The sequence below is a fragment of the Bufo gargarizans genome, chromosome 9 (assembly GCF_014858855.1).
Source record: "Bufo gargarizans isolate SCDJY-AF-19 chromosome 9, ASM1485885v1, whole genome shotgun sequence".
NCBI classification, from domain to species: domain Eukaryota; kingdom Metazoa; phylum Chordata; class Amphibia; order Anura; family Bufonidae; genus Bufo; species Bufo gargarizans.
Window position 1 is genome coordinate 147,814,301 of NC_058088.1, and position 72,089 is coordinate 147,886,389.

The 72,089-nt window shown below is 42.4% G+C and overlaps 1 protein-coding gene across 1 annotated transcript; it reads left to right on the forward strand.

Annotated features, from left to right (window-relative positions):
* The first annotated feature begins 2,473 nt into the window (after positions 1-2,473).
* TRMT12 (tRNA methyltransferase 12 homolog) lies at positions 2,474-43,011 on the forward strand. The gene is made up of 7 exons (XM_044268403.1): positions 2,474-2,736; positions 14,622-14,790; positions 26,432-26,630; positions 26,712-26,862; positions 26,957-27,066; positions 40,693-40,850; positions 42,639-43,011. The coding sequence occupies exons 1-7, from the start codon at positions 2,681-2,683 to the stop codon at positions 42,993-42,995; spliced, it is 1,200 nt and encodes a 399-aa protein (XP_044124338.1). The 5' UTR covers positions 2,474-2,680; the 3' UTR covers positions 42,996-43,011.
* The last annotated feature ends 29,078 nt before the right edge of the window (positions 43,012-72,089 follow it).

Consider the following 72,089-nt stretch of genomic DNA (forward strand, 5'->3'; position numbering starts at 1 on the left):
TGGCTGTTGACCCTTGATCTGAAAAAAAAAAAATGGATTAAAATGGAAAATACAGAAGTATTGGAATGCATTGTAAAGGATTAGACCCCCAAAAGTTCAAGTCCCGAAGTGGGACAAAAAATTAAGTTTTCCCCCCAAAAAATTAAAAGTTTCAAGTAAAAATAAACAAAAACGTCATTTTCCCCAAATAAAGTTTAAAAAAATTGGTAAAAAATAAGGGGAAAAAAAGTATACATATTAGGTATCGCCACGTCCGTATCGACCGGCTCTATAAACATATCACATGACCTAACCCCTCAGATGAACACCGTAAAAAAAAAAACGGTGCTAAATAAAAAAAAATTGGTCACCTTACATCACAAAAAGTACAACAGCAAGCGATCAAAAAGTAATATGCACCCCAAAATAATGCCAATCAAACCGTCATCTCATCCCGCAAAAAATGAGACACTGCCTAAGATAATCGCCCAAAAACTGAAAAAAATATGGCTCTCAGAATATGGAGACACTAAAACAAGATTTTTTTTTGTTTCAAAAATGATATTATTGTGTAAAACATACATAAATAAAAAAGGAAACATATTAGGTATCGCCGCGTCCGTATCGACCAGCTCTATAAAAATATCACATGGCCTAACCCCTCAGATGAATACCGTAAAAATTTAAAATAAAAACTGTGCTAAATAAACCATTTTTTGTCACCTTACATCACAAAAACTGTAATAGCAAGCGATCAAAAAGTCACACGCACCCCAAAATAGTGCCAATAAAACAGTCATCTCATCCCGCAAAAATCATACCCTACCCAAGGTAATCGCCCAAAAACTGAAAAAATTATGGCTCTCAGACTATGGAAACACTAACACATGATTTTTTTTGCTTCAAAAAAGAAATCATTGTGTAAAACTTACATAAATAAAAAAAAAGTATACATATTAGGTATCGCCGAATCCGTGACAACCTGGTCTATAAAAATATCACATGATCTAACCTGTCAGATGAATGTTGTAAATAACAAAAAATAAAAACGGTGCCAAAACAGCAATTTCTTGTTATCTTGCCTCACAAAAAGTGTAATCTAGAGCAACCAAAAATCATATGTACCCTAAACTAGTATCAACAATACTGCCACCCTATCCCGTAGTTTCTAAAATGGGGACACTTTTTGGGAGTTTCTACTCTAGGGGTGCATCAGGAGGGGCTTCAAATGGGACATGGTGTCAAAAAAAACAGTCCAGCAAAATCTGCCTTCCAAAAACCGTATGGCATGGATGTCAAACTCATGGCCCTCCAGATGTTGCAAAACTACAACTCCCATCATTCCCTAATAGCTGTAGTATGCCCAGGCATGATGGGAGTTGTAGTTTTGCAACAGCTGGAGGGCCACGAGTTTGACATCCCTGCCGTATGGCATCCCTTTCCTTCTGCGCCCTGCCATGTGCCTGTACAGCAGTTTACAACAACATATGGGGTGTTTCTGTAAACTACAGAATCAGGGCCATAAATATTGAGTTTTGTTTGGCTGTTAACCCTTGCTTTGTAAAAGTAAAAAAAATATTAAAAAGGAAAATATGCCAAAAAAGTGAAATTTTGAAATTGTATCTCTATTTTCCAAGATTTGCTTCTAAACTTCTAAGCCTTGTAGCGTCCCCAGAAAATAAAATATAATTCCCAAAATGCTATTTTTGTAGCTATTACTATGTATTATAGAAGTAGAGGAATTGAAACTTGGAAATTTGCAATTTTTGTACCAATTTGGTATTTTTTTTTATAAATAAAAATTATTATTTTTTTTACTTCATTTTACCAGTGTCATGAAGTACAATATGTGACGAAAAAACTGTCTCAGAATGGCCTGGATAAGTCAAAGCGTTTTAAAGTTATCACCACATAAAGTGACACTGGTCAGATTTGCAAAAAATGGTCCCTTAAGGTGAAATAGGGCTGAGTCCTTAAGGGGTTAAATAGTGGGTTTCGGACTAACTAACGTCCTAAAAAATAAAGACATTTACAAAATGATGCCAATATATAGTAGACATATGGGGGATGTTAATAAATATTTTATGAGGTATTACATTCTGTTTTAAAAGCAGAGCTTTGCGAATTTTTGATAAATTTTAAACTTTTTAATAAATAAAGTTGAAATATTGATTCACATTTATGACTGTCGTGAAGTGCAATGTGTCATGAGAAAACAATATGAGAATGGCTTGGATAAGTAAAAGTGTTCCAACTTCCAAAGTTACCACATTCCATTACTGATCTTTATTAGTACAGCGCACGGAACATTACCCGGCTGCTGCGCCAAACCCATGTGACTTTAGCCGATCACGTGATCACGTGACATCACGACGCCCTTACGGCGCATTGAGGTTAGACACGAACCTCAACCAATCAAACTACCTAGAATAACTTCCTAGCGTCGCTCCTCCCTCAGCAAAGTGTGGTCACATGGGCACGAAGTTGCGGCTTTCTCATTTAGAGGCTCCCCGCGACATCTGATCTACCAAGGTTGGGAGTACACTCCATGCGCCCTAAGGACTTTGTGATGTCACAAGGTCACGTGACAGGCTAAAGTCACATGGCTCCTACTTGTCAGGAGTAACTAGCCGCCGGCTATTGGATTGGCGGCGTGCAATAACCCGGCCACTGTAAAGAGCTGTAGCATTGCCGGATAATCATGGAGTGTGAGGTTCCTGCGCTTCTCACAGAATCCGCTTTTGCACAAGCTTACAGGTACTCCAGTGTTGTAGAATGTTGGGCGCAGTAGTCCACATGGTTAAATCCCAGGCGCGTCCTCCAGTTTACGCTGCAGGTTTTTTCTGTGGGTTGTAGTGGAGAGTTCACTTTGCTAGTATTGTACAATGGCAGATCTGTGTGTATTAACCACTTGTGTGCTCTGCATCCTGAAGGCCCTTTACACTGCCTGATGTGCCGGTGTAAAGGTGGTGCAAAGTGATCATGTAATAAGCCTAAATCATCGAGCGGTCTAGACAGCCTCTGAGCAATGGCGCGCTTCCGTCCTGACAATCATCTGCTAAATTGAGCCTCGGAAAGGGGCCAGGAATAGATTTCAAGTGGATCCTCCTGGATCCCCTTCTGTCTCAAAGCCTCTTCCTAAACTTCCTGAGAATCTGCCTCAAAGCCTCTTCCTAACCTCTGTGAACCTTCCCAGGAGCATCAGTGCAGCCTGTCCCTGCCTTGCACCTTGTTACGTCGGCTCTTTTTAATAAAGGATTATGTTCGTATCCAAATTTCCAGTCGGTCAAAGGAGATATTTTTTTCCTCAGTCAACTTGAGCCAAAACCAGTGGTGGAGACCACACAGAGATGAGGTATAATGGAAAGATGTGCTCCTGATCTCTGTTTTTGACCCACATCTGGCCACAGTTTGTGATGTTACTGGACAGACAGCCGATCGTCTGCCTGTGCCATGCAGGACTGTACAGTGCAATCTGAAGAGAAGACAGAAAACGGGGGCGCTCCCGTTACACCTAGGGGCTCTGCTCTCTTTGCAAATACTGCGCCTTCTCCGCTGTGCTTGACAGGACCAGGCATGATGACATTTTCACTGCCTGGCCCTGTCAATCACAGTGGAGAAGGCGCGGCAGTTGCAAAGAGAGCTGAGCCTCTAGGTGTAACGGGAACGCCCCTGTTGCTCCTAGAGGCTCATTTACATATATTAAAACCATATTTCTCAGCAATGCTGACATATGAACATGGGACCAACACAGATGTCTTCAGCTGCCGAGCGCACATGGAGCCGGTCAGTCCGTGTCATAGGTACAAATCTGCTGACAGATGCCCTTTAAAGAATAAGAAGCTATAGTTTAAAAAAAAAAAATGATTGAAAAAAATTATACAGTTTTCTCCAATAAAGCTAAAAAAATAAGAACTGCAAAAAAATATATTTTAGGCTACACTTGCATTCAGAGCGGATCCGTCTGGGGTCTGCACAGACGGATCCTCTCCTATAATGCAGACAACGGGATCCGTTCAGAACAGATCCGTCTGCATTATATTTTAGAAAAAATTCTAAGCGTGAAAGTAGCTTCAGACGGATCCGTCCAGACTTTACATTGAAAGTCAATCCGTTTGAAAATTGAGCCATATTGTGTCACCTTCAAACAGATCCGTCCCCATTGACTTTCATTGTAAGTCTGGACAGATCCGTTTGCCTCCGCACGGCCAGGCGGACACCCGAACGCTGCAAGCAGCGTTCGGGTGTCCGCCTGCTGAGCGGAGCGGAGGACAGACGGTGCCAGACTGATGCAGACTGATCCGCATCCACTCAGAATACATTGGGGCCGTACGGCTGCGTTCGGGGCCGCTTGTTAGAGCCTTTAAACGGAACTCACAAGCGGAGCCCCGAACGCTCATGTGAAAGTAGCCTAAGAAGCTGTATGTGTCATGTAAAAATTCAGCAAATTATTTTTTTCGTAGTCCACCAAAAAAAGTTACAACCGTTAAACCATCAAATGCGCTAAATTACAAAAAAGTCAACAGAGCGGGCGCCATAGCAACCAGGTGCCTGCTGTTTCATTCAGCAGGCACCAGCGGCTATTGACCATGAACGGCATGGCATCTGAGCGTGTGAAAATCCCGGAAGCACGCGCTTTTGGGTAAGTTCTGGCACCCCTGTGTGGCCATCGGAAAAGCCGGAGTGTATATGCGGCAGCCCCTGTCATTCAGAATGACAGGAGGCTCCTGTATAGTCGATGAAGCAGAAGAGACGCGGCACTCACCAAGGTCTTGAGAATACTTGTAGCTTTATTGCAGGTTAAGTGGCATACTGCGCAGGCTGGGGAGCGGGATGGCCACGGTGCGCATCAGCGGTGACGGCCGTTTCGCGCAGGAGTCGCGCTTCTTCAGACCGGCTATGACGTGCAGGCGCACGGACGTACCTTTAAAGGGAAGCTGTCAGTCGTCACCATGGTGATCCCAGACGCTCCCCGAATGCACAGCTGCAAAAGAACAGAGAGAAATGCAGGAAAATAATAACAGTCACATAGAATACAACATTGCGGTTACAGCAAAAATACCATTATACGCATCCTATTATGGTGACAACTTCCAGAAGCCTAGTACAAGGGTACATGAGAGAATACATAAATAATACATAAGAAGTACATGGTTGCCTGGAAGACATAACAGGGAAGTAACCAAGCATATTGGAGGGGTTTCATTCAAAACCCGTCAATACCTGCGGGATGGTGGGGTCATAAAAAGACCACCATGTCGTTCTTGTTGTTGAGGCCGCGGGGTCCCATGGCACCCGTCCAGATAATCCATCTGGCCTCCCGTTGCAGCAAAAGGCGGTGGCGATCACCACCCCTGGGGATGGGTCCCACGGCCTCAATGCCAGCAAAGGAGAGGCCAGAAGGATCACCATTGTGGGTAGACGGAACGTGATCGTTCAAGCGGGGTGAACCTCGTCCAGTACGAATGGAGTTAAGGTGCTCACGCACCATTTCGAGCAATGGCCTAATTGTCTTGCCAATGTAAAACCTGCTACAGTTGCATGAGACAACATAAACCACGTACGAGGTGCGACACGTGATAAATTGTCTGACTTTGTGTGTAATACCCCCCAGGGACAGACTCTTTGCTTGTGAGTTGTGAAGACAGAGGGAACAAGTTCCACACTTATAATTGCCTAAGGGAATTCTACTATGTAACCAATTCGACCGTTTAGGGCATGGATGTCAAACTCATGGCCCTCCAGATGTTGCAAAACTACAACTCCCAGCATTCCCTGATAGCTGCAGTATGCCCAGGCATGATGGGAGTTGTAGTTTTGCAAGAGCTGGAGGGCCACGAGTTTGACATCCCTGGTTTAGGGGATCTAAGAACACTATGAACTAATCTGTCCTTCAAGGTGTGGCACTTCCTGAAAGTAATAAGAGGTTTACTAGAAACCACTGCGCCCAAAGACGGTTCACCTTTTAGGAGGTCCCAGTTACTATAAACGGCTCGTTTTACTATATCAGCTGCTGGGCTGAATTTGAAAATAAAAGCAAACCTGTCTTCATTATCATCATGGGTCCTGTCATTGAGGAGACTAGGTCGAGGACGAAGAGCCGCTCGATGGAGTGCATCTACCACGATCCTCCTTGGATAACCTCTCTTTAAGCTGGGCTCCTGTATAGTAGTTGCAGGGCCCCATAGAAACATAGTACATTTCTCATAGACTCCACTGCTAATGCTTTGGGGTCTATGAGAATAGCAATCCAATGATTGTTTGTTATAGTTCGCTATGGGGAGAAATATTAAAATTCTAATCGCCTCCTTTCCCCCAAAATGAAAAAATAAAATAAAAATACAAATCATGGGTATTGCCGCATGAGAAATCGTCTGTACTAGCAAAATCTAAAAATTATTTATCCCATGTGGAAAAAGAGGAAACAAAAAAGTGCCAAAATGGCCGATTCACAGTTTTTATTTTTGTCTCTTCTTCTCCTACTCGAAATTAAATGGCGACAAAGATTTTTACTTTTGTTTTTTTTTTTCAGTATCAAACGCAAGAACTACACATATGTGCTATCCCCGGATTCGTACTGACCTTGAGAATGAAGCACACAAGTCAATTTGTCATAGTAAATGCTGTAAAAAATAAACAAATGTAAAACTGTGGCAGAATTTTTATTTTTTTCCAATTCCACCCAATTTGGAATTTTTTTCCCCACTTCCCACTAAATCCTATGCAATATAAAATGGTGGCATTAGAAAGTACAACTTTTTCTGCAAAAACAAGTCCTCATATGACTATGTGTTGTGAACTGAAAAATAAAGAAGTTATGGTTCTGGCAAGACGGGGAGGGAAAAGCGAACAAGAAAAAACGGAAAATTGCATCATCAGAAAGGGGTTAAAGGGGTTGTCTCCTCCAATTTGCTGAAGGGAGACAACACCTTTAAGTATAACTGTAATATACATGCAATTAATTTATTGTAAGTTTTTTATTTATTTTTTCTTATGTACATTACATTTTCCTCTTTGGTAGCGCCCCCTGCTGTTTATCCTTCTTGTCCACCTTATTCTGCATTCAGTGGTGGACTACCATGCTCAGTAAGGGTATGTTCACATAGGAAGCAGTGCAACATTGCTGTATTCTACAGTTCTCTGCTGGATCCCCATTGACTATAATGGGGTCTGGCAGTGATCCAGCTCCTTTCCAGCATCTATGCCGGAACTGGCTACTGGAAGAGCCTGCTGGATTTGAACCACACCTGTTACCATAGCTGAACTTCCCTGCCCTCTTCCTCCTCTAAGCGCCAACATAGGGATCTCATAGAAGCAGGTGAAATGGCCCAAACACCTTTCATTCATTGTCCCAACTTCAAAATTCATAGATACGTACCGCTTCTCTCAATTGTGGGGGAAGTACATACCGTATGTATTTCCAAGGCTATATTCGATGGGCTATTTTCTATACAGAGGAGGAAGGGGTTAACAAGAGCTTACAGCAGTGTCCTGGGAGTTGCATTTGATTAACTGCTGGCCTCCAAGAAGGGAAACAAGTCCTCCAAATACAGGTCCTTCTAAAAAAAATTAGCATATTGTGATAAAGTTCATTATTTTCTGTAATGTACTGATAAACATTAGACTTTCATATATTTTAGATTCATTACACACAACTGAAGTAGTTCAAGCCTTTTATTGTTTTAATATTGATGATTTTGGCATACAGCTCATGAAAACCCCAAATTCCTATCTCAAAAAATTAGCATATCATGGAAAGGTTCTCTAAACGAGCTATTAACCTAATCATCTGAATCAACTAATTAACTCTAAACACCTGCAAAAGATTCCTGAGGCTTTTAAAAACTCCCAGCCTGGTTCATTACTCAAAACCGCAATCATGGGTAAGACTGCCGACCTGACTGCTGTCCAGAAGGCCATCATTTACACCCTCAAGCAAGAGGGTAAGACACAGAAAGACATTTCTGAACGAATAGGCTGTTCCCAGAGTGCTGTATCAAGGCACCTCAGTGGGAAGTCTGTGGGAAGGAAAAAGTGTGGCAGAAAACGCTGCACAACGAGAAGAGGTGACCGGACCCTGAGGAAGATTGTGGAGAAGGACCGATTCCAGACCTTGGGGGACCTGCGGAAGCAGTGGACTGAGTCTGGAGTAGAAACATCCAGAGCCACGGTGTACAGGCATGTGCAGGAAATGGGCTACAGGTGTCGCATTCCCCAGGTCAAGCCACTTTTGAACCAGAAACAGCGGCAGAAGCGCCTGACCTGGGCTACAGAGAAGCAGCACTGGACTGTTGCTCAGTGGTCCAAAGTACTTTTTTCGGATGAAAGCAAATTTTGCATGTCATTCGGAAATCAAGGTCCCAGAGTCTGGAGGAAGACTGGGGAGAGGGAAATGCCAAAATGCCTGAAGTCCAGCGTCAAGTACCCACAGTCAGTGATGGTCTGGGGTGCCATGTCAGCTGCTGGTGTTGGTCCACTGTGTTTTATCAAGGGCAGGGTCAATGCAGCTAGCTATCAGGAGATTTTGGAGCACTTCATGCTTCCATCTGCTGAAAAGCTTTATGGAGATGAAGATTTCATTTTTCAGCACGACCTGGCACCTGCTCACAGTGCCAAAACCACTGGTAAATGGTTTACTGACCATGGTATTACTGTGCTCAATTGGCCTGCCAACTCTCCTGACCTGAACCCCATAGAGAATCTGTGGGATATTGGGAAGAGAAAGTTGAGAGACGCAAGACCCAACACTCTGGATGAGCTTAAGGCCGCTATCGAAGCATCCTGGGCCTCCATAACACCTCAGCAGTGCCACAGGCTGATTGCCTCCATGCCACGCCGCATTGAAGCAGTCATTTCTGCAAAAGGATTCCCGACCAAGTATTGAGTGCATAACTGAACATAATTATTTGAAGGTTGACTTTTTTTGTATTAAAAACACTTTTCTTTTATTGGTCGGATAAAATATGTTAATTTTTTGAGATAGGAAATTTGGGTTTTCATGAGCTTTATGCCAAAATCATCAATATTAAAACAATAAAAGGCTTGAACTACTTCAGTTGTGTGTAATGAATCTAAAATATATGAAAGTCTAATGTTTATCAGTACATTACAGAAAATAATGAACTTTAGCACAATATGCTAATTTTTTGAGAAGGACCTGTACACTGCCTGTCCAAAAAAAAAGTTGCCACGAAAAAAAAAAGCCTTTAGCTTTCATTATGGCACGCATTCGCTGTGGAATTGTTTCGATAAGTTTCTGCAATGTCACAAGATTTCATTCCATCCAGTGTTGCATAAATTTTTCACCAAGATCTTGCATTGATGAAGGTAGAGTCTGACTGCTGCACAAAGCCTTCTCCAGCACATCCCAAAGATTCTCAATGGGGTTAAGGTCTGGACTCTGTGGTGGCCAATCCATGTGTGACAATGATGTCTCATGCTCTCTGAACCACTCTTTCACAATTTGAGCCTGATGAATCCTGGCATTGTCATCTTGGAATATGCCCGTGCCATCAAGGAAGAAAAAAATCCATTGATGGAATAACCTGGTCATTCAGTATGTTCAGGTAGTCAGCTGGCCTCATTAATGGAGCACATACTGTTGCTCTACCTAGACCTGATCAACTGTAGCAACCCCAGGTCATAGCACTGACCCCATAGGCTTATACAGTAGGCACTAGGCATGATGGTGCATCACTTCATCTGCCTCTCTTCTTACCCTGATGCGCCCATCACTCCTGGAACAGGGTAAATCTTGACTTATCAGACCACATGATCTTCTTCCATTGCTCCAGAGTCCAATCTTTAGCAAATTGAAGCCTTTTTTTTCTGGTTTGCCTCACTGATTAGTGGTTTTCTTACGGCTACACAGCTGTTCAGTCCCAATCCCTTGAGTTCCCTTCGCAGTGTGCGTGTGTAAATGCTCTTACTTTCACTATTAACCCCTTAAGGACCGGGCTCATTTTCACCTTAAGGACCAGGCCATTTTTTGCAAATCTGACCAGTGTCACTTTAAGTGGTGATAACTTTAAAACGCTTTGACTTATCCAGGCCATTCTGAGATTGTTTTTTCGTCACATATTGTACTTCATGATACTAGTAAAAAAAAGTCAAAAAAATTAATTTTTTTGCATAATAAAATACCTAATTTACCAAAAATTTGGAAAAATTAGCAAATTTCAAAGTTTCAGTTTCTCTACTTCTGTAATACATAGTAATACCCCAAAAAATTGTGATGACTTAACATTCCCCATATGTCTACTTCATGTTTGAATTATTTTGGGAATGATATTTTATTTTTTGGGGATGTTACAAGGCTTAGAAGTTTAGAAGCAAATCTTGAAATTTTTCAGAAATTTACAAAAACCCAATTTTTAGGGACCACTACAGCTCTGAAGTCACTTTGCGAGGCTTACATAATAGAAACCGCCCAAAAATGACCCCATTCTATAAACTACACCCCTCAAGGTATTCAAAACTGATTTTACAAACTCCGTTAACCCTTTAGGTGTTGCACAAGAGTTATTGGCAAATGGGGATGAAATTTGAGAATTTCATTTTTTTGCCTAATTTTCCATTTTAACCCATTTTTTCCACTAACAAAGCAAGGGTTAACAGCCAAACAAGACTGTATCTTTATTGCCCTGACTCTGCTGTTTACAGAAACACCCCATATGTGGCCATAAACTACTGTACGGCCACACAGCGGGGCGTAGAGTGAAAGGTGCGCCGTATGGTTTTTGGAAGCCAGATTTTGCTGGACAGTTTTTTTGACACCATGTCCCATTTGAAGCCCCCTGATGCACCCCTAGAGTAGAAACTCCATAAAAGTGACCCCATCTAAGAAACTACACCCCTCAAGGTATTCAAAACTGATTTTACAAACTCCGTTAACCCTTTAGGTGTTGCACAAGAGTTATTGGCAAATGGGGATGAAATTTGAGAATTTCATTTTTTTGCCTAATTTTCCATTTTAACCCATTTTTTCCACTAACAAAGCAAGGGTTAACAGCCAAACAAGACTGTATCTTTATTGCCCTGACTCTACTGTTTACAGAAACACCCCATATGTGGCCATAAACTACTGTACGGCCACACAGCGGGGCGTAGAGTGAAAGGTGCGCCGTATGGTTTTTGGAAGCCAGATTGTGCTGGACAGTTTTTTTGACACCATGTCCCATTTGAAGCCCCCCTGATGCACCCCTAGAGTAGAAACTCCATAAAAGTGACCCCATCTAAGAAACTACACCCCTCAAGGTATTCAAAACTGATTTTACAAACTTTGTTAACCCTTTAGGTGTTGCACAAGATTCAATGGAAAATAGAGATATAATTTCAAAATTTCACTTTTTTGGCAGATTTTCCATTTTAATATTTTTTTTCCAGTAACAAAGCAAGGGTTAACAGCCAAACAAAACTCATTATTTATGGCCCTGATTCTGTAGTTTACAGAAACACCCCATATGTGGTCGTAAACTACTGTACGGGCACACGGCAGGGCGCAGAAGGAAAGGAATGCCATACGGTTTTTGGAAGGCAGATTTTGCTGGACTGGTTTTTTGACACCATGTCCCATTTGAAGCCCCCCGATGCACCCCTAGAGTAGAAACTCCAAAAAAAGTGACCCCATTTTAGAAAGTACGGAATAGGGTGGCAGTATTGTTGGTACTAGTTTAGGGTACATATGATTTTTGGTTGCTCTATATTACACTTTTTGTGCGGCAAGGTAACAAGAAATAGCTTTTTTGGCATGTTTTTTTTTTTGTTATTTACAACATTCATCTGACAGGTTAGATCACGTGGTAATTTTATAGAGCAGGTTGTCACGGACGCGGCGATACCTAATATGTATACAATTTTTTTATTTATGTAAGTTTTATACAATAACTTCATTTTGAAAACCAAAAAATTGTTTAGTGTCTCCATAGTCTAAGAGCCATAGTTTTTTCAGTTTTTGGGTGATTATCTTGAGTAGGGTCTAATTTTTTGCGGGGTGAGATTACAGTTTGATTGGCACTATTTTGGGGTGCATATGACTTTTTGATCGCTTGCTATTACACTTTTTGTGATGTAAGATGGCAAAAAATTGCTTTTTTTACACAGTTTTTTTTTTTTTTTTTTTTTTACGGTGGTCACCTGAGGGGTTAGGTCATGTGATATTTATATAGAGCCGGTCGATACGGACGCGGCGATACCTAATATGTATACTTTATTTTTATTTATGTACATTTTACACAATGATTTTATTTTTGAAACCAAAAAAAATCATGTTTTAGTGTTTCCATAGTCTAAGAGCCATAGTTTTTTCAGTTTTTGGGCGATTATCTTGAGTAGGGTCTCATTTTTTGCGGGATGAGATGACGGTTTGATTGGTACTATTTTGGCGTACATGCGACTTTTTTGATCACTTTTATTACCTTTTTTGGGAAGTAAGGTGGGCAAAATTTCAATTTTCTCATAGTTTTTATTTTTTTATTTTTATGGCGTTCACTGTGCGGGGAAAGTAACATGACCATTTTATAGATCAGGTCGTTACGGACGCGGCGATACCTAATATGTGTAGTGTATTTTATTTTTTTAATTTTTATTCAGTGATAAATGTTTTTTTTTTTTATCTTAACTTTTTTCACTTTTTATTTGATTTTTTTGACCCAGACCCACTTGGTTCTTGAAGATCCAGTGGGTCTGATGTCTGTAAAATACAGAACAGAACCTATATAGGTTTCTGCACTGTATTTTACTTACACTGAACAGGTCTATGCTTTCAGCACAGATCTGTTCAGCACCATGGACAGCAGGACGCCTGATCAGGCGTCCTGTTGCCATGGGAACCTTCCCCGTCTGCTCAGTTATGGTCAGAACTTCGCAGACGGGGAAGGGTAAGGACGGGGTTCTGGGGGGGCTGTCTGGGGGCTCTCTCCTTCTCCCATCGGGGGGCTGCAAAGGCACAGCAGCCCCCCGATCGGAGAGGGAGGGAGCTCCCTCTTACTGTTAACCTTTTCCATACAGCGGTCCGTACGGACCGCTGTATGGAAAGGGTTAAACGGCTGACATCGCATCAACGATGTCAGCCGTTTATACCAGGGTGCCAGCAATGTGCTGGCACCCTGGTATACCCACTGTACACCAACGATTATGCAATGGGAGGCGGGCGGGGGATCGCGATCCCGCCTGCCGCACCGCCCGCCTCCCGCAACGCCCCCACTGCATGCGACACCCCCCCTGCACCACCCGCCGCCATCAAATCGTGCAGGGGTGCAGGGGGGGGTTAACAATATTGATTTCGGGCACTCTGAAGTTTCTGATCCCCGCGGTCAGGGACCGCGGGGATCAGAAACGGCAAAAAGCGCAGCAAACCGCAGGTCTGAATTGACCTGCGGTTTTCTGCGATCGCCGATACGGGAGGGTCAAATGACCCCCCCCTGCGTTGTTACGGGATGCCGGCTGAATGATTTCAGCCGAAATCCCGTTCCGATTAACCCCAGCGGCGCCGGAATTAAGATTTTAAGTTAGGACGTACCGGTACGCCCTTGGTCCTTAAGGACTCGGGAAATAGGGCGTACCGGTACGCCCTATGTCCTTAAGGGGTTAAACATAGCCCTGCGTTGTACTGTTGTTTTTCTTCGATTTGATTTCACGAAACGTTTAAGTGATCGCCGATCATGGTCATGCAGGATTTTTTTCCCGCCACATTTCTTCCTCGAATACGATGGGTCCCCACTATCCTTCCAGTTTTTAATAATGCGTTTGACAGTTCTTAACCCAATTTTACTAGTTTCTGCAATCTCCTTAGATGTTTTCTCTGCTTGATGCATGCCAATGATTTGACCCTTCTCAAACAGACGAACATCTTTTCCACGACCACGAGATGTGTCTTTCGACATGGTTGTTTAAGAAATGAGAAGCAACTCATTGCACCAGTTGGGGTTAAATAACTTGTTGCCAGCTGATATATAATCGCCCATGCAGTAATTATCCAATAGGAGGCTCATAACTATTTGCTTAGTTAAAGGGGGTATGCACTTTGTTTTAACTGATGATTTATCCTCTGGATAGATCATCAGCATCTGATCGGCAGGGGTCCGACACACGGGACCCCCGCGATCAGCTGTTTGAGAAGGCTTCTCACTGTTTACCGCCGGCCCACTGGCGTCACAACTAGTATCAACTAGTGTGAGCGGGGCTACGCTCCATCCAAGTAAACAGAGCTTAGCCCCGCCCACGCTAGTTGATACTAGTCGTGACATCACTGGGCCAGCGGTAAACAGTGAGAAGGCCGCGGCGCTACTGGAGCGCCGCTCCCTTCTCAAACAGCTGATCGGCAGGGGTCCCAGGTGTTGGACCCCTGCCGATCAGAAGCTGATGATCTATCCAGAGCATAGATCATCAGTTAAAACAAAGTGCAGACCCCCTTTGAATCCAGGTGGTGACTTTTATTTTTTTGGACAGGCAGTGTATGTAAAGCTTCTATATTTGTGGGATTTTGCCTTGAATGTTAATATACTAGTGTCTGTCACTACACAATATACTTTCTCAGAGAGGGCAGCATAAAGGAGCTCGCTGTTCCCTTTAAAAAGTGCAAAGAAAGCTAAATATGATAATATGCTATGCAAATTTCTCTCTATTCCGTGCTTTTCTTACAGAGAGTACTTGGAGAAGGCAGGCATTCTAGATGGTCGTTACCGTGCACAGAAGCTTGAGAATGGCATGGTAGCTCTTCCAGTTCTTGAAGAAAAACTTAATGTATCTGTGCAAGAAAACCTGTTAGAAAAGATCGCCCCTGGCAGCTCTTGCAGGAAAACTTTGATTACTGTAAGTATTAGCGGTTTTAGACTAGGTTTACACAACATTTCTGCAGGATGCTTATACCGTTACCACTCACTGCATCTATCATGAGTTATGATGCTCAGTGACTCTGCCTGACCTGCCTTCTAATCACACTGACAGCTTTATGTCACTATGATCCTGTAGCAGTAAGGGCAAGCATCATGATAACAGCATTGTACTCCATGATAATGCCGTGCGCTCCTGCAAGTCCAGGATGGAGGATCACTCACACTCACACATGGACTCGCTTGTGTGAAACAGCCCTAAATGGGACTCAGCGCTCTGTACCTTTAGCCTTCATTGACTCTGCTCAGCTTTTTCAGCATGACCTTTGTCTACATGATAAATGCCATTTGCTGAAGCGGCCAACCCCTCCTGGTAGTTCAGAGGGAGTCTGTCACCAGTTTTATGTTAAGGGCAGCATAAACTAGTGACAGATACCCATAGGAAACGGGACAGCGTCAGCGCTGGATGCATTCAGTACATACTGCCTCATTTTCCTGATGTCCGAGCTCTACTTTCCTTCATACACCCTGTAGTAAGCGCCTGCGCTGTGAGTGACCGCTGCAGTGCTCTCCTGGTTGAGATCCTCTGCTGAACAGAATTGCCCAGAGAGGCTTCCCCTTCTGTAGCGTGTCTCTCTATGCAATGTATGGCCTTGAACTACTGGAATTGGAGATCAGTTTGGCAGGTAACATTATATTATGAAGCTCTTCTTGAAGAATAAGCAGAAAATGGCACTTATCATGCAGAGGAAGTTAATACAAGTCACTTACTAATGTATTCTGATTATCCATATTGCTTCCATGTTTCCATCATATTATACACTGCTCATTTCCATGATTGAAAAAATTAAGGATTTGTTTGGAAAATGCCACAAATGTAATTCTGTCGCCAACAAAATGATTGCTTGAAAAATGGGCAAAATCATGAATGCAATTTTATGCTGCTAAAGTAAAAAATATTGAATAATTTAGATGTCTATATTTTGGTCATAACACCCAGATTCTTCTGCGGTTTTACAGACCTGAACTCTTGTTCTCATTAGAAGCTTTCATACTAATTTCCCCCCACGCTACCTGTGAAGCCAAACCCCCATGAGCACCCCTCGGTTTTACCTGTCTAAACCTGGCTGAGGTGGCAACCCAAAATCCTGCACAAATTAGTCCTTATTTGTAACACAATAGACCTAACTATACCCCATCAGGCCTGGACCGGCAATCTGCCCCACCACCGGTCTCTGATGCTGAGTCAGGCCGCAGTGTGCAGGCGCTGATGAGCCTGCTTCCCTCCCACCATCACACTGCATGTCGGTGTTCTCTTCAGCAGCCGCCTCCCGCACAGTCTGTTTTCCCACTGCAGTGCATAGGACTCAATGTCATCCCGCCACTGAGAAAAACCGCCCATTTCAGATGGTTTATGCAGTGGCCGTTTTCATTCCTATCCACAGCGGATCAGGCACCCGTGGACTTACTCTAAGGTTATATTCAAACAATGTGGTTGTGTATTTTTCATATAATTAAAGTGTGTGAATAAACCTGAATTATAATGTAAATTATGCAGGTTAAAGGAGGCGGCGCACCTGTGACCCTGGCACTGGAAAGCCCCACGTTCACATGGAGCTGACTTTATTGGTGTGAGGGCCGTCACTGTTTGTGTGATTCTTTCTGCACTTTTATATTTCTTCTTTAAAGAGGTATTCCAGGATTTTACTATTGGAGTCTGAAAGTAATTTTTTCCCCTAAAATGAGGAGAATTGGCTTCTACCTCACAGTTTTTTTTGCCTTCCTCTGGATCAGCTTGCAGGATAACGGGCCGAACTGGATGGACAGATGTCTTTTTTCAGCCTTATAAACTATAGGTGTTATTAATTAAAACGCTGGTCTTAATAACCCCCATATCTGGCAAAGGGTCCGCCAAAGTTATGAAGAGGTGCAGGCCTCTACATAATTTCGGCGCATACAGCGCCAGTGTAAATGTAAGACGGCTTCCTTCCTGGCTAATATTTAGACCATTTTCTACGCCTAAAACGCCCACTTTTTTTAGACCTGGTGTGAGTGGCGAAAAGTCGCAGACTGAGGCGCCAGAAATACACCTAAGGCTACGTTCACACTCGCGTTTGGCGCGGATCCGTCATGGATTTGCACAGACGGATCCGTTCAGATAATTCAACCGTCTGCATCTGTTCGGACGGATCCGTCTTGAGCACCATTGAAAGTCAATAGAGGACGGATCCGTTTTCTATTGTGCCAGATTGTGTCATAGAAAACAGATCCGTCCCCATTGACTTACATTGTGTTGCTCAGTTTCGTCAGACGGCCACCAAAACGCTGCAAGCTCCAAAGCGGAATGGAGACGGAACGGAGGCAAACTGATGCATTCTGAGCGGATCCTTTTCCATTCAGAATGCATTAAGGGCAAAACTGATCCATTTAGGACCGCTTGTGAGAGCCCTGAACAGATCTCACAAACGCCAGTGTGAAAGTAGCCTAATATAGGTGTAGTTCTGGATAATAAGTTATCCCCTGTGTTACCTTGTTCTAGTCCAGGGATGGCCAACCTGCATCTCTCCAGCTGTTGTAAAACTACAATTCCCACCATGCCCTGCTGTAGGCTGATAGCTGTAGGCAGTCTTTGCATGTTGGGAGTTGTAGTTTTGCAACAGGTGGAGAGGCGCAGGTTAGCCATCCCTGTTCTAGTCCATTGTGTAGTGAACAGAACTGGTGACTGTAGCGCTAGTCCCATTCACTTTTAGTGAGAGGAGTGCTTCAGTTACCAGCTCTGCCCACAACACTTTGGATTGAGCTGTGTAGTTCTGGCGCTAGAGCTATGCTGATCGGCAGCGATATTTGTTGGCATACCCTGGGGAAACAAATACTGATAGCCTAGCCGAGGGCTAGGTTATCAATAGTAAAATTCTGGAATACCTGTTTAAGTGCATTAAAGTAGTTGTTAGGAAAGGTCATCAGTATCAGAGCGGCGGGGGTCCAAGACCCGGCACCACCGTCGATCAGCATTTTGAGGAGACGGCGCACGCAGTGTGCACGTGCCTTTTCTCTTCCTGCTCGCTGTTGTACAGTACAGACCAAAAGTTTGAACTCTCATTCAAAGAGTTTTCTTTATTTTCATGACTATGAAAATTGTAGATTCACACTGAAGGCATCAAAACTATGAATTAACACATGTGGAATTATATACATAACAAAAAAGTGTGAAACAACTGAAAATATGTCATATTCTAGGTTCTTCAAAGTAGCCACCTTTTGCTTTGATTACTGCTTTGCACACTCTTGGCATTCTCTTGATGAGCTTCAAGAGGTAGTCACCTGAAATGGTCTTACAACAGTCTTGAAGGAGTTCCCAGAGATGCTAAGCACTTGTTGGCCCTTTTGCCTTCACTCTGTGGTCCAACTCACCCCAAACCATCTCGATTGGGTTCAGGTCCGGTGACTGTGGAGGCCAGGTCATCTGGCGCAGTATCCCATCTCCTTCATGGTCAAATAGCCCTTACACAGCCTGGAGGTGTGTTTGGGGTCATTGTCCTGTTGAAAAATAAATGATGGTCCAACTAAACGCAAACCGGATGGAATAGCATCCCGCTGCAAGATGCTGTGGTAGCCATGCTGGTTCAGTATGCCTTCAATTTTGAATAAATCCCCAACAGTGTCACCAGCAAAGCACCCCCACACCATCACACCACCTCCTCCATGCTTCACGGAGGGAACCAGGCATGTAGAGTCCATCCGTTCACCTTTTCTGCGTCACACAAAGACACGGTGGTTGGAACCAAAGATCTCAAATTTGCACTCATCAGACCAAAGCACAGATTTCCACTGGTCTAATGTCCATTCCTTGTGTTCTTTAGCCCAAACAAGTCTCTTCTGCTTGTTGCCTGTCCTTGGCAGTGGTTTCCTAGCAGATATTCTACCATGAAGGCCTGATTCACACAGTCTCCTCTTAACAGTTGTTCTAGAGATGTGTCTGCTGCTAGAACTCTGTGTGGCATTGACCTGGTCTCTAATCTGAGCTGCTGTTAACCTGAGATTTCTGAGGCTGGTGACTCGGATGAACTTATCCTCCGCAGCAGAGGTGACTCTTGGTCTTCCTTTCCTGGGGCGGTCCACATGTGAGCCAGTTTCTTTGTAGCGCTTGATGGTTTTTGTGATTGCACTTGGGGACACTTTCAAAGTTTTCCCAATTTTTCGGACTGACTGACCTTCATTTCTTAAAGTAATGATGGCCACTCGTTTTTCTTTACTTAGCTGCTTTTTTCTTGCCATAATACAAATTCGAACAGTCTATTCAGTAGGACTATCAGCTGTGTATCCACCTGACTTCTCCACAACGCAACTGATGGTCCCAACCCCATTTATAAGGCAAGAAATCCCACTTATAAAACCTGACATGGCACACCTGTGAAGTGAAAACCATTTCAGGTGACTATCTCTTGAAGCTCATCAAGAGAATGCCAAGAGTGTGCAAAGCAGTAATCAAAGCAAAAGGTGGCTACTTTGAAAAACCTAGAATATTACATATTTTCAGTTGTTTCACACTTTTTTGTTATGTATATAATTCCACATGTGTTAATTCATAGTTTTGATGCCTTCAGTGTGAATCTACAATTTTCATAGTCATGAAAATAAAGAAAACTCTTTGAATGAGAAGGTGTGTCCAAACTTTTGGTCTGTACTGTATGTCTATGGAACAGCAGCAGACAGCACATGCACGCCGTGTCCTCTTACAGCTGATATGCGGGTGTGTCGCCCCCTGCCGATCTGATGTTGATGACCAATCCTGAGACATGGTCATCAATAGAAAAAGCCCGGATAAACCCTTTAGTACTCCACACAAACAATGCGTGCTGCTATTTTTCTTTGACTTGGTGTTTTTCAGTCCCAGTCCAGCCCTGACCCTCATAGAGACATTTATCTATTTGGTAAAGCACACTCACATTTTATATTTAACATGTGTTATGTGAAATATTATCCTATTCATGTCCAATGGAAGAAAATTATATTTCATATGAAGATAAATTGAATTTTGATGCGTCTAGTGATGTGAGGAGCAATTCTTCTTCTGAAGATAAAGCAGGCAGAGCACTTTTTCCCACAGAAGATATGGAGCCATTATTAAAAGCAGTAAGAGCGACAATGCAATGGAGGATGTTAAGCAGCAGAAATCCATTGCCGACCACGTTTTTGAAGGATTAGCACCTAAAAGTTTTTCCTGTTCATACAAATATGGAGGCCCTAATTAAAAAAGAATGGAGGAATCCAGATTGTAAATTTTTTGTTCCTAATACAATTAAAAGAAAATATCTTTTGATGAACAAGTGTCTTCAGTCTGGGATAAAGAATCTAATGTAGATGCCCTGGTGGCAAAAATTTCAAAGAGATCGTCACTTCCCTTTGATGACTTAGGGGTTCTTAGTGATCCCTTTGATAAGAAAGCAGACGTCTACCTTTAAAAAACCATGGGATTCTGCTTCTACTAGTTTTAGGCCTAGTATTGCTGCTTCCTGGGTATCTAGGTCTTTAAAGCTATGGTTTTTTTTGGCGGATGCTTCTTCTGAGAACATTAGATTTTCTGCTCGATCAGCGGCTTTATCTAATGCTGCTAGACGTGCCATCTGGCTTAAATCTTGGAAAGGCGACCAGGGTTTCAAAGCGAGGCTTTGTTCCCTATCATGTGAGGGTCAGAGGTTATTTGGGTCTTCCCTAGATGACATTCTTGAAAAAGCATTAGACAGCAAAAAGGTATTTCCGGTACCTCAGAAAATAAGTGGGTTCAGAAGGTCTAGAAATTTGAAAAGTAAACAGAGGTTCAGACACCCAGAAAAGAGAGAGCTCCCAGAAAGTCATTATTATTATTATTTTTTTTTTGTTTAGAGCGTCAAATGACTCCAAATCCAAGGATAAGCATGATTGACGCCAGGTGCCAGGAAAGTTTTACCCGGCCTGGGAAGAAATTACAAAAAAACAAGTGGATCTTAGACATCATTTTAAGAGGGGTTCAAATATAATTATTTGCACCACAGGAAGATTATTATTTTTTTTTTTTATAAAATAACTAAGAATCCAAAAGAAGCAGAAAAATCTTTAATTTCACAAAGGGAGGTTTTTTCTTTACTTCACAAAGGGGTTGTAAGTTTAGCTCCTGAGGGGGGGGGGGGGGGAGGAGAGGCTCCTTCAGAGTAATATTGAATTTAAAGAGATTAAACAAGGATCTGAGATACAAAAAATTTAGTATGGAGACTTTATCATCTGCCAAGAGACCAGGTGAAGTGAATAAACGGAAGAGGAAGGCTGTTCAACTGAGTGTTTGATAGTATCAAAAACACTTAGAAGAAGTCGATTCTTCTCGATTTTTGGCGCTTGACTATCCACCCTTTTTTTGTTTTGTGTATAGAAGGGATCTGTGTGCACTGGAGGTGCCCCCTACACAGGCACCTTCCCTTCTCCACATATCTCTAATCGATCCCTTTGGAATATCACAGGCTTCTCTACTTTACCAAGATTATAGCGGAAGTAGCAGCCTAATGTAAGATTAAAAAGAATCACTCTAGTCCCTTATTTAGACGACTTTTAAATAATTTCCCAGACAGAACCTTCTTTGAAGCAGGAGACAGATCAATTGTGTGTAATTCTGGAATCTTTAGGATGCAAGATAAATTGGAAAAAATCCAAGTTACTTCCTTTTCAGAGATACGTGTTTTTGGGGATACTACTAGATTCCCAGAATCAGAGATGTTTCCTGCCAGAACAGAAGGTGATGTTGTTGGTAGACAAAATACAGGATCTCTTTCTCAGTTATGGGAGTTCCCTGAGACGGACTATGTCAGTACTAGGTTTAATGACATCCACCATTCCAGCGGTAAGCTATGCTCAGTTTCATTCAAGACCTTTGCAGGAGGACATTCTAAAGAACTGGGACGGTTCTCGCCTATCCTTGGACTACAACTTCCATCTGAGGTCAGTAGCAAGGATGCCATTACTATGGTGGACAATCCCAACAAATTTATCGAGGGGATGCCCTTGGATGTCTCAGAATCCAATAGCAATCACCACGGACGCAAGTCCTTGGGGATGGGGGAGCCTATTCAGGGGGAACTTCTGGCAGGGAAGATGGAACATTTAGCCCAGAAACCTTTCCTCAAACTACAAGGAACTCTGCAATAAAAGAGGCTATATTCAAAATCCCATCGATATTGGCGGAAAGAACTGTAATAATATATTCAGACAATACAACAGCAGTGTCTTATATAAACCACCAGGAGGGCACAAGAATAAGATCTGTTGACGTTATCCCAGGAGATTTTTCAAATTGCAGAGAGGAACCAGTTCATTCTCAGAGCAGTTCACCTCAGAGGGAAGGACCATGCCCTGGTCGATTTATTTTATTTATTTAGTTATTTTTAGCAGGAAAGAGTTAAAGCAGGGAGAATGGTGCCTTCACAATTCAATTTTCCAGCTCTTAGTACAGAAATGGGGTCTACCAACTATAGATCTTTTAGCGACAAGGGAAAACAAAAAGGTGGACAGATTTTTTTTCGCTCAACAGAATCGACCTCCCGACGGGGATAGATGCATTTTCCCAGTCATGGGATCAGGAGTTCGGATATGCCTTCCCTCCGTATTTACTCACTTCCAAAGTCCTGAAGAAAGTTATCCAGGAGAGGGCTTCTTTGATTTTAATAGCTCCAAGATGGCCCAAAAGAGCCTGGTTCTCAATGTTACAAAGCCTAGCGACTGAACCCCCATGGATGCTTCCAGTGTGAGACAACCTTCTGTATCGGGGTCCAGTTTTTCACCCCAGACCAGGTCTTTTACAACGAGCAGCCTGGAAATTTTTTATTTTTTTTGGTTCATGGTAATGCAAACGGATCTAAGCGTTTGCATTATAGGTGCGGATCCGTCTGTGCAGATACCAGACGGATCCGCTCCGAACGCAAGTGTGAAAGTAGCCTAAAAAGTATGTTAGGATTTGGGATACATTCTCTACATTTTTGGAAAGGTCTCCTGACCCTTTGCAGGCACCTTGTGTACCGGACATACTAAATTTTGGGATTTAAATGTAGTATTAACTGCCTTGACTCATTCCCCATTTGAACCTATCGAGATACCAATCAAGATGCTCTCTTTAAAAATGCCTTTTTTTTTTTTTTTTTTAGTTTTAGCGATCATATCTGCTAGGCGAGTTTCTGAGATCCAGGATCTTATTGCCTTTCCTCCTTGTACAAATTTATTGGAAGATAGTCATTTTAAGTCCTTTTACCTTTTTTCCTGCCTAAGGTGGTTTCTGACTTCAATAGAAACCAGGACATAATTCTACCTTTTTTTGTGTTTAATCCCAATAATTCTTGAGAACCAAATTTTCATTGTCTAAACGTTAGAAGATGTTTAATCACTTACCTGGAATCCACTATGGATTGGAGAATAGATGAAAATCTCCTGATCCAGTTTGAGGGATCTGGTAAGGGAACGAAAGCTTCCATAGCATCGATTGCAAGATGGGTTAAGTTTGTCATATCTTGTGCTTATTTGTCAAGAGGTCTGCTCGTTCCAGAGAGGTTTGGTGCCCACTCAACTAGAGCAGTAGCTACTACTTGGGCAGAGAGGGCGGAGGCTTCCGTATCTCAGATTTGCAGAGCGGCCACATGGTCTTCGCCCCATACTTTCTTAAAACACTACAGGTTGCATCTGGGCTCGTGCCTTTGGGAGGAAGGTACTGCAAGCTGTGGTCACCCCGTAATTTTAAATTCATAGTTTAGTCCGCATGGGTGCTTACCGGTAATTGTTTTTCTTGAAACCCATGACAGCACCCCAAAATTTTCCCAACCCTTTATTTTTCTTTTCTTTAATGGGGCCTGTTCTTGAAGTTATATCCCAGGTTAGGTAGGAAAAGAATGTACCGTATTGGTTCCCTGGCTGGGGTTTATCTCTTTTTTTTCTTTTCTTGTGTTATCACGCCTCCGGGGGTCTTTTCCTTGCAAATCACTGAGGTGTGGTGGGGGTGTGAACGTTTTATATCCTAAGGTTTCCTGTCCAGGATGGGAGGCCCGTCACGAATGCTGTCATGGGTTTCAAGAAAAACAATTCCCTGTAAGCAATTTATGTTTTCTGCACACAAGTGCTTAGAGGAGATACCTGGTGAAACCAGGGTACCCTGCAATACAGAAGAATGATAGCAGAAAACGACGACACTCATCGAACCTTATACTATTTCCTTTTCATTTTTATACTAGTATAAATACATTATCCCAGGCTAGTTTAAATTCTGTTACTGTAGATTTTCTAACCACATCCTCTGGATATTTGTTCCAAGCATCTTTCTGACATTGGTTCTGATGTTCCTCCCAACCTCCTCAGACTGTGCCCCCTTGTTTTTGTGGTCAGTTTCTTATTAAAAACTCTTCCATCCTAAACGGAAAGGGGGGTGATTTAAACTTTTATATTATTTTCCCTTTTTTAAATATATTTTTTAATTTTTTTTTTATTTTTCCAGTAATTATTTTGAAACTCATATGAGCCTATAAAATCAGTTTTTTTTATTTTGAACCATCATATTTTTTAAAATGAGTTTATTACTGAAAATTGCTCATTTCTTATGTTGGCCTGCCATCAGGTGGCCAAAATAAGAATTGCAGCATAAAAGCTGTGTGTCTCGTCAGTGAGACTCACAGCATTGACAGCAACTACCGGCATCCCCATTGGCCATTTTTGACCATTTTAGATGCCATGATCTCACTTAACCCCGGTATCTAAAGCCTTTAATTACTGCGATCAGCATTATTGCCAATTACGGTAATTAGCGGCCGGTCTCTGCTGTTTGATACAGAAGAGACCTGCCGGCCATGACTCCTGCTGCACATGCGAGCAGGCGCCATGTTTACACATTGCTCAAGTGCCGTGCATGTACGGTGCTGGTAGCAAACAGGTTAAACTGGACTTATTACTGAGAATTGCTCATTTCTTATGTTGGCCTGCCATCTGGAATTGCAGTTTGAATGTTCTTAGCCTCCTCAGCAAGGCTGAGCGCATTCAAACCTATTACGGGCATCCCCATTGGCCGCAGGTGATGCTGGTAAGTGGCATCTAAAGCCTTTAATTACCGCGATCGGCATTATTGTCAGTCTTGGTAATTAGCCGCAGGTCTCTGCTGTTTTATAACAGCTGAGACCTGCCGGCCACGACGCCCGCTGCACGTGCGAGCGGGTGCCATGTTTGCCTATTGCTCTAGCGCCTTACATGTATGGTGCTCGTAGCAAAACAGTTAAAGGGGTATTCCGGTTGTTAAAAGTTATTCCCTATCCACAGCATAGGGAATAACTATTAGATCAGTGGGGGTCCTACTGCTAGGAACAGATCACGAGAACAGGGGCGCATACCCGTTGCAGCCACCTGAAAAGAACAGAGCGGCTGGTCGCACCATTCATTTCAATGAGAGTTCCAGTCATAGCAGAGTACAGTTATCCCCTGTACTGTAACTTGTAACAACTGGAGTACCCCTCTAAATTAGTACAGGAAAACTACCACATCATGACTTATACTCACCTGCCACAGCTATGGAAGGTCAGCAGTGGAGTGCAGGTGAGACAATTTGAGACTTTCCCTATGATAAATAATGCGAAAACCAATTTACTCCACAGGAAAGCCCACAAAACAGCTGGACTTCAAAATTTTACTTGATCCTAGAAACTGTACATACAGGTGAAACTTGAAAAATTAGAATAGCGTCCAAAAGTCCATTTATTTCAGTAATGCAAATTAAAAGGAATTGCATTAATGCAGCTTAAAGTTGGCTCAAAGTGTCAAACTGTTGTTGGCTAATTAATCCAAACCCCCTGAGCAAAGGGTACCTCAAAATTGTGACTTTGGGGTTCCATAAGCTGTAAGCCGTAATCATCCAAGTTATAACAAATAAAGGCTTGAAATATCTCACTTTGCATGTAATGAGTCTACCTCATATGTTAGTTTCACCTTTTAAGTTTCATTACTGAAATAAATGAACTTTGCACAATATACCAATTTTTCGAGTTTCACCTAAACAGTACCTCTGAACTATTCTCCTGTATTCTAGTTGCATCTGTGTTAGACAGTATCCAGAAGATCGTACACCAAACGAGCTTGGGACACCAGCTTGAGTTCCTCAACTCAAACCACAGTTGTGGGACAGGTGGAAATAATGTGCTGTCTGGATTGGTTCTTTCCATTGGTATTGCAGGAATCTGCTGACTCATTTTTGTAACTATTGTGGGGATTCGCTCTGGTAGGCAGGGTGAGCAGGCGCAGTACAGGGGCACAAAAACTGTTAGTTACCAGACTTCGGTGTTTATTCACACCTGGCAGGTTTCACAAAACAGAAAACAACTTCACCTTAGTTTTAAGTTCTGGTGTTCAGTTCACACCAAGCTGTGGGTACAACATGAAGATCAAGTCCTGGAGTTCAGTTCACACCTTGCTGCAAGTACCGTGTATACTGGTCAAGTTTTGGGGGAAAATACCTCCCATCTACTAACAGACCCTTCACTGTGTTACACTATTAACATGAGAAACTCTTTTTTTGGTCTTTAGTGGGTTTGATTTATGGTACTATTTGATAATTCTACATGCTGCCTATATTCCAGAATCCTGTCCTCTCCAAAAGAGCTAGGGTTCAATCTCCTGCACAGAAGTTACGAATGGACCTATACAACCTATTGGAAAGCTATGGAATAATGTGGACACGGAATTTGGATCGTGACCTTCCTCACTCCTGGCAGGGACATGGTGACTTAGCCGTTTTGAGTGAAGACTGCTTTTGTGACACTATATGGAAACAATTAGGTATACAATATTGTTTGTGGCGTATGGTAATAGGTCTTACATTTAGAAATCGAAAGTCATTTACTTCTTATGCATCTATAGGTGATGAACTCTGGAACAGTGTAGCATGCTCTCTTGGAGTAAAACGCCTAGCAAAACAAGGTCGTGTGTTGAATGATGGTGTAAGATCACCTAATGTGACTTTGTTGCTTGGGGACAATAGTTGGGTGGAACATGTGGACAATGGCATTCAGTAAGTATTGTGGTATTTGATGCTCCATTTAAATTTTTTATATTTTTTTCCCCATTTGACTTTATTATGTCATGATCTATAAATTTGTTTGCAGCTACACTTTTGATTTGACAAAGTGCATGTTCTCAGCTGGAAATATAGTAGAAAAAATGAGAGTGGCAACTCTTCAGTGTTCCAAAGAAATAGTTGTTGATCTCTATGCAGGTGAAGTATGCCGTTTTACTTTTTATTTACTTTATTGATTCAACAAATGGCATAGATTTGAAGAATGTGTTGTACTTTTTTCAACTCTCAAATGACCCTGACTAATCAATACTTTGGCTGTAAATGTCATCAAGGTCAACCTTTCTCATATTAATGATATCATTCATGTCCCCAAGGGAAGGGTAACATGATCTTCTGTGCATGTTATGTAGCCCCCTTTCCCTATCAATCAGTGGGCATACTTGACATTAGAGGAGTGAGAAGGTGAGCACATGCTGATCTAATCTCTCCTCTGCACCTCATGGCGTTAGTGAACATTGGATCAATTAATCAGATAAGTTGCACCACATTTTTGCTTACCTGTAATTGTTTTTCTTGAAACCCATGACAGCACCCCAAAATTTTCCCAACCCTTTATTTTTCTTTTCTTTAATGGGGCCTGTTCTTGACGTTATTATATCCTAGGTTAGGTAGGAAAAGAATGTACCGTATTGGTTCCCTGGCTGGGGTCTATCTCTTTTTTTCTTTTCTTGTGTTATAACGCCTCCGGAGGGTCTTTTCCTTGCAAATCACTGAGGTGTAAGTTGCACCAAATTTTTGTACCCCACATGCAAGCTCCAATAAAGTTCCCATTTTATACTGTCTGTATGCTTTCCATACCTGATCTTCAGGCTAAAACCAGTGTGGCACTTCTGTAGTGATACCCGTTATACACTGCAGTAATAGCGATCACCAATGAGGTAACCAATAGTTGTGTATAACAAAAGAGCTATGTGTGTAAATGGCCTGTAGATTTACAAGTTAAGGAGAATTGGAGTCAGTCAACAGGTGAGGGGGAGGAAGTGTGTCCATGTAAAGTGTCATAAATCCAGGTTTCAGATTGAATTCTCTTTTCAATGATTGAATTTAGGGATAAGCAAAGCGAGCTTTGGATCCTAGATACAAAGTCGCACCGCTCAAAACTTTGATTTAATGCTGTACGGAGTCTAGCTATTTGCCGGCAGTAGATCGTGACTACACAGCACGGTCTGCCGCCAGCAAACCGCAATCTTTTAGCATGCTGAAAGATCACAATTGCTCGATGCTCATTCATCGGGTAATCAGTGGCAGTACTAGACTGCCAGATGATCACTAACGTGCGTTATTATGAACGTTCGTTAGCAATTGTACTCGGATCGACTATCAGAACAACCGTGCCTTAAGCATAGCAGTAGAGGCGTGGCAGAACTGCTGTAAAGGGTAGCCTAAAGGGTGCCACCCTATATGGAAGGATAAAAGAAGGGGTTGGGTGGGAGGGGCACACGCTGCAGTGCCGGGAATCGTAACGACAGCTGCCAGGGGGAAGGGCACGGAGGTGCCTTAAGTAGTGAGTGTGGGAGCCTCTCCTCCCACAAATACGGCAACTACGTTGCCTACACTTGTACTCGGATCGACTATCAGAACAACCGTGCCTTAAGCATAGCAGTAGAGGCGTGGCGGAACTGCTGTAAAGGGTAACCTAAAGGGGCCAAAAATACACGACACAGTAATGTGAACAAAGAACTGTATTAACACACATCACAGTAACAAATTCCGGAAAGCTAAAGACATCTCGCATTTAGGGTTGGGGATGTAGCGAGTGTAGCATAATGATTTCCAACGCCCTAACCTCTTAATGATGTGACCCGGTACATTGTTTTTAGAGGCGGCTGACGCTGCGCCTATCCGGAAGGAATGTCCGGTAATGCTCAAAGGATCCACCCCCAGTCCCGGCAACAATGTGCGGATGAACCTGAGGAAAGTCTGGATAGTGAGTGGACTGGAATCGTAAGCCAACAAAGGGGAGTGAGGTGCGTCATGTTTGATCACCACCGACCATTCGTTAAATATAGCTACTGGGCACCATGCATTGCCCATGGGAAAATACTTAACCTTGGTGGCCTCGCCGGGTCTGGTCGTTTTGGTATGGTTAAGTGTGAGCATGTAGTGGGAGCCTAAGGCTGAGTTCACACGAGCGTGACAGATTTGGTCCGGATGCGTTCAGGGTGCGTTCAGTTAAACTCGCACCATTTTGCAAGCAAGTTCAGTCAGTTTTGGCTGCAATTGCGTTTAGTTGTTCATTTTTTTCCGCGCGGGTGCAATGCGTTTTGATGCGTTTTTCACGCGCGTGATAAAAAACTGAAGGTTTACAAACAACATCTCCTAGCAACCATCAGTGAAAAACGCATTGCATCCGCACTTGCTTGCAGATGCAATGCGTTATTAACGCAGCCCCATTCACTTCTATGGAGCCAGGGCTGCGTGAAAAAAGCAGAATATAGAACATGCTGCGATTTTAAAGCATTGCAGAAGTGATGCATGAAAAAAAACGCTCATGTGCACAGCCCCATTGAAATGAATGGGTCAGGATTCAGTGCAGGTGCAATGCGTTCACCTACTGCATTGCACCCGCGCGGAAATCTCGCCCGTGTGAACTCAGCCTAAGTGTAGTAAGTGTTGTTTCTGAATGAAAGTATTGCGGGACATGGGGCACGTGAACTCCCCGGGTCGTAGGAAGCCGTAGAAGCATAGGTACAGGGTGGTTTTAACGAAGGCGCTAGTCCTTAATCCGAAGGGGTTGGTATCTAGGACGGCCGATAAGGACTTAAACATGTCCCCGGAGAAGGGTCTCCTGGAAACTGTGCTGACGGCTGTTGAATTCTGGATCCCCTTGAGGATCGTTTTAATAGGGTGAGCGGAGAACAGCGAGGGTCTATCTGGGTAGGAGATATGCCAGAGATGTTGTATACCGGCTAAGTATGACTTGATTGTGCTAGTTTGAGGTCTGAGTGGCACAAAGCTATAAACGCGAGTAAATACGTAATATCGTCCATGCCCAGTTGTGGACACTTTAGCTGGAACCTAGAAAAATGGGACCACGCTGTCTTGTACATCCTGGCCGTATTGTCGGACAATGACTTCTGCATGAGGAGCCTGGCTGTGACCAGGTGCGTGTTCAAGGCATGACTAACAGGCTGTGCGATGGTGTAGGGGTTGGTACGGGATCCGCCTCTGGTGAAATCTGAAAAAAAAAAATCCCGTTTACCTCTAGATAGAGCATCTGCTGCCACGTTTACCTTGCCGGGAATATGTGCACATTCGAAATGAAATTGGTGCTGTAAAGCCAACCAGATGAACCGTCTCATGAAGGCCATGATCTCACTGGAGACTGACCTACCCTTATTGATCAGTGCTGCCAGTCCTTCGTTATCGGTCAGAATCAACACTGTGTTCTTGCGCCAGTAAGCTCCCCACGCCTGTGCTGCAGCGACAATGGGGTAGATCTCGAACAGCGAAGATGACTGGGAAAACCCAGGTATGGAAGTAACCTCGGGTGGCCAAGCGCTGGCCATCCAGTGGTTGCCGTAAATGGCGGCGAAGCCCAGAGCTGATGAAGCATCGGCGTGGAGGACGGGGGAGTGGCTGGACACTGAGGGAGTAAACAACGAAATGCCGTTCCAGTTGGAAAGGAACTGGTCCCACATCACTAGATCGGCCAGAGCTTGTTGATCTAGCCTCACCTGGCTATCTTGGTCGGTGGTAGCTGGAAGAAGGCTAAGGAGTCTGGAGATGAAAGTCCTGCCTTGCGGGATGATCCTCATGGCATAATTGAGCATGCCAAGCAGGCTTTGGAGCTCCGCTCTGGAACAAATGCCTGCGCAAGCTAACTTGTGGATATTATCTCTGATTCTACGTAGTTTGTCGGGAGGCAAACTAGCTTGCAACGTGACGGTGTCTAGTTGGATACCTAAAAAGGTCAAACTGGTGTGTGGGCCCTCGAGCTTATGATTCGCTACTGGAACACCGAGTTTGTTGAACACTTCGGTCAAGACTCCTAGATCACCTGGAGGCCGTGATGGAGGTTCGATCAGCAGAAAGTCGTCCAGATAGTGGATGACGTGATGGGCACTGAAGGTGTGCTCAAGGATCCAGTGTAGACTGCTGGCAAACTGATCGAACAGCCACGGGCTTGATTTTGAGCCAAAAGTGAGACAATTGGCAAAATAATACAGCCCGTCCCACCTAACGCCATGCCACTGCCATAGTTGGGGGTGAATGGGCAGCAGTTTAAAAGCGTCGGTGATATCTGCTTTTGACAGCCACGTGTGCTGCCCCAAAGACAGTATGACCTGAATTGCCTCGTCTATGGACGCATATTTCATGCCGAATTCCTCGGAGGGAATGAGAGCATTGAGGCTAGGCACGTCAGAAGAATGTGGAGCTGACAGGTCATAAATCAGGCGTTTTTTATTGGCGAACTTGCCAACAACCATGCCTATCGGACTAATTCTCCAGCAGTCGAAAGGGGGCTGGCGCAGAGGACCTATCAGGTAGCCCTTTGCCACCTCTGCTTGAATGAGGCCGACTGCCTCGGGGCTCCTCACAGCGGACAGCAAATTCCTACATTTGTACGTGGTCTGTGGTAGGGATATCTGGCCTGTGTGGAAACCTACGGTGAAACCGTTTAGGAGGAACCTCACCCACTGTTGGTCTGGATGATCAGCCAGGAATGTGGCTAGCGTGTCAACATGTACCCAGCCTAGTCATGCCGGGTGAAGGCCTTTCTGGGGGCACGCTGTCTTGGGGTGAGCCCTGAAGCAGTTGGTGCATAAATGCAGCAACCGGCATTGGCTGTAGAAACACCCTGTGTAATTGAAGTTATTGCAAATTTGTGATTTGCCTAAGTACTTGATGGGCCTGCCTAATTTATCAACCCCTGTGGCGGATTTGGGCATGACGCTATCGGGTGCCTGTCTAGTCTGGGAGCTGCCTGACGGAGGATTGCTGGAGGAGCACCACTCTGCGGTGTGGGAGTGTGAACTGCAAGTGGAACAAGCGGGGGCTCTCAAGCCAGCAAAATGGGAGCAAAAAAGCTTGGTGTCCGTCACTGCCCAGTCGACGGTGTGCTGAAACTGTGTGAGTAAGGCTGCTGCCCTAGCGGAAAAAGACCTGTGATACTCGTAGAAGGCCGTGCCACCGTATTTGCGGCCTAGGTCTACCACTTTGTAGAGGTATAGGTCTAATTCTTCACGGCGACTGGGCGACACGGAACAGATGACGTCCCGGTATAAGCTAAACGCCAGCACAAACTCAGTGATGCTGAGTTTGCGGTTTAGCCTGATGTCCCGTGACTTGAGTATGACAGACACCTCCCCGCAGGCGATGGTCTTATTATCAGGTACCTCGTGTGTAGCGATGAGTAGACAGGCTAAATTGACATCCTTACCGTCTAGAATATCCTGCCTAACGTTGGCCGGAATGAAATGCGATGGTGCGACATTGGGGAAGTTGGGGGGGGGGGGGGTTCGCCGCAGACGTGGAGGGAACTGACGGAGACGGAGTGTAGGTGCGCCAGCGCTGGAGGTGGATGCCCTGTTATGAATTTCCTCTAGTCTGCTATGAAAGCCAGACATGGAGGACGCCATGTTGTCAATTGCTGCATGTAGCTGGGTAATGGAAGTCTGTATGGTGTTGGGCGTAAGCAAATCTTGACTGGAGCCTGGTTCGGACTGTAGCAAACGAAAAAGTTCGGCCTTCCTAGCAGATGCTGAGAAAGGAATCCCTCTGCTTAACAGTTCCGTAGTTATTCTGGATATGGTCCATGACCTAAGGGAGGGGGTCATGCCTCTTTCTGACTGTACGTCCCCGCTGGCTTGGGATGACGCAGATGCAGTCGGAATCTGGTTGTGTGGCAGTTCCATCTAGAATACATGAAGAAAAGCATGACACGATGGCTAGCTACACGTGACGATAGCCCATACCATACACCCTGGTGAACTAGTAAGGGAAGAAAGACTAACCGTGCAAGCTGTGCCTGAGGGAAATTACGCACAACACCCATGTACCGCGACATCCCCTGCCACCTAGAGTACCCCGTGACGGGGCATGTACAGCCGTGACAGCTGATGACCGTGGGGGCCCGCAACTGCGTGTGAGTGGGTTAACGTGGATGCCTGTGAGGCAGGAGACCTGTACGCTCGAACTGTAAGCCGTACCGAGCTGGGACTAAACTGGCGCCTGTAGACGTGACAGAACTTGCGTCATCTCTGAAGACGTGACAGAGTTGCGTATGCCTGAAGTCGTGTCAGGACTTAGACTGAGTCTGAAGACGTGACAGACTTGACGAGTTCGCCTGAGGACATGACAGGTCTTACGGTGAGTCTGAAGACGTGACAGAACTGGAAAATGCTGAAACGTGACGGAATTGGCGTGAGAGTCTGAGCACGTGTCAGAAGTGGGGCGGCTGAGATATGTCGTGACTATGAACTGAGTCTGATGACGTGACAGACGTGCCGAGGCTGAACGTGCCGGGACTGCGTGTGAGTCTGATGACGTGACAGACCTGCCGAGGCTGAATGTGCCGGAACTGCGTGTGAGTCTGAGGACGTGGGGAGAACCCCCCCCCCCCTTTTTTTTTTATTTTTTTTTTTATTTTTATTATTGGCTGTACATGAACCCCCTGGTGAGGAGTGGAACCCCTGGTGAGAAGAGAGAGAGCAAGGAGGAAAGGGAAAGGGGGAGAGAGAGAGAGAGAGAGAGAGAGAGAGAAAATATATATATATATTTTTTTTTCTTTACCGGATCCTGACGGAAGAAGTACGTGACTACTAGACTGTGAAACGAAACAGAGCACCGGGTCAGCTTAGGGGAGAGAAACAAACAAAAAAATAAAAATAAAAATCTGACCTAACCATGTTTTCCGAAATCTACCTGCACCAGGATTTGTGAGAGTTTGATACTCTGACCGTCCGAACCCCTGAAGCCTGTGAAGACACCTGTTAAGGGATAAAATACAGCAATGATATCGACGGTGCCTACAACCGAGTGGCCATAGTGAATAACCTGTAAAACATAAAACACCGGACAAGTATGTGCGACCCGTATGCTGGTCCAGAGCTAGATGCACGGAACAAGCTTCAGAATAATTACGTATGCCCGGCATGGGTATGCTACGAATTGCGTAGTGGCCGGTGCGGTCTCGAGAGCGGTACAGTTGACGCCACTGTATGACCAGTATTGTTGAACACGAATATTCGCATTGCGATTTAAATCGCGACTTCCTGAACGTCGCTAAACGCGATCGCAATTGCGAATATTCGATCAACTTTCGTGCGCCTGTTCAGTGCGTGTGATGCGATTTTCGCAGTAAGAAAACGATGCCATTAGTGAGTGGTGGGAGGGACCATGGACCGTGCGACTGCGTGGATGGTGTCACTCTGCGAATATGAACCCGGCAGCATGCGGGAAGCGATCACGGAGACTGGACAGCCTGAGGCCTGCCGTTCGGATAATGATAAACTATCCTAGGGATAAGTGTAATTTTATAGTCAATAGTTTACCTTTCTCAAGTCAGGTAAACATTTAAGGGGTCTCCGTGATGTCAGTACTAATGGCCTGTCCTCAGGATAGGCTGTCAGTATTAGAATACCCCATAGATCAGCTGTTTGAAGAGGCCAAAATGAGCGCTGTGGCCTCTTCCTCAGCCGATGACATCACATGTATGTACGATCACTGACAGTGGCGGCAGCATCGCCGCAGGAGCTCTGACGACACGGGAGCTGTGGCTCCTGGGGCGGCCCTGCGGCCAGAGGCTGCTGACGAAAGGATGGGGGAACAACTTGACATCCGCACCCACAGCCTCATGTGACCCGAGCAGACACCGAGCCGAGTAAACGCCGCGGCGGCTGCGGTCATGGAGTGCCCGGGAGGGGGATCCGGTGAGTGTGGTGCCGACAGCACTCTCCGGCGGAACAGGACGTGCGCAGCTTAGGCGGTGCCGCCGCTAGGAGGATGCTGTCGGCTGCATGTACCCATGGCTGCCCGGCGGGGGAGGGAGATGGCGCGCGGCAGCCAAACCCTCATGGAGCATGAATCGAGGGGGCCTGCCCGTTACCTGTGGCGGGATACCTGCCGGACGGGAGCGGCTGTGGGTAGCGGAGGTGAAGCGCTGTAAACGCGGGACGGCTGCCGTCGGACGCTGATCCACCACGTGACCCGGAAGTGACGCGGCACACGCTGTAGTGCCGGGAATCGTATCGACAGCTGCCAGGGGGGAGGGCACGGAGGTGCCTTAAGTAGTGAGTGCGGGAGCCTCTCCTCCCACAAATACGGCAACTACGTTGCCTACACTTATCTGGCAGAAAATCCACCAGTGTAAAATCCAACAGGCTTTAGAGGGAGTACAAATCTCACAGGCAGCAACATAAGGCGCAATAATTACAAAATTAAAATGAGTAAAAAACAATGCCTACCTTTCCTGCCTAGGGTTCACAGTTGTTTGGCAGATTCTAAAAAGGTTACATATTTGTGATCTGTAATAACCGTTAATTCGTGTTGAGCTTCTTCCAAGAAGTGACGCCATTCTTCAAAAGGCCCACTTAATGGCAAGGGAGCTCCTGATTTCCATCATCCTAATTTCTTTCGACTGCAGAAAATTTACGAGAAAAAAAAGGCACATGGCCTAAGAGGAGTCAGAGCCCTAGTTCCCTGAGAGAGCACTGCTCCCACTGCTCAGAAGCACCCTCCTCAACCATAAAGGGCCCCTGGTTGCCAGTGACGTAAATCTGCCCCCTGTTTAGTCAGGTAACTAGTTTAACCACTACTGAAACATTTTTTATAAATTTGCAATAATAATTTGCTAACCCTGAAAAGCACGGAAGAGCCTTGAGAAACATAGGTTGAACCCAATCAACGATTGCCTGAACTTTACTGGGATCCATCTTAAAGGCATTAGAAAAGAGAATATACCCTAAAAATTTACTTTCTGGAGTCTAAATACACACTTCTCTGCGTTCGCATACAATTAGTTCTCCCGGAGAATCTGTAGAACCAGAATAACATATAGAATAACATGTACAGTAATACATTAACAGAGAAAGCAGATGTCCAAAATCGCTGCCTATACATAGATTCCATGGCTAGCTAACAGAAATAACTCGCAGAGTGACACTTATACCTAGCTAAACAGCTTTGCATAATATAATGCCCTGAAACAAGGTAGAGCTCACTCACCAGATATACTTGCACAAAGATGGTGGAGTTTAAGAATGAGTACTGCATGGAACAGCTCTGCTGATGTCCTGTAGTCTGTATATAGACTGAAGACTGGGCTTCTCCTTCCCAGAATGCCTTGCACTACCCACAATGCCTAGCACTGCCCACAAACAATAATCTTAACAAGAAAACAATACATTTTTACCAACCGCTAGATGGTGCTGTTACCTAACTAATAACTACAGGAATGCAGAAATTGCAGCAGAATGAATTAGAGATGAAATAGACGTGAACTGAAATTAAAAAATTATAAAAAAATAAATAAATACACATAGAAAAAAAGAAAAGAAAAAGTTGCAAAATAAAGAGTATTCACTGTCCCTTAACTGTCTCTTTATGATCCCTTGGGGGACACATTATGTGGCAAAAATATATTAAAAAAAATAATAAAAAAATAATAATAAAATACAATAAATAAAATAAAAAAGTGCAAAATAGTTGTGTTCATTGTCCCCCAACAGTCTTTTTATGACCTCTTGGGGGTCATATGTGAAAAAAATATATTTAAATAGCAAGTAATAAACCAATTATAAAAAAAAAAATACAATAAAATATTAATAAAAGGAAAAAGTGAAAAATTTACATAAGTGTCAGTGTCCCCCAAAGGTCTTTTTATGACCTCTTGGGAGATATTATTTGTAGCAGAAATATATTAAAAATAAAGTTAAAAAAGCTAAAAAATAAAATACATAAAAGAAAAAACACCCACACCAACCAAAACCGTCACCATTCTTGCCCCATTCACGTGAAACTATACATATATAATAAAATGACCGACACAAAATAGGGAACTAATTATAATAATTTATTTTGGTGTCAGTTTGCATATTTTAAAGAATAAGGAGCCATAGTTTGAAAAAAAAACTTTAAAATGTTTTGTACAGTTTCCCCAAATAAAACGAAAAAAATTAAATTATAAGGCCCTATGTGTCAAGTGAAAAATTGTTGCAAAAATTATTTTGCTAGTCCCAACACATAAAAAAGTTACAACTGTTCGTACTACCACGTATGCTAAATCACAAAAAAAAAAGTGTCTGTTCAGGCCTGGTTATTAAAGTGTTAACCAATAAGCACTTTTCCCATTTGTAAGGGAAACTGCTTACTGGTTATTGCATGGCGCATGTAACTGTGAGGAGATGGTAATAACCAGGGAGCGCCATCCTCTGCAGTGAAGGAAAGCGCTGATTTATGAATAGGAGGCAGGAAGGAAATGTCTCCTCTTTTCCTGTAAAAAATTACTTTTAACAAGTTCCTGCAGCACTGCCCCTGAAAGATAAGATTCATACTAACCTGCTTTATGCTGCCCTGGCCCCCTCGGCCTCCATCTTCTGGTTCCTGCACTTTTTTACCTGTCAGTGCATGACCATGGTCACATACACCGCTCCAGTAAATGACTGGCTTCAGCAGTGACATGCTGCTTGTGGCAGTAATTGGCTGAAGAGGTGCATGTGACCATGGCCAAACAGCGCGGGGACCGGAAGATGGAGGCAGCAGGGGCAGTGCGGAGGACCGAATTGGCGGGGAGCAGGTAAGTAAACTCTTCGGTTTCAGGGGCCATGCTGCAAGAATGTGTTAAAAATTCATTTTTACTGGGAATTTCCTTTAAGCCCCTATTACACTGCGAGATGTTCAGCCAATTACTGGGAACTAGTCTTCATAAGAACACTCATTCATGATAACTGGCTGGTATAATGGTGCCGCACATCTCTCTGTGTAATCAGGGATGTGCTACTGATAATCAACATCACTAAATGAAGGAGGAATGACTGTGATGGCGATCATTCCTCCCTAGTCACTTTGGCCTGTGTAATAGGCTGATGCAAATGAGCGCCAATCAACTTTATTTTATTTTTTTGCTTGCGGCCCCTTGAAATAGAGCGTTGTGACAATGTGGCCCTCAGACTAAAAAAGGTTGCGCACCCCTGCCCTACAGGGTGTTAAATGCAGTTTACCATTCATCCTCTTCCTTCATACGGTTAAGTTTATAGGCGTCTCTGGGAACCAATTTAGAAATCCGTTTTGCCCTCAGAATCTGATTAAATAGATTGGGATTAAAGCAAAGGACCCTGTTTATTCACAGTGATTCTGTTCAATTCCTGAGACCCCCCATCCTTACTGACAAAAAGAATCTTGTTCCGAAGGACGAATATGACCCTTATGTAAGCTTTCCTGTATATAATCTTGCATCGCCTGACATTCAGGACAGATTATATATGCATGCAACCTTTAGGAAATTTTTACCCCAGGCAATAATTGTATTGCACAGTCATAATGCCTATGAGGGCGAAGGATTTCAGAGTCAATTTAAGAAAATACGTTAACGTAATCCTGTAAATATTTTCGAAGATGCTCGGATTCTGTTGCAACACTAGCCATACAGAAACGGTTACTGGAACATTTGGGTCCCTATTTCTCCAACTTCCCGGAAATCCAGTTGGCAGACCCAAAATAATATTTGTTGGCAAACCCTTTATTACAAATAAAAATCTTTTTTCAGTATGAATGACCCCAAACTGTCAAAGAGATGCAAGGGGCACAAAATTCTATAAACCTCTTAGCCAAAGGAATGGAAGCTGGGAGCCTACATAAGGGGATACCCGTCTTAGTGGCAAATTCAAAATCAGTGAAGCTAGCTGAGGACCCAGAATCAACAAGGGCCACCCAAAATCTTTTACATCGACACAGGGAGCAACACCTTTGATTGACAGGGCTAGAAATCAGCATGTCCTAGAGATGTCTCCTAGCATGTACATGTTATACACACCGCTTAAAGTAGCTTTACCACATTGAGATCTGCTCAGAATGCTAATGTACATATTTCGGCTTTATTCACAAGCCCAATATGTGATTATAAAGACACCAGTAATACATGTTGGCTTATAAGAATTTTTTTTAAAAGCTTACTTTTTGTGTGAAAAGGCATAGTTTTGTGGTAAGTGCATAGTTTTGCATGTATCTATCCTGTAATGTTTTTATTTATTTTTATCTATACTATATTTTTTGTCCTATAAGAGCCACCTGCCCATTATATGCACCTAGGTTTTAGAGAAGGAAAATAAGAAAAAAAATATTATTCATTAGACCTCAAATCAGAACCCCATTCCGACCTCGGGTCAGACTCCCAATGTAAATGACCCCCGTTCAAACCACCATGCTCAGAGCAGAAAAATAAATCAACTTGCCTCTCCTGCTTTGGACGCTGCTCCTAATATCCATCGCTGATCCTGGTCTTCCTGCCACACTGTGCTGTAACCCGACGTCGCACAGATTGACAACATCTTCACACTGTACGTAGGTCACAGCACAAGGAGCCTCCAAGAGAATACCAGGAAGTGGCGAGTACAGAGCCAAGGGAGAGCTGCATTCACCGCCTCCCGATCCCATAATTTAAGCGCTCATTACTATTGGCCCCATAAGACTGGGACTTGTACTTAGGATCTCTATATACGAGGCTGAACACTTACTACTAAGCTACAGCCTTATGACATACAGGTGAAACCCGAAAAATTCGAATATCGTGCAAAGTTCATTTATTTCAGTAATGCAACTAATATATGAGATGGACTCATTACATGCAAAGCGAGATATTTCCGCTTATAAAACCCCAAAGTCACAATTTTGAGGTACCCTTTGCTCAGGGGGTATGGATTAATTAGCTGACTAGAGTGCGACACTTTGAGACTAGAATATTGAACCTTTTCACAAAATTCTAATTTTAAGCTGCATTAATGCAATTCCTTTTAATTTGCATTACTAAAATAAATGGACTTTTGCACGATATTCTAATTTTTCGCTTTTCACCTGTAGAGTAGTGTTTTTTTTTACATTCTTAATGTACATATTACTTTATAATAATGTGAATAAAGGAGTAATATGTAGATTAGCTTTCTGAGCATATGTCAATGTGGTAAAGCTACAGTAAGTAGTTTATATAATATGTACATTCTAGGAGACACCTCTAGGACACTGCTGTGCCCTCAACATGCTGATGTTTAGCCCTGTCAATCAAAGGGAGTGCTCAAAGGATTCGCCCCCCCCCCCCTTTTTCCCCCTCGTGCTCCATCTTGCTAATTTGCATATAAATAAAACATAGATAACTCTGCATCAGCCTGATGGGCCCTACCACGCAGTATGCCTGGTTTAATGGGGTTGATCATGCTGACAGAGCTTGTTTAACTGTTCGCAGTAACAGCAACCAGGGGTGCCCAAACTTTTGCATTTAACTGTATAGACACTGTTAGACAATTTTATTTTTAAAATTAATGCATTTCACTTATTTTGGGCTAAAAGGTATTTTCCAGTTTGCCTTTATTAAACATGTTTAACCCTTTGTCCTGTACAGTATTCTGAGTCATTCTGCACTCAGTGAAAACTTGAGGACAAATGGTCAAAACATTTTAATGAAGACCAATTGCAAAAATTGTCCCAAAAAATGTCTATAGCTTGGTGGGTATCCGAACTTTGGTCCCAGACCTGCAGTACCATATTCTGGTCATGTAAACCTTTTGCATTACTACAATCACTGGTGTAAGTATTTTTGCAATATTATTTTAGGTATTGGATACTTTACCCTGCCTTTCCTGGTCCATGCAGGAGCAGCATTTGTTTACGCGTGTGAATGGAATCCCCATGCTGTAGCTGCTTTGCGGAAAAACCTGGAGCTTAACAAGGTGTCTCACAAATGCCAAATTATTGAAGGTGACAACAGACAGGTAACACAACAAGGAATTAAGGCATCAAGGAAATCTATATTTTATGCTTGCTTATCTATTTTAACTTAAATATTTTTAATCTGACTAAGGTGTATTGTTATTGTTTTGTGTATTAAATCATGTTATTTATACTACAAGTGCCCTCTGGAACAAAATAAATGGACCATAAGATATACAAACCGTTTCTACCACTGGGCGGGATTAGGTTTGGTGGCCACAACAACAAATCGGGCAGCTGCTTAGAGGTGCTTTCCATACAGAGAGAGACAGAATGCAGACAGCAGGGAGCACCTGCGAGCAGCATAAATAACTGTCCGAATTTATTACTGCTGTTTTGATGCCTAGCCTTGAGTGGAAGCAAGCAGGTGGGTGGGCTCCTGTAGGAATGAGCCAGTGGGGTGCCTTGTGTTCAGGTGGTAGCTGCACTTTTTGCTTTGTTTTCTTGCCATTGTGCACACAAATCACTCCATGCAAATCTCTATACATTTGGCTCAAAAGGTTTTTTTACTCTGTCGGAAATTTTGTTAAGCTGTTCGCGGGGAGGAACCGCTAGATGCTTGTAGTCACAGGAGGGCAAGCACCATGTGTCGGAACCCCCAAAGTATTGGTTTCCATAATATGCTATCATATGCACATGTCTTCAGGCCTGGGCTACACTTCTATTTAGTTAAAGGGTTTATCCAACCCCCAAAATGCCCTCCCCCCCTCCAAATTCATGGGCCCCTCATACAGATTGTACTTGCCTAGCTCCCCGTCATCCACGTCGCTTCTGATGCCCGCACAGCTGCCGCTGCATCTCGCCGTCACTCGGATCAAAACATCCAGTGATGGGCATCAGAAGCAACGCGGGTGCTGGGGAGTGAGGTAAGTACGATCTGTGTGAGGGGCCTGGGCATTTGGGGAGGCAATTATGGGGTTGGCTAACCCCTTTAAAATCAGTCAGTAGCACTGCAAGTATTTGCTGTGTTTCCCTAGCCTAGTATAACCTAACCTTCCTGATTTATTACTCCATAGATATTACCTTTTTTATTTTGACGGTCACCCTGACCTCTCCAAATAATACCTATAACAATTCCAGTCATAAATTGCTTTGAAACTTTAATCTTTTTCTGTTCTTCAAGAACAGAAAAATCTTATATGCCACATTCAGATATTCATGCATAAATGAGTCTGTTAGCTGAAGAACCTGATGTTAGAGATCAGTGAAGCTCCATGGGATGGATTGATGGTTTCATTTACATTGACAAATGAGTCTGCGCCTAGAATTTGTCTAAAAAGTGCAGCAGTTTGGTGCAAATAACGTTTTCTACAATTTTTATGACTTGCTTGAAAAGGGGTAGGGATTGGAGTGGTGGGGACTAGTGGAAAAGCTGCTTTGCCCAAGATGCAACATTTTGTGCCAAAATTTTGCCACAATTCTGGCGTAAAACTATGTCTCAAAGAAAGCCAACTAATAGTTGGTATAGTTAGATAAAAAGTGTGTAGCCCTGCGCCAGATTTATCATCCATCCTGACACCCTGTGATAAATCTGGAGCAGGTCTGTCTGTATTTACACCAATTATAGGATTCATTTTTTAAGCGTTTGGGGAAAAATTGTCAAAAAAAAAAGAAAAATCCTGCCATTTTTCATTGCAGCTTCACTGAGATACTTGCCTAGCTCACTTCTGGTCAGAGCTTATGAACACGACCATTGTTTTAGTCTGCATCTGATCCGCATTCACTTCAATGTTACACTAGATGACATGATCTCATGGTTATATAACACTTTTTTTCTTTTATTCTCTTAGCTATTGCTGCAAGATGTAGCTGATCGTGTGAATTTGGGCCTAATCCCCACATCTGAAGCAGGTTATCTTGTAGCTTGTAGAGTTCTGAAGAAGAATACTGGTGGTATACTACATATTCATCACAATGTGGACTGTTTCCTGAGCAAAAATGAAGAAGGTGCTAAAAATCCTAGAGATTTACAGAGAATAATCTGGAGAGAGTGGGCAGAGTCTACTGAAAGTAAAATCCGGACGTTTTTACAGGAAGTTCATAACACTCCATGGCACACAAGTATTGTACGTATTGAGAAGCTGAAATCATATGCACCACATGTGGACCACGTTGTATTGGACCTTGATTGTCGACCTTTACAATAAATGCTATAATATCTTAGTGTTTTTTGTTTTTTTTTGTTCTCCCACGGCATTGTATTTGATTATATAATTACCATATACCAATTTTTGCTTTTTCTTTTTTTATATATAAAGTATTAATAAACGTAAAAAAGAAGTTGCTCTGTGTTAGTAATTAAGATTAATCCTGCTTTAGACAAATCCGGATCTTTTTTCTGTCTACAGTAAATGTTATGAGTTTCCTAATGCTGTATGTAAGTTATACAGTATTAGTCCCATTGCGGCCCAATGAACATGGTTGCTATCTGTAAAGAATAAGTCAAGGCAACTGGACATACTGTAGATTTCTTGAAAACGTTTCACTCGTTCTTCCCAGAAAAAGGTGTCAAGACAGCATTGTATGTGGCAGACAATAGATGTCTAACCCCCCCACCTCTATTCAAGCTTGGCTTCTCCATTTTTACGGAGGCCGATTGGTACAAACGAGGCGTGAAGGAGGCCATCTACGTAAAAATTGAGAAGCCAAGCTTGAATAGAGGTGGGGGGGTTAGACATCTATTGTCTGCCACATACAATGCTGTCTTGACACCTTTTTCTGGGAAGTCTTTATCACCTACTGACTCCAATTAGGATAATGGAATCAACACCTTTGACCCAATGCTGGGTATAATTACCAGATGTGGATTCAGTTACATATTTATTCCCAGAATTTTTGTACAGTCACTCAGAATTGAGAAAGTTCGTTGGAAGAACGAGTGAAACGTTTTCAAGAAATCTACAGTAAGTCCAGTTGCCTTGACTTATTCTTTACAGATATATACCATGACCTGAATAAATGAGAACCTTCACAGACAACATGGTTGCTAGTAACGTGAGACTATGGGAGTCTTGTGCATACGCCATTAACTGTGAGTAGTGGCACTTGCCAAACGGAACGAATCCGAACCTGTATTCGTTATGGGTTCGGATTTATCCAAAGCAGTATGAATCTGAATCTACCATCACTACTCTGTGTGTTTTAAAGTTTTTTTTTAAACCGTTATATATTAGCTATAAATCAGGGTTTTAAACTCAGCCGGATATATGGGCCACACATTTCAAGTTGACGATCCGTGTTCATAATAATTAACCCAATTATTGTTAATCAGTTATTTATTTGATCTCCCATTACAATACTACATTACTGCAATAATACCTGTAGGTTTAAAGGAAATTTTAGGAGTAGGACCACAGATAGCCCAGCCAACCAGTGTTAGGCTTAATTTTGAGAACAGTGGAGCTCCCCTAACCCCAGGCATCAGTGAATACTGGCTGTCTTTTTTTTATTTTATTCGCTTTATTGAAAACTCAAAGCAAGTATCAATGACAGTCGTAGGACAATATTCAGTAGCATTAATACAATTAAAGTATCCAGATCGAATGTACATACGACTTGAACATCATTTTGCCAAGTAATTTAAGCAAAATCACAAGAAATAAAAACTTTTAACATCAAACACCTGTGCTGTGCCGTTGTTATTCTATAAGTACCTTGAGCATAAAGACCCACCCAAGTAAAGCGAATAAGAGTACAAAAACTGTGTATGACGTCTCAGCTGACCCAATTCCTTGCACTTCGCTCAGCTCCTCCCATACGTCAAAATCAATGCTGTGCGGCATGTTCTGCACTTAAGGCCTCAGACAATCCACGTGTTGAGTAAGCAGTACTTGAAGAAGCACACCATGTCCCCCACACCTTCTGAAATTTAGATGTGCAGCCCCTATTTTTGAACACTATATTTTCATATGGTATGATAGTGTTGACTAGCTGTTTCCATTGTGTCAAGGTAGGTGGAATGTCGCCCATCCATCTCATGGCGATCGCCAATACTGGCTGTCTTTACTCTCCGTCAGTCGCTTTATTGCAGAGGTAGCGCTGCACTGACACCGAAGTAGGTTAGATGTTAGTGGGTCACTGGAGGATCCTCCGGCGGGCCATGTGATTGAGACCCCTGGTGTAGGATAACTCATGACGGTATGCAATTTAGTTACTTTTCACTAGTGCTATATTACCCTGGGCCTTATAAATTGTTTTTTTTCTTATCCTCTTCCCAATTTTGTTGCCTCTTTCTGCTCTTATTAGAATATTTACCTTGTCCCCCTTCTCTGTTAATTCATTGTTCAAATCCATCTTCAGTGAAGACAGTCTACAGCTCACTGAAGGGACAGATTACATAGAAGTCTATGGAGAGGTGAGGAGGAGAAGATACAGTAGGGGCTTCTGCAGACAGGCACAAAGACTGCTGCTAGCTTGTAAGTCTCTTTTACCTATTGTGAATTTAAATTACTATCCATGCTCATGCTAACGCACACAGAAATTGACTAAGGAGATGTACACCACTTCAAGTGATAAGATACTGTAGGTGTCCGGTAATCAGTAGAAGCAGAATTGTACCTTGTTCTGTCCAGTTTTTAATAAGGAATTCTCCACCCGCTAAACTCCCTGTGTCAAAAATAGGAGCAGGCAACTTCCAGTCTTCATGCTCTTTACACATGCAGTGCCCCAGATGGTAGCAGAAGCACATGGAGAAACAGCCTTGTGAAGATCACTGCAGGACTTCTGTGTAACGACATGCGCTTGAGCGGCTGCCAAAGGGGGACACACTTCCAATGCATTTCGGAGCACACTGTGTTCCTTCCTAAGGGTTGGGAGCTGCACTTTTTATTTAATCATATATAGCGTTCAAGTTTCCATGGTAACCTGCAAGTTACATTACAAGGAGTGTGCCACTTCCTACATTTTCCAACTGAAGTACATGACTGCGTTACCTTATCAATAATGGCCTATTGTTGCTACCCTTATCCTTCAAAATACAAAGCAGAACAAAAAAAGGGGAAACTGAAAAAAAAACTGTATTAAAAGCTAAACTACAAAGTAGGGGGTAGTGAAAATCAGCCAAATTTAGACTTTAAGGGTACTTTCACACAAGCTTTTTTCTTTTCCGGCGCTGAGTTTTGTCCTAGGGGCTCAAATCCGGAAAATCAGGATCAGGTATATCCCCATGCAGGGTGGATAAAAATCAATGATTTTATTTTATTTTTTATCAGATTTTTTTGATTTTAATCTGATTTTTATTTTTTTTATATAAAATGCTTTTTGAGGAAAATATATTACCATCCAAAGGTTATTTCATTATGAAATAAAGATTACTTTTTAATTATGTAGAAAAAGGCTGTATGTGTTTTAATTTTTTGTTAAATTCCAGTAATCCATTCACAATGTCATGCTCTTCCAGAGGTTTTTGTAAGCTTATTGGGCAGTTTCTCTGCCTACAAGATATTATCACAGATGCTTGGTTTAATTTTGGAGTTCTTAAAACTAAATTTATAGCATGAAAAGAGTTGAGAAAAAGATCTTAATCCTAACTTCTACAAACCTATAAATACAGAATCAATCCCTTCAGTGCTAAGTTTAAAGTTCAGTGAATAGAATATAAACAATATTTTTCTGATTGTTTGGAGTGGAATAGATCTGCACAAGAAGAAAGTGAAACTAAGTGTAAGGAGGAAAAGGCAAGCAGACAAGGAGTACTACAAAATGACAGTGAAACTTTCTGAGCACAGTACTGCACAGCCACAGACAGACAAGTCTTTTTGGATCTTTTTGTGTGTATGACCTGAGGTTTATCACATTCTTTCCTTGGAGGGAAAAAAACTATAATGGCAGCAGGCCGTAAAAGAGACCCAGTTTGGCAATATTTTAATGAAGTTCCTTTACCTATCGGTAAGGCAAGCATGCGTGCAAAATGCAAACACTGCAACAAACATGGATGTTTAAGCAAATAACATGCTGTAATGTTATTGTTTCAGTTGAATAAATCCTATTTAAATTGTTATTATTAAGGTAATGATTATTTTTCTCCTTCCTAAGTACAACAGAAAAATTGTCCAAATATGAATCTTTATGTAAAAAACTATGATTTAAATCAAGCCTTCCTGACTAGTGATTTAAATCAGTTTGATTTAAATCAAATCCACCCTGTCCCCATGCGATCTGAATGGAGAGTAATCCGTTCAGGATGTCTTCAGTTCAGTCTTTTTGACTGATCAGGCTTTTCAGAAAACCGTAGCATGTTATATTTTCACCTCCGGCCAAAAATCCTGAACACTTTGACTGAACGCCGGATCAGGCCTTTTTCCCATTGACTTGCATTAATGCCGGATCCGGTGCTGTGTGTTCAGTCAAACAGGATCCGGCTTTTGCATGTTAAACCCGAAAAATGTGAAAAAAAAGTTAAAGTCCATAAATGGCGGATCCGTTTTTTCCAATGCATTTTTTCATTGTGATCAAAATCCTGATCAGGATTTAAATGTAATCCGTTTTCACACGTTTTTTCCCGATCCGGCAGGGAGTTCCGGTGTCGGAATTGAACGCCGGATTTAAACAACGCTAGTGTGAAAGTAGCCTAAAAAAATGCATTATATGAAAATGGTGCAACAAAAAACAAGTTAAAAGTTGCTAAAAGGTGTGCAGTTCAATTTCATGATTATGTCCCACTGGGGCTAGACAATTCAAATTATATATAATTTTGCTCTCAGCAGATACATATTTAATAAAATCCCCACTTTGACAGTCCGATTGCACTTTCTGAATACCTCCAAAACACAAGTGTGCAAATTTGCTTCCATGTTTGTCTTCAAAATGGCAGGATAATGGGTGGCCAAATTTTTTTTTAAATTAATGTTACATATGTGCTCACCTATCCTAGTGCTTAATTGATGATTAATTCTACCAACAGGAAATTTATTACAAGGGCATTTGATTAAATAAATCACCCTCTTCGTGACAAAAGTGATATAATCTTTATTAGAAATTTACTGTTAATGTCAGTTCTATATATACACAAAACTTGGCTCCTGGCGGTCATATTACACCCTATTACAGGCCCCACAGGGATAAAGACCTACCCTCCTTTTATTTTTGTTGGATATAATGGTTGCTTACTCAGGTTACCTAAATTCCAGGCTTTTCTACATAAAAACCGTGACAATTTATCTCCAATGATTTAATCTTGCTACAAGATTTCCCAGTGTTGTTTAATAATTTTCCTAAAGTGCCCCTATTGTTCACGATACTGAGTGATAATTGGAATTTTCAAGGCTTGGTCTATATAACCTTTACTTCCACCTTTCTCTTGTATAAGCATTTTGTGATTCATAATATTTACTTCATTTTTAATCTATCTTGACCTAACAGAGTCGTATCCCTTTCCCCAAATTTGGATTGTAAGGTCTCTGCCTCTACCTGATACTGCTCTACATCGGTACAGTTTCTTCTAAGGCATGTAAATTGGCTCCTTGAAATATTAGCTAACCAAACTGGTAGATGGCAACTACTAGTTAGAATAAAGCTATTACAATCAGTGGGTTTATAAAGTTTTTGTATGTATTTTCCCATCTTTAACCTCTTCAGGACACAGGGCGTACAGGTACTCCCTGATGTTCTGGTACTTAAGGACACAGGGCGTACCTGTACGCCCTTTGTATTTCTGATCACCGCTGCACGGCGGGCGGTGATCGGAAGCCGGTGTCTGCTCAAATCATTGAGCAGGCACCTCTGCTAAATGCGGTTTTACCTTATGCGGCGGTGTCATCGGGTCCCCATGCGGCTGTAGGGAGAACTCGATGGCATGGAAGGCAGCGCGATACCTTCCGGTGACGAGCCTGTGAGATCCAGCCCCTTGGATCTCACAGGCCGGAAGCTGTATGAGTAATACACACAGTATTACTCATACAGCCAATGCATTCCAATACAGAAGTATTGGAATGCATTAAAAAGGATCAGACCCCCAAAAGTTCAAGTCCCAAAGTGGGACAAAAAAAAATTGAAAAAATTAAGTCCCCCCCCCCCCCCCAAAATAAAAATTAAAAGATTCAAGTAAAAATAAACAAAAACGTCATTTTCCCCAAATAAAGTTTAAAAAAATTGTTAAAAAATAGGGGGAAAAAAATGGACATAATAGGTATCGCCATGTGCGTATCGACCGGCTCTATAAACATATCACATCACCTAACCCCTCAGATGAACACCATAAAAAAATAAAAACTGTGCTAAATAAACCATTTTTTTTTGTCACCTTACATCACAAAAAGAACAGCCAGCGATCAAAAAGGCGTACACCCACCAAAATAGTACCAATCTAACCGTCACCTCATCCCACAAAAAATTTGCCCCTACCTGAGACAATCGCCCAAAAAATAAAAAAAACTATGGCTCAGAATATGGAGACACTAAAACATCATTTTTTTTTTGTTTTAAAAAAGCTATTTATTGTGTAAAACTTACATAAATAAAAAAAGTAGACATATTAGGTATTACCGCGTCCGTATCAACCGGCTCTAGAAAAATATCACATGATCTAACCCCTCAGATGAACACCGTAAAAAATAAAAACTGTGCTAAATCATTTTTTGTCATCTTACATCACAAAAAGTGTAATAGCAAGCAATCAAAAAGTCCCCATATGCACCCCAAAATAGTGCCAATTAAACCGTCCTCTCATCCCGCAAAAAATTAGACCCTACCTAAGATAATCGCCCAAAAACTGAAAAAAACTATGGCTCTCAGAATATGGAGACACTAAATTAAGATTTTTTTTTTTGTTTAAAAAATATTATTGTGTAAAACTTACATGAATAAAAAAAAAAGTATGCATATTTGTTATCGCCGCATCTGTGACAACCTGGTCTTTAAAACTATCACATGATTTAACCTGTCAGATGAATGTTGTAAATAACAAAAAATAAAAACGGTGCCAAAACAGCTATTTCTTGTTACCTTGCCTCACAAAAAGTGTAATATAGAGCAACCCAAAAAATTATATGTACCCTAAACTACAGGGTGGGCCATTTATATGGATTCACCTTAATAAAATAAGAATGGTTGGTGATATACTAAATGTGCCACAAACAGGAAGTTAATATGTGAGGGGGGGAAACTTTTCAAGATGGGTGGTGACCATGGCGGCCATTTTGAAGTCGGCCATTTTGAATCCAACTTTTGTTTTTTCAATAGGAAGAGGGTCTTGAGACATCAAACTTATTAGGAATTTCACAAGAAAAACAATGGTGTGCTTGGTTTTAACGTAACTTTTCTTTTTTCATGAGTTATTTACAAGTTTCTCTTTGTTTACAGCCATTGACATGTCGCCGAGGTTAACACGTGCGGAGCGGATAGAAATTGTGTTGATGTCTGGTGAACGCAGTAACCGGGTCATTGCAGCAAATTTCAATGCAAGACAGCCTACGAGACCACCCATCTCCCATGCTACAGTTGGCAAACTGCTTGCTAAGTTTCGTGAAACTGGTTCAGTGTTGGATTTGCCAAAATGTGGACGCATGAAATCTGTCACTAATGAAGAAACATCAGTGGCTGTCCTAGCTTCATTCAGCAAGAGCCCACAGCGTAGCACTCGCTGCATGTCACTGGAAAGTGGCATTAGTCGAACATCCCTTTGGCGGATATTAGCTACTCACAAATGGCACCCTTACAAACTCCAGCTACTGCAGCATCTCAATGAGGATGACCCAGATCGGCGCACTGAATTTGCAGAATGGGCAAAACAAAAATTGGAACAGGACCCTCAGTTTATGCAGAAGATTTTGTTCAGTGATGAGGCAAACTTTTATGCGAATGGTGAAGTTAACAAACAAAACCACCGCTATTGGTCTGACACTAAACCGCATTGGATAGATCCCTCCAAGACTGTTGGAACCAAAAAATTGATGGTATGGGGTACAAAGATAGTGGGGCCATTCTTTATCAATGGAAACCTCAAGGCCACTGGATATGCGAAATTGCTACATGATGATGTGTTTCCCTCTTTATGCACAGAAGCTGGCACATTCCCTGAGTTTTTACAGCAAGATGGTGCACCACCACATTATGGGTGTCAGGTCCGAGCATTCCTAGATGAACAGTTTCCTGGAAAGTGGATTGGTCGTCGTGGGCCAGTTGAATGGCCCCCAAGGTCTCCCGATCTGACCCCCTTAGACTTTTATCTTTGGGGTCATCTGAAGACAATTGTCTACGCTGGGAAGATACGAGATGTGCAGCACCTGAAACTACGGATACTGGAAGCCTGTGCTAGCATTTCTCCTGCAGTGTTGCTATCCGTGTGTGAAGAGAAGAGGGTTGCATTGACAATCCAACACAATAGGCAGCACATTGAACACATTTTATAAGTGGTCAGAAACTTGTAAATAACTCATGAAAGAATAAAGTTACGTTAAAACCAAGCACACCATTGTTTTTCTTGTGAAATTCCCAATAAGTTTGATGTGTCACATGACCCTCTACCTATATATATAAATGGCTCACCCTGTAGTACCAACAATACTGCCACCCTATCCCGTAGTTTCTAAAATGGGGTAACTTTTTTGGAGTTTCTACTCTAGGGGTGCATCAGGGGGGCTTCAAATGGGACATGGTGTAAAAAAAAAAAATGTCCAGGAAAACCTGCCTTCCAAAAACCGTATGGCATTCCTTTCCTTCTGCGCCCTGCCGTGTGCCCGTACAGCGGTTTACGACCACATATGGGGTGTTTCTGTAAACTACAGAATCGGGGCCATAAATATTGAGTTTGATTTGGCTGTTAACCCTTGCTTTGTAACTGGAAAAAAAATATTAAAATGGAAAATCTGCCAAAAGTGAAATTTTTAAATTGTATCTCTATTTTCCATTAATTCTTGTGGAACACCTAAAGGGTTAACAAAGTTTGTAGAATCAGTTTGAATACCTTGAGGTGTGTAGTTTATAGAATGGGGTCATTTTTGGGTGATTGATTTCTATTATGTAAGCCTCGCAAAGTGACTTCAGACCTGAACTGGTCCCTAAAAATTAGGTTTTTGAAAATTTCTGAAATTTTTTAAGATTTGCGTCTAAACTTCTAAGCCTTGTAACATCCCCAAAAAATAAAATATAATTTCCAAAATTATCCAAACATGAAGTAGTCATATGGGGAATGTAAAGTAATAACTATTTTTGGAGGTATTACTATGTATTATAGAAGTAGAGAAATTGAAACTTGGAAATTTGGCATTAAAAAAAAAATTTGGGTAAATTTGGTATTTTTTTTATAAATAAAAATCAATTTTTTTAACTTCATTTTACGAGTGTCATGAAGTACATTATGTGACGAAAAAACTATCTTAGAATGGCCTGGATAAGTCAAAGCTTTTTAAATTTATCAGCACGGAAAGTGACACTGGTCAGATTTGCAAAAAACGAACTTTTATTGATATGCTAATGAGCCTCTAGGTGCTATGGGGGCGTCTTTTCAGCACCTAGATGCTCGGTCTACTCACACTGTATGCCACCCCGCTCGTCTATCAAGCCCGCCCATCTCCTCTAGAATGTCATCCTCCATCTCAGCCAGCGGACGAATTCTCGCGCCGTGTGCGTCTGTATTCAGCGCAGGCGCAGTGACTGTCTGAACGCTTCCTGCGCCGGCATCTCCACTGCGCCTGCGCCATCTGTTCCTCGGAGCACTCTGATGTAATCGGCGCAGGCGCAGTGGAGATGTCTGTGCAGGGAGCGGTCAGATATTCACTGCGCCGAATACCGACGCGCACGGCGCAGGCGCGAGAATTCGTCCGCTGGCTGAGATGTAGGATGGCATTCTAGAGGAGATGGGCGGGCTTGACGGACATGCGGGGCGGCATACAGTGTGAGTAGACCGAGCCTCTAGGTGCTGAAAAGACGCCCCTATAGCACCTAGAGGCTCATTAGCATATCAATAAAAGTTAGTTTTTTTGTGAAACGGATCCACACAAAGGTCTGAAAATAGCATTGTTAGGTAGATCAGACTCTAGCAGATCGCTAGTGTCTGAGAGCTAATTAGGTCAAAATCAGGTGGTAGAAACCATTTAAGGTGAAATAAGGCTGTGTCCTGAAGGAGTTAATGAAAATGTATAAATCCCAAAAATGTGGTTAAAACTGAAAAGGTCAGTGTGAACTGAAGGTAATATCTTTTTTATTAATTTCTTTAAAAAAGGCATGAAGCAAAGTCCCCCCCCCCCCCCCCCATCCCTTTCCAAGTGAAGATAATGTCATCTGTAACAGAATGCCACATAACCAGGTTTGCGCTGAGCCTACCCTGGTGGTAGATGTGAGGACCTCTCATTCTTCCACATACAGACAAGCAAGGCTTGGCACAAACCTGAACCCCATAGCAGTACCACATATCTGTAAATAAAAACAGTCCTCATACATAAAATATGTGTCAATTAAAATTAAAGAGCTACAATCCCAAGGAACTGAACTTGTTCCTCAGGGTATATCCCACTGTCCCTGAAGAGAAACTCTGCAGCTTCCCTCCCTCTTTTATTTTCAATAACTTTGTATACGGATATGATGTCTAGGGTGTCCAAAATATAACCCTCCCTCCATTCTACTCCTAATACTTGTAGAATATGTTTAGTGTAGGTAGGCATGGAGGGATTGGGCATACCCTTGTAAAAGACAATCAACATATTTGGATAAATTAGATGTCAAAAATATAGATCTCCCAGGGGGTGATTTTTCAGGCATGAATTTGGGAAATGTGGTGAAAAAGTTCTGTCCTAGGGTTCTGATTTTTCACAAAAGATGCTTCTTCTTTGGATAGGATACGTTTTGTTCTACCATCCCTAACTAGCCTCCACAATTCCCATATGTATTGGAATATTGAATTGCTAAATAGTTGCTTATAGGTTTTGCCATCAAGAGACTCCTGATGGTAATCGTCTTAACGTAATAACTATTCCCCCTCCTCTTTAACAGAGGGGCGAATGATAATCCCATTATTGGTTTGAAGCTATTTAATAGCCTGCTGTTCCTGTGGAGTTAAATTGCAACTGTTCCAACTTTTTTTTTTAGCGTTAATCTTACGTCTATCCCTCCAAACCAAAGTCTGGAAAGCTAAAAAAAAACAAAAAACGCTTTTTTCAGGGCAAATTTGTGTCTTTGTGGGAAAACCTTGTTACTCCACTTAAGGCTTCAAAAGGGTTAAATAGTTATGAGGGTGCAAATTTTAAACCCGTTTGTAAGAGAAATTCTTCCCCCCTTTTAAAAATGTAATTAGGCTAATTTCACATCTCTGGCAGAAAACAGCCTGCTGGAATTCTCCGACTCCGACACTGCAGGATGCAACCGGAATGCACACCAGCACCATTAATAGGTTTATTCAAAGTGTTTTATAAAAAAAATACAATTAATAAAAGTTTACTGTAAAAAACAGTGCCCCTTTAACTTCATTAAGGGATTTTTTTTATTATAAATAAAATAAAAAACATTTTAACAAACATTTGCATATTAGATATCTCTGTGTCAATAACCTCTTTATAATATCACATGACCTACCCCCTCAGGTGAACGCCGTAAAAACTAAAAAAGCCATTTTTTTGGTCACCTTGCCTAGCGATCAAAAATAACTATGTACCCCAAAATGGTACCAATTAAAAGGTCAACTCATCCTGTAAAGAATGGGCCCCCACACAAGACAATTGACCGAATAATAAAAAAATATGGCTCTCAGTAAATGGCGACACAAACTTTTTTTTTCAAAAATGCTCTGTGTGAAAGTGTTAAAATGTAAAAAAAAAAAAAAAAATTGGTATCTCTGTAATCGCACTGACTAGCAGCAGAATAAAGATAATATCATTTTTCCCACACAGTGTTCGCTGCAATAACTAAACCCAAAAAGCAATGGCCGTTGCTGCCTTTTCTTTATCCTGCTTCCCAAAAGCTAAATAAAAAGTCGTATGTATCCCAAAATAGTACTAATGATAATGGCAACTCATCCTGCAAAAAATAATTACTCACATAGCTCTGTTGAGAGAGAACTAAAATGTATGGCGGTGGTGACTGGAAGCCGTGCAAGATGGCAGCGTGATTCTGCAGCTTTGGCCCCACAACTAACATTACTGACAAAAATAGGGCAGGCACGACCTCCCGAAGCATCCTGCCTCTTAGTAGGCGGTCTTCACAGCCGTGGACCTTAGATGCCTGCTGGACACGTACCTTCCGGCCACACTTGCAGGCAGGAACCTGGCCTCCAGCACTGATCCTTCAGCTCCTGCCTTCAGGATGGAGGTGGACTCTCCCGGTCCCCCTGCTGTTATGTCCTGTTCCTTGTCTTCATACCAGGCTCTCTCAGGAGGCTGCAGGCTTTCATCCACCAGACGCTCTGCCCTTAGTGGTGCTGGAAGACATGGCTGTATAGCGATCGCAGTCGGGGGACCCGCACCACGTGAATGGTATGGTACCTACCTTCCCAGGGGCTTTGTTGCCAAAACAACCTTCACATATGCAGCACAGGGACCCTTTTTCTTCTCAGGGGCCAGCAACACTAGAGGGAATTGCCTCTGTTTTTCGGGATGATTGGGGTGATCCTCCCCAGTTAACAGACATGTGGGTTTGCTCTACCAGCCCCCCTCCTCTGGCCCCCGACCTGCATTCCAGGGAATTCCGCCACTCTGACAGGTTTATTTGACAGTTACCCACTAAAGATGACTTCAAGGCTCCTATTTCTTAAGTTAAAGTAGCCTGCAGAACTGAAATTGCAGCCGTCCGTTCTTATATTAAACTCCTGGGGCTGAGGATGGACTCTTTGGAGGATGCCCATGATGATACCAGGCAATATATTACCCATCTCCATTCAGCGGTAGCTACTCAGTCAATGGCTCTCCGCGACATGGGCTGTCACTTGGAGGAATTGGATAGCCCGAAGGTGATTAGAGGAGAGCACGGTGATGTGATTTATGATCCCAAGCATATTGATCCAGTGAGTTATCTGATTGCCTGAATGTAGTCGGGAAGGAATTTTTTTTCCCCCTCAAGTGGGGAAAATTGGCTTCTACCTCACAGGCTTTTTTTTTTGCCTTCCTCTGGATCAACTTGCAAGATAACAGACTGAACTGGATGGACAAATGTATTTTTTCGGCCTTGTGTACTATGTTACTAATTTGCCTCGTACAATTTTTACTTATACAGTTTGCCTAGCGGTCTCCCAGCTGATGATGAGTCTAGGGAGAAACTCCTACAGACATATTTGGCTTCTTGTCATCTGCCCAATTTGTCATCTGAAGCTCTTACTGTGCTTAATGGACCCATAACGGTAGAGGAGGTTATCGATCACCTCACGGATGCCAAGTCCCCAGGGCCAGATGGTCTTCCATACCGCTACTATAAGACCTTTAAATTGGAGTTACTGCCCTATATATTGTCCCTTTTTAACTCATTTCTAGAAGCAGGGGTAGTTCCCACCTCTATGTCCCATTCATATCTCACGTTGATCCCGAAACCCGGTAAAGATCCACTGGAGAGCCAGAATTTTGGCTTCAGGGCTAAAGTTCTATCTCTCCATGATACACAAGACCAAGTGGGTTTTGTCCTATGCTGACAGCTGGGAGATAATACACATTGGCATATTGATTTGTTGGAGGTGGTTAGTCGTTTGGCGGGTGGTGGCGGGGGGGCTTGCTGCTTAGTTTAGATGCCGAAAAGGAGTTTGAACATTTAAGTTGGCTGTTTATGTTTGCCACCTTGTAAGCCTTTGGCTTCTCTGGCCCTTTCCTTCAGGCCATTTGCAGCTTGTACTTCTCCCCCGTGGCAACAGCTCCCACATGCTGCATCCCCTCCGATACCCATTAAAAATGGCAGGGATGTCCTCTGTCCCCACTATTGTTTGCACTGTGCATAGAACCCCTAGCGGCGATTATCAGGATGAATCCAGATATATGGGAAGTACTGGTCAGAGATAAATAATTTAGAGAGATAAAGAATTATTATTATATATGCAAAGAGAACTTCTCATCTCTCAAAACGGTGCAATACTAGAAGATCCTTGTTGAAAAATTGCTCCAAAAATTTCCATCTGACAACGCTGGCGGCAGAGTCCGTAGTTCCTTGGCCAGCCGAGGAGGGGAGACGAGGGGAACACACAGCTGTTCCAACAGAGGCAGGGCAGCACTCTCCAAAGCCTGGGACAGTTTCATGACACCCAGCCAGCACCCTCACCCTGATGCGCAACCTAGTCTCACAAGAAGGGAAAATTTTTGGAAGATGGTGAAGGAGTACATAGACCATGTCGGCATCCTCAATGATCCCTCAGTGCCTTACAACTACTGGGTGTCCAAGCTGGACACGAACTTGCGCTCTACGTCTTGGAGGTGCTGGCCTGCCCTGCTGCCACCATTTTTGTCTGAGCGGGTATTTAGTGCTGCTGGTGGCATTATAACACATAAGCGTATATGCCTGTCAACTTAAAATGCTGACAGGTTGACTCTTATAAAAATTAACAAACCCTGGATTGACCATGACTTCTCGACTCCACCAGAGGAAAGCTGATGAACATACAGGTCCTTCTAAAAAAATTAGCATATTGTGATAAAGTTAATTATTTTCTGTAATGTACTGATAAACATTAGACTTTCATATATTTTAGATTCATTACACACCAATTGAAGTAGTTCAAGCCTTTTATTGTTTTAATATTGATGATTTTGGCATACAGCTAATGAAAACCCAAAATTCCTATCTCAAAAAATTAGCATATCATGAAAAGGTTCTCTAAACGAGCTATTAACCTAATCATCTGAATCAACTAATTAACTCTAAACACCTGCAAAAGATTCCTGAGGCTTTTAAAAACTCCCAGCCTGGTTCATTACTCAAAACCGCAATCATGGGTAAGACTGCCGACCTGACTGCTGTCCAGAAGGCCATCATTGACACCCTCAAGCAAGAGGGTAAGACACAGAAAAAAATTTCTGAACGAATAGGCTGTTCCCAGAGTGCTGCATCAAGGCACCTCAGTGGGAAGTCTGTGGGAAGGAAAAAGTGTGGCAGAAAACGCTGCACAATGAGAAGAGGTGACCGGACCCTGAGGAAGATTGTGGAGAAGGACCGATTCCAGACCTTGGGGGACCTGCGGAAGCAGTGGACTGAGTCTGGAGTAGAAACATCCAGAGCCACTGTGTACAGGCGTGTGCAGGAAATGGGCTACAGGTGCCGCATTCCCCAGGTCAAGCCACTTTTGAACCAGAAACAGCGGCAGAAGCGCCTGACCTGGGCTACAGAGAAGCAGCACTGGACTGTTGCATGTCATTCGGAAATCAAGGTGCCAGAGTCTGGAGGAAGACTGGAGAGAGGGAAATGCCAAAATGCCTGAAGTCCAGTGTCAAGTACCCACAGTCAGTGATGGTCTGTGGTGCCATGTCAGCTGCTGGTGTTGGTCCACTGTGTTTTATCAAGGGCAGGGTCAATGCAGCTAGCTATCAGGAGATTTTGGAGCACTTCATGCTTCCATCTGCTGAAAAGCTTTATGGAGATGAAGATTTCATTTTTTTTAGCACGACCTGGCACCTGCTCACAGTGCCAAAACCACTGGTAAATGGTTTACTGACCATGGTATTACTGTGCTCAATTGGCCTGCCAACTCTCCTGACCTGAACCCCATAGAGAATCTGTGGGATATTGGGAAGAGAAAGTTGAGAGACGCAAGACCCAACACTCTGGATGAGCTTAAGGCCGCTATCGAAGCATCCTGGGCCTCCATAACACCTCAGCAGTGCCACAGGCTGATTGCCTCCATGCCACGCCGCATTGAAGCAGTCATTTCTGCAAAAGGATTCCCAACCAAGTATTGAGTGCATAACTGAACATAATTATTTGAAGGTTGACTTTTTTTGTATTAAAAACACTTTTCTTTTATTGGTCGGATGAAATATGCTAATTTTTTTAGATAGGAAATTTGGGTTTTCATGAGCTGTATGCCAAAATCATCAATATTAAAACAATAAAAGGCTTGAACTACTTCAGTTGGTGTGTAATGAATCTAAAATTTATGAAAGTCTAATGTTTATCAGTACATTACAGAAAATAATGAACTTTATCACAATATGCTAATTTTCTGAGAAGGACCTGTACAGGCACTTTAAATGTGTTGTTTATAATGTACTGAATACACTGTTTTCCCATGCACCCCTTCCACCACAAACAAGGGTATATGGTTGAATCTTCCTTTTCTAATCCTCCTTCTCATCTTCCATCATATCAACACATGCATATATTCCCTTTGCATATAATTTTTTACAGGGTCAGCTCACCAGCAGGCCCTCGCATATCATTTGTTAGAGGGTCAGCTCACCAGCGGGCCCTCGCATATAATATTATACAGGATCAGCTCACCACCAGGCCCTCGCATATAATTTTTTAGAGGGTCAGCTCACTAGTAGGCCCTCGCATATAATGTTTTAGAAGGTCGGCTCACCAGTAGGCCCTCACCTACAACCGTTTACAGGGTCAGCTCACCAGCAGGCCTGCACCTAAAATCAATTACAGGGTTCACTCACAAGCAGGCCCGCACTTAAAATATTTTACAAGGTCAGCTCACCAGCAGGCCCTCGCATATAATTTTTTACAGGGTCAGCTCACCAGCGGGCCCTCGCATATAATTTTTTACAGGGTCAGCTCACCAGCAGTCCCTCGCATATAATTTTTTACAGGGTCAGCTCACCAGCAGTCCCTCGCATATAATTTTTTACAGGGTCAGATCACCTGCAGGCCCTCACCTAATTATACCTAATAATTTGCGAGCATGCTGCCTTGCTTGGATGTGGTAGGCATAGCTGTTTCTCAGGCTCCCTCTCCGGAATTGAACCGTGATTCCCTGTTACCCGTAGTCAACATGGTTTGTGTTGACAATAACTTAAAAATGTTTTCGAGGGTCACCACCATAATTTTTCAAGGCTGTATATGATGCCCTCCTTTATGTGTATCAGAGGGTGTATTGTAGTGCCGGTTCCTTGTATTTTTTGGAAGCCTTTTCACTTGGTACATAGGCTTTATGAGTGTAGGAGTCCCACTACATGAACAATTGTACCACAATGTGAATTAGGCCCTCCTTTATGTGATATACAGGTTGTAACGTTTCCACCCGTTGGAACTCCACGCTCCATATGTTAGATTGCTTGTACGAGCAGAGGAAGGCGGTCAACGATTTCTTAATGCTGTAGATGGACAGGTTTACTCCCCCTTTGTAACTTCCACCTTAGCCGGCTTTTTGAGGAGGCCACTCAGTCTGCAGAGCTACAGGATAAATGATATCATTCCACTCCTTGACATTCTGGAGGGGATGCTGACAAATCTGATTGGCGAGGGAACAGAAGACATGGCACCTACATTTCATGGCCACCTGAGCCCTGATAAGGATGAACTAGCAGAGGAGGAGAATGAGGACATTAATGCCCAGGAATTTTATGCGCAACTAGTTAATTTATCTGCCCAAGTGACAGGAGAGGAGCATGAGAAGCAGGAGGGTGATGACAAAGATGACTCAGACCATGGCAGTATGCAGTGAAGATGCAGGCAGGGAGGCCCTTCAAGTCCCTTGTGCAAATGGCCACATCACCGCATGCATGTTTGTGTAGTGACAGCTGTATTTGTCAGGATGACTACTGGCTATCCACATTGGGGCATTTTTTAGAGATGAAAGGGATGCAAAAATGGACTACTATTGAGACATGCTGTGTAGTCAGTTGGTCACTGCCTATTAGTGTTATGCGACTAGCGAATATTAATCGCAAATATCGGCACTCGAGAATTCGAAAATATTTAGAATATAGTGATATATTCGTATTTTTGAATATTCTGTGCTTAAACTCATTACATTAGATAGTTAGATAGTTTATATATATAATACAGATAGTTAGAGGGGAGATAGTCAGTCAGTGTAGGTTAATACCTGATATTGTGTAGCTGATAGGTATTGTGATAGGTTCTGCTGTCCATAAATACATACATGCTACAGACATAGTGCTGTGATGTCACAACAATACATAGTGCACCAATCAATAATATGTAGTCAGACCTGCTAAAATGTGAAGTTGCGCCAAAATATGTGCATCATTAATTGCCAATTAGCACAATTGCAAATATATTGGAGTACTCTATCGGCATATAAAGCCATTTTTAATGGTCTGCCGTGCCAACCATTTTCTCCAGTCTCTGGAAACTTCTAGCAGCATGGAAAATGTAGCAAAAGTGACCCACACCTGTATAGCGCGCGCTTTACGTGAATATTACATTGCCGATTTTTCGCAATCAAGAAAATAATAGCGAATTCGCTAAAATAATAGCGAATTCGAGAATATATAATGAATATTCTACAAAATATTCTGGAAATATTGCGAATTCGAATATTGCCTATGAGCGCAATCGCCCGTCCTCAGGAAGGTCTGACCTTGGGAACGTTCTGCGCTCTGATGAGCAGTTTTCTTCAGCTGCCTACTGAAGAAACCACCCAACAGCAGCAGGACATGCAGCAGAACCTCAACCAGCCAGTGGTGGCATACTTGGACTGCATCCTGTCACCCATGATCCAAGATCTTCTGGACTCCCCACTCTGTTATGGGGCCACTACTTGAATCTTGGGGCACTGCACGGTTAAGTCCATGGCAATAAATTAGACCTGATGCTAACATTGACTTGTAATACTGATGCACACAGCAAATGTACAGCTATTAGAAGTGATTAAAAAGCATGTGTTTGGACTGCCACAAAATGCATTCCAAGAAGGTGTTTTTTTCTCCACTACTTTATTAGCAATACCTCCATTTCTTTATTTTGTTCCACTAATGAAGCATTTCGATATAGCTCCTGCAAGGGCGAGCCTGGGTTTTTAGCTTTACTGAAGGGTGCTGTATGTTTTTCTTTTTGTTTAACAGAAGAGATTAGCCATCAATCTTGGTGATGTAGACGATGATAAAATTAGACCTGCCTATAATACTGACAGCACAGTACCGATAGAACGGATTACCTATGAATGTGGATGAACTAGAACTTAATGCACATGGCAATACACTCCCCCTGCACTCTCCCTGCAGTTTAACGTCCAAGCCTTCACAATGAGATTGGACCACCATGTAGGATGTATATCATTAAGCAGAGTGTTCTGGGTATACCTGACTTATCCCAATTCATGCCAAATGAATTCATAATAAATCGAATTTCTTGTCGAGGTTTGGCAAATCGGCCAAATCTAATTTTTCAAAAGTTCGCTCATCTCTAGTCAAAATGCTCACTACACCCCTTGGTAAATTTTGTGAGTATTGTGGTTTCTTAAATGGGTCACGTCTTGGGGGTTTCTTTTTTTATTTCACCTCTGAGCCTCTTCAGTTGTTGGCCACTACTGTATAAATCCTCAATATACATCTTAAATGCACATGGTGCTCTTTCTCTTCTGAGCACTGCAGTGTGTCCATACAGCAGTTTAGGATCACATTTAGGGTGTTGTCGTATTCAGGAGAAAATGGGTAACCCCTTTTTTGGTCCTGTTTCTCCTGTAATCACTTAAAAATAGAAAATATGGGCCTAAAGCAATATTTTCTTGTAAATAAAATGTCCTATTTCATGTTCATAGCCTGTTGGGTCAAAGTACTCACTATACCCCTTCAAAAATGAATTGGGGGTGTATTTTCAAAATTGGAGTCAACTTTTGGGAGTTTGTACTGTAGGGGTACCTCTGGGTCTCTTCAAATGCGACATGACGCCCGAAAACCATTCCAGCAAAATCTGCCCTGCATATGGCGCTCCTTCTTTCCTTCTGAGTCCTGTGGTGTGCTCATACAGCAGTTTATCACTACATATGGGGCGTTTCCATATTCAGTAGAAATTGTGTAACAAATTGTAGGGTCCTTTTTCTCATGTTACCCATTGTGAAAATAAAAAATCAGGCACTAAAGCAACATTTTATTGGAAAAAAAGATAACATTTTTCATTTTCACACCCAAGTGTTTTTCTAAATTCTATGAATCGCCTGTGGGGTTAAAGCACTCACTACACCCTTCAATAAATTCCTTGAGGGGTGTAGGTTCCAAAATGGGGTCTCTTTGAATGTGACATGGTACCAGAAAACCATTCCACCCAAATCTGCTCTCCAAAAACCATATGGCACTCCATCCCTTCTGATACCTGCTATGTGCCTAATCAGCAGTTTACAACCACATATACACTCACCTAAAGAATTATTAGGAACACCTGTTCTATTTCTCATTAATACGATTATCTAGTCAACCAATCACATGGCAGTTGCTTCAATGCATGTAGGGTTGTGGTCCTGGTCAAGACAATCTCCTGAACTCCAAACTGAATGTCAGAATGGGAAAGAAAGGTGATTTAAGCAATTTTGAGCGTGGCATGGTTGTTGGTGCCAGATGGGCCGGTCTGAGTATTTCACAATCTGCTCAGTTACTGGGATTTTCACGCACAACCATTTCTAGGGTTTACAAAGAATGGTGTGAAAAGGGAAAAACATCCAGTATTCGGCAATCCTGTGGGCGAAAATGCCTTGTTGATGCTAGAGGTCAGAGGAGAATGGTCCGACTGATTCAAGCTGATAGAAGAGCAATGTTGACTGAAATAACCACTCATTACAACCGAGGTATGCAGCAAAGCATTTGTGAAGCCACAACACGCACAAACTTGAGGCGGATGGGCTACAACAGCAGAAGACCCCACCGGGTACCACTCATCTCCACTACAAATAGGAAAAAGAGGCTACAATTTGCACGAGCTCACCAAAATTGGACTGTTGAAGACTGGAAAAATGTTGCCTGGTCTGATGAGTCTCGATTTCTGTTGGGACATTCAAATGGTACAGTCCAAATTTGGTGTAAACATAATGAGAACATGTATCAATCATGCCTTGTTACCACTGTGCAGGCTGGTGGTGGTGGTGGTGTAATGGTGTGGGGGATGTTTTCTGGGCACACTTTAGGGCCCTTAGTGCCAATTGGCCATCGTTTAAATGCCACGGGCTACCTGAGCATTGTTTCTGACCATGTCCATCCCTTCATGACCACCATGTACCCATCCTCTGATGGCTACTTCCAGCAGGATAATGCACCATGTCACAAAGCTCAAATCATTTCAAATTGGTTTCTTGAACATGACAATGAGTTCACTGTAGTAAAATGGCCCCCACACACACCAGATCTCAACCCAATAGAGCATCTTTAGGATGTGGTGGAACGGGAGCTTCGTGCCCTGGATGTGCATCCCTCAAATCTCCATCAACTGCAAGATGCTATCCTATCAATATGGGCCAACATTTCTAAAGAATGCTATCAACACCTTGTTGAATCAATGCCACGTAGTATTAAGGCAGTTCTGAAGGCAAAAGGGGGTCCAACACCGTATTAGTATGGTGTTCCTAATAATTCTTTCGGTGAGTGTATGTTATTGCTGTGTTCAGGAGAAAATGTTTTACAAAATGTAGTAAAATGTTGTTTCTTATGTTACCCCTTCCTTTTATTGGAAGAAATTAAATTCTTCATTTTCACAGCCAAGTGTTTCTAAATTCCATGAAACGCCTATGGGGTCAAAGAGGTCAGTACATCCCTCAATGAATTCCTTGAGGGGTGTACTTTCCAAAATTGGGTCACTTTTTGGGGGTTTCTACTGTAGACCTTTCCAGCAAAATCTGAAGTTTGCGAACACATATGTGGTGTTTCTGTATAAACTACATAATCGGGGTAATAAATATTGAGTTTTTTTTTGCTATTGACCATTGCTGCCTTACAGGAGAAATGGATTAAAATTTGTGATGATAGAGCACCAAAGTATTCGGGTGTTCGGCCCAAACACACTGCTATATTCGTGTGCTCGACGAGCACCCGAGTATAGTGGAAGTCAATGGGAGACAACCAGGCACCCCCTGCTCTGAAGAGGGGAGGGTGCCTGGTCCATTGGAAAAATTCTGAAAGTGACAGAAACACCACTGAAATGGATCGGGAACAGCATGGGGACGATGTCTGGATGCATCTTGGACTCCCAGGTTGCTGCTGGGGAACCATGATGTCCGAGTTGTACGGCACTTTTACAGACTGACAACAATACGCACAAACCCCCCCAAAAATATGTATTTTACAGAAAAAATTGTTAGGAAACATTCTTTCCTGTATATTAAACTGTATATAAAGTGCAAGTGCTGCAAAAAAATACAAGCAAGAGGCACTCCGAAACAGCCTGTATATCACATAAAGGAGGGCCTCATTTACATTGTGGTACAATAGTTCAGTTAGTGGGACACCTACACTCATGAAGCCTATGCACTAAGTGAAAGGGCTGGCAAAAATTACAAGGAACCAGCACTCCAAAACACCCTTTGTTACACATAAAGGAGGGCATCATACACACCCTTGAAAAATTATGATTGATGGCCTGCTGGTGACCCTCAAAAACATTTGGAATAAGGGCCTGCTGATCTAACCATCTAAAACCTTAGGGGCGAGGGCCTGCTGCCACATTGGTGACTCTAGATAACGTCTGGGCGATTGACTATAAATAACATTACAGCACTCCTAAGCGGCCCTGTTATTGGAATGAGTAAACTTTTCGTTAACGAGGATCTATTGGAGGGCAAGTCTGGTGCCAGCAGCCAACTTGCTCACGGCCTCCACAACGTTCACCCAGTGTGCTATCATGGTGAGGATTGTGTTGACCAGACTCTTGGCTACTGAGACTGGACTTGTAGGTGAGGGCCTGCTGCCGCTTTGTTGACTCTAGATAACTTCTAGGCGATCGCACGTCCCCATGACGTCGACGATCAATTTGGATGTCTGCCCTATCAACTTTGGAGCAATTTTTCAACAAGGACCTTCTGGTATAGCACCGTTTTGCCTGTCCTCTTCACCAGATAATTGAGAGATGAGAATTTCCCTTTGTAGCAGGGGTCGGGAAGAGTGAACAACCAGTAATTCATGTTGTCTAAAATGCGTATAATTCCGCGGTGAGCTGACCCTGTAAAAGATTGTAGGTGAGGGCCTGCAGTTGAGCTGACCCTGTAAAACATTATATGCGAGAGCCTGCAGGTGAGCTGACCCTGTACAACATTATATGCGAGGGCCTGCAGTTGAGCTGACCCTGTAAAACATTATATGCGAGAGCCTGCAGGTGAGCTGACCCTGTACAACATTATATGTGAGAGCCTGCAGGTGAGCTGACCCTGTACAACATTATATGCGAGGGCCTGCAGTTGAGCTGACCCTGTAAAACATTATATGCGAGGGCCTGTAGTTGAGCTGACCCTGTAAAACATTATATGCGAGGGCCTGCAGTTGAGCTGACCCTGTAAAACATATGCGAGGGCCTGCAGTTGAGCTGACCCTGTAAAACATATGCGAGGGCCTGCAGTTGAGCTGACCCTGTAAAACATATGCGAGGGCCTGCAGTTGAGCTGATCCTGTAAAACATTATATGTGAATATGTGAGGGCCTGCAGTTGAGCTGACCCTGTAAAACATATGCGAGGGCCTGCAGTTGAGCTGATCCTGTAAAACATTATATGTGAATATGTGAGGGCCTGCAGTTGAGCTGACCCTGTAAAACATTATATGCGAGGGCCTGCAGGTGGGATGACCGTGTAAAAAATGATATGTGAGGGCATTATATGTGACAAATAAGTATGTTGATATGATGGAAGAAGAGGAGGAGGATGAGAAAAAGAAGATTCAACCATATACACATAAAGGAGGGCCTCATTCACATTGTTTGTGATACAATAGTTCAGGTAGTGGGACTCCTACACTCATAAAGCCTATGCACTAAGTGAAAGGGCTGGCAACAATTACAAGGATCCGACACACGAAAACACCCTTTGTTACACATAAAGGAGGGCATCAAACACACCCTTGAAAAATTATTATTGGTGGCCTGCTGGTGACCCTCAAAAACATTACATGCTAGTGCCTGCAGGTGAGCTGATGCTATAAAACATTATATGCGAGTGCATGCTGTTCAGCTGACGCTCTAAAACATTATATGCGAGTGTCTGCAGGTGAGCTGACGCTCTAAAGCATTATATGTGAGTGCATGCTGTTCAAATGACTCTCTAAAACATTATATACGAGTGCATGCTGTAAAACTGAGCCCTATAAAACCCTAAGAGCTCTCCCTGACTGCTATGCACATGCAAGGGTCTGTATAATAGACGATTGCATGCCCACGTACCAAATACTTTGTGACACCTGAAAACCCTATGATAGTGAGGGGACACGACCACCGGCTCCCTGCACTTAATAAGGACGAAGTCAGGGTCACCTAGAATCAAGCCAGCAGGGAACCACAATAAAGTAAATAAATAAAGAATGGAAGTGGGGCACGCTCTATAAGTAAAGGGATCTTTTATTGAACATAATATAAAATAAGTGATTTATACAATTTAAGAAATCGACAATGATATAAAATTTGACAATGTTCTAAAATTCAACAAAGGGTATAATATTTAACACTAATGTGAATTTAGCAGAGAATACTGGTGGTGAGGTTAGAATAATAAAGTCGACATGAATAAAATCAACATGAATAAGATCCCAATATACGAATATTTAAAACCATAAATTCGGATATTCAATATTATCGAATAGTGTATTGTTCACTGATGGTAATCCGTTTTTCCAATACAGAATTTTAGTCTCTTGGAATAATCGCTTGTTGACGATTATACTGGTCGGCTTGTAATCGATCCTTTGGCATATAGATGTAATAGTTCGGTGCGAAATACTGGTGATACAAATAATCGCTTGCTACCGAAATATAGCCAGTTCTTTAGTGCATGTAAATTCCTATGATCGAGAACATAGGCATATGTAGCCTTATACAGTCTATGTCGACTAGATTTCGACTGCTTATGCGCACAGCGGCGTCCCGCTGTATTAGTGTGGAAAGCGATCGCTTGGATAGGATATGCAATGTCTTACCGGAGGTCTTGTACTGGACAGTGGGCCCTCGACTCGGCGTATAATCTTTCGGATCCCGGTCTCAAGGGCTGCTTGTACGAACTTGATTTTCGCGCCAATAGAATATTTGGCTCCATGTGGGTTTGGTCTCTTTTATATGATGGCGGTTTTTCGCTTTAGCAGTTCGTTGTACTTATGAGCATGTCCAGGCCTCCTCAATCTGGCATTATCCTATTTCTTGATGGGGGGATTAGCCACAGACGCGTTTCGGGGATTTGAGACAATGACCCCTTCCTCAGTGGCTGACATCCCCCTGTTCCTATTTCCCTTTTATAGTGGATAAGGAATATCTAAAGAACTGGTCTGGAATCCGAACTTGTTTTGGAATTGGGATCCTTAGATGTTGGTTCTTAACTTTAAAAACATGTTTTAATCATATTATTCAAATACACATTCCTCATCTTAAATTTCTAAACATAAGAATTATTATATAAATAAATATAAATAAATAAAAACAGTAAAATTGCAGAATATACAACAGCTTTAAAAAGATGGTGATAGCAATCAGACACATAGAGAATCTTTCATACAATTGTTTAGCACCTCCTTTAGAATCATATGGTATAAAAAACGCATCAGTATCACATGCGGTTTTATTGCGGTTCTGGTGCGTTTTTACAGGAATTTTGATATTCTTCAAAAGTTCTTCAAGGGAATTGATTTGTAAGTCCCATCTTTCTTGCAGCAATTAAAAGACAATGGACCAAAGATAAATTTAGTTTTTCAAGAGGGAGAACATTTCTGTTTCTGTGGGTATTCACTTCTATTATACTTATATTGTACTTCATGTGAATGTGTACAATATAAGTATAATAGAAGTGAATACCCACAGAAACAGAAATTGTTCCCCCTCTTGAAAAACAAAATTTGTCTTTGGTCCATTGTCTTTTAATTGCTGCAAGAAAGATGGGACTTACAAATCAATTCCCTTGAAGAACTTTTGAAGAATATCAAAATTCCAGTAACAACGCACCGGAACCGCATCAAAAACGCATGCGATACTGATGCGTTTTTGATACCATATGATTCTAAAGGAGGTGCTAAACAATTGTATGAAAGATTCTCTATGTGTCTGATTGCTATCACCATCTTTTTAAAGCTGTTGTATATTCTGCAATTTTACTATTTTTATTTATTTATATTTATTTATATAATAATTCTTATGTTTAGAAATTTAAGATGAGGAATGTGTATTTGAATAATATGATTAAAACATGTTTTTAAAGTTAAGAAACAACATCTAAGGATCCCAATTCCAAAACAAGTTCGGATTCCAGACCAGTTCTTTCGGATTCCAGACCAATATCTTTAGATATTCCTTATCCACTAGAAAAGGGAAATAGGAACAGGGGGATGTCAGCCACTGAGGAAGGGGTCATTGTCTCAAATCCCCGAAATGCATCTGTGGCTAATCCCCACATCAAGAAATAGGATATGCTCATAAATACAACGAACTGCTAAAGCGGAAAACCGCCATCATATAAAAGAGACCAAACCCACGTAGAGCCAAATATTCTATTGGCGCGAAAATCAAGTTCGTACAAGCAGCCCTTGAGACCGGGATACGAAAGATAATACGCCGAGTCGAGGGCCCACTGTCCAGTACAAGACCTCCGGTAAGACATCGCATATCCTATCCAAGCGATCGCTTTCCACACTAATACAGCGGGACGCCGCTGTGCGCATAAGCAGTCGAAATCTAGTCAACATAGACTGTATAAGGCTACATATGCCTATGTTCTCGATCATAGGAATTTACATGCACTAAAGAACTGGCTATATTTCGGTAGCAAGCGATTATTTGTATCACCAGTATTTCGCACCAAACTATTACATCTATATGCCAGAGGATCGATTACAAGCCGACCAGTATAATCGACAACAAGCGATTATTCCAAGAGATTAAAATTCTGTATTGGAAAAACGCATTACCATCAGTGAACAATACACTATTTGATAATATCGACTATCCGAATTTATGGTTTTAAATATCCGTATATTGGGATCTTATTCATGTTGATTTTATTCATGTTGACTTTATTATTCTAACCCCACCACCAGTATTCTCTGCTAAATTCACATTAGTGTTAAATATTATACCCTTTGTTGAATTTTAGAACATTGTTGAATTTTATATCATTGTCGATTTTTTTTGTCGATTTCTTATATTGTATAAATTACTTATTTTATATTATGTTCAATAAAAGATCCCTTTACTTATAGAGCGTGCCCCACTTCCATTCTTTATTTATTGACCTTTATCAGACTGGGTGTTGTCTGTTAGTGGGAGCACCTCTGTTGGATCTCCACCTCACTCTAGTGCGACATTTCCCTCTATTCATTTTCATCTTTTTCACCCATTATGTCTGCACAGAATGAGGAGGCGACCAAAAGTATTTGGGATCATGTCGAAACAAAAAAACAAAAGGTAGACAATTTCTCATTTGCAACATTTGAATATAAAAGCAGCAATGATACTATATCAATGAGAGATACCTTTAGGGAACTAGAAACACTTCTGGTCAGACAATTAAAGCAAAGGTGGGAAGTAAAAAAATTAACCAGACATATAGAGTGCAATAGCATCCCTAAGGGTTTAACATTAACAAAAAACCCAGCTCAAGATTTGTGTAATCAAACCTTTACACGAGAGTGGGATGAGATGCTCCACCAACATTCCCTCTCTCTTGTAAAAATGATTATTAAAAGAAGATTGGAGATTCTATCAGAAACATCTAACAAGATAAATGAATTGTGTCCAGTAGTACAAACCGGATTCCAAAAAAGTTGGGACACTATACAAATCGTGAATAAAAACTGAATGCAATGATGTGGAGGTGCCAACTTCTAATATTTTATTCAGAATAGAACATAAATCACGGAACAAAAGTTTAAACTGAGAAAATTTACCATTTTAAGGGAAAAATATGTTGAATCAGAATTTCATGGTGTCAACAAATCCCCAAAAAGTTGGGACAAGGCTATTTTTACCACTGTGTGGCATCTCCCCTTCTTCTTACAACACTCAGACGTCTGGGGACCGAGGAGACCAGTTTCTCAAGTTTAGAAATAGGAATGCTCTCCCATTCTTGTCTAATACAGGCCTCTAACTGTTCAATCGTCTTGGGCCTTCTTTGTTGCACCTTCCTCTTTATGATGCGCCAAATGTTCTCTATAGGTGAAAGATCTGGACTGCAGACTGGCCATTTCAGTACCCGGATCCTTTTTCTACGCAGCCCATGATGTTGTGATTGATGCAGAATGTGGTCTGGCATTATCTTGTTGAAAAATGCAGGGTCTTCCCTGAAAGAGATGACGTCTGGATGGGAGCATATGTTGTTCTAGAACCTGAATATATTCTTCTGCATTGATGGTGCCTTTCCAGACATGCAAGCTGCCCATGCCACACGCACTCATGCAACCCCATACCATCAGAGATGCAGGTTTCTGAACTGAGCGTTGATAACAACTTGGGTTGTCCTTGTCCTCTTTGGTCCGGATGACATGGCGTCCCAGATTTCCAAAAAGAACTTTAAATCGTGACTCGTCTGACCACAGAACAGTCTTCCATTTTGCCACACTCCATTTTAAATGATCCCTGGCCCAGTGAAAACACCTGAGCTTATGGATCTTGCTTAGAAATGGCTTCTTCTTTGCACTGTAGAGTTTCAGCTGGCAACGGCGGATGGCACGGTGGATTGTGTTCACTGACAATGGTTTCTGGAAGTATTCCTGAGCCCATTCTGAGATTTCCTTTACAGTAGCATTCCCGTTTGTGGTGCAGTGTCGTTTAAGGGCCCGGAGATCACGGGCATCCGGTACGGTTTTACGGCCTTGACCCTTACGCACAGAGATTGTTCCAGATTCTCTGAATCTTCGGATGATGTTATGCACAGTTGATGATGATAGATGCAAAGTCTTTGCAATTTTTTGCTGGGTAACACCTTTCTGATATTGCTCCACTATCTAAGCCCATCTAAGCCCATCTTGGCTTCTGAGAGACACTGCCACTCTTAGAAGCTCTTTTTATACCCAATCATGTTGCCAATTGACCTAATTAGTGTTAATTGGTCTTCCAGCTCTTCGTTATGCTCAAATTTACTTTTTCCAGCCTCTTATTGCTACTTGTCCCAACTTTTTGGGGATTTGTTGACACCGTGAAAATTTGAATCAACGTATTTTTCTGTTAAAATGATACATTTACTCGGATTAAACGTTTGATCTGTCATCTACGTTCTATTGCAAATAAAATATTGACATTTGCCATCTCCACATCATTGCATTCAGTTTTTATTCACAA

What these genes read in the sequence shown, in the direction of transcription:
- TRMT12 (XM_044268403.1), top strand. Translation starts at nt 2,681, where the DNA reads ATGGAGTGTGAGGTTCCTGCGCTTCTCACAGAATCCGCTTTTGCACAA. An exon ending in GCAGGAAAACTTTGATTACT is followed by an intron (nt 14,791 to 26,431) that starts GTAAGTATTAGC and finishes CCTATATTCCAG; the next exon opens with AATCCTGTCCTCTCCAAAAG. An exon ending in AGTTGTTGATCTCTATGCAG is followed by an intron (nt 27,067 to 40,692) that starts GTGAAGTATGCC and finishes ATATTATTTTAG; the next exon opens with GTATTGGATACTTTACCCTG.